Here is a 72,089-nt window from a genome sequence, read left to right on the forward strand (position 1 = left end):
AACAATCATAGTTGGTTTCCAAAGCATCAGAAAAACTCCTGAGTCTTCTACATTACCCTTGAGCACCTACTCAAGGGTACCCACACCTGCTAATGCTTCTCATTTTGTCATGATTAATCTTTTTCTGTAAAGCATGACAGATGAATTAATACATAGTTTATGTTTTGGGGAGTAAAGAGATTAACAGTTTTAATTGGGTGTAAGGGATTACTTGTATTTTCTCTTTGATTGCCAGACTTGGTGATGCTGTTTGAAAGCAAAATTCTGAAATTTCTGATATTTTTGCTTGAATGTGGATATTTTCTGTGTGGTAGGGGAAGTTGGAATATGCAACTGAATGGTGTTTTTTTTTAAATTAATTGGAATGTTTTTCCAGAATATAGTTACTTGGGAGTATGCGCAAGTGAGTGTAATGTGACTTCTATTATAACTGCTAAAATTGTCTTGTGAGTCTCTAAGGATAATTTCTGTTAGCACCCAGCATCCTAGTCTGTGATTGGTGCTGCTGTTTGCTTAAGAACATGTGGATAGCTTTGGGCCTCTGCAAATACCGTTGAGGGTATGAGAGGCATTTAGGGATGCTAGTAGACATCTCAATGCCATATCACCCCCCCAAAGTCATATGAGCTGAGCTCATATGAGCAAGCACTTAGACTTATATACCATTAATAGCGATGAGATACAGAAATGAACATTCCAAAGAAAATATTTCTCCCCTGCCAATCAGTAATGAATGACACCAATGAAAGTTTAGATGGGAGAGTATAAAATACAGTCATTTGGAGCAGCCATTAGCAGGGGGGGAGCACAGCCATGAAATATATTTGCCACTCAATATCTGCAATAGAATAGAATGACATTAACATGAAATTTCATATCGACAAGTTAATGATGGCAACCAGGAGGGATCAAAGTCAGACTTCTTTTTCTTGTTGTGCCATATCCGTTATCGGACGTTGGCGATCATGTTGGCGATCCTGTTTTTAATCAGCAGCCGCACGGAAAAGTGCTGCTGAGTTTTGCCCAAACCAGTCCCTTAGATTTTGAAGCCACGATGTTCTTCTGCCTGGACCTCGTTTGCCTTCAATCTTTCCCTGGAGGATTAAATGGAGTATGCCGTATTTTTCTGGGTGTCGCATCACATGTCCGAAATATTCTAAGTCAGACTACAGCAGATCAAATGTGAGAGATTTGAGGAAGAGGAGTTTTTGCAGGGTTTCTGATAGGAAGGTACAACTCATACACAAATCAATGTTTAATTTTCATTTACATTCAATCAGCCTAAGTCCCCAGCGTCTCCAGATTTTTCCTGTATTCTGACTTGCCTGTTATCTTGTTTTCTCACAATAAAAATCCAGTCCTGGACTACTGAATAACATACCAGAATGGGCAACACCTGTAAGACTTATTTTCCATTGTTGGGGGGGGGGAAACTGATGTTTTTCTGAACAGCAAGCACTTTACCTTAATCATCTTTCCACTATGGATAATCTCAGATTTCTTCCCTCATGTAAAATAGACCTACTGTGTGAATTAAATTAAATTGTGCACCAGAATTTTGAGTTCGCAAATATTTCCTTCCTTTCCTGGCTGCAGCTCTTCTAGATTTCTTTTCCCCAAACATCCCAAATAAAGGTAGAGTAATTGTAAATAGCGTATATTTTTGGCAAACATTGGACTATATTTCTTCATGCTGTAATTGGCAACTTACATGACTGAATTCTCTTTCATTCTACAAATAAATCAATGCACACATAGAAACTATTCTGTTGTGGGGAGAATATTTGATATGATAGTTTTCTGAGGGTGGTGGTGGGCAAGTTAACACCTGAGCCTTCTCTTGAATGAAGAGGAAGGCTCCAGAAGGTTTGCTACCTCAACAGCAGCATGTAATCATTTTTTATTGATGTCCTACTCCAGTGTGAGCTAGGATAGGCTTAGACTTTCATTAAAAGGGGTTCACTACGTACTTCAGTATGGTTGTGCACAGTTAAAAAAACGATTTAGAGGAAGTGCTTTGCATCACACCCAAGTGCAGACCTTCTCTGCTTTTTATTAAAGCAGCCTGGCCTTTTTCAATCGTCCACACAAACATTTTCAGCTCCTAAGAAATAGTCTCTTTGATGTCATGGGTGTTTGATAAGAAAAAATAATAATAATTGCACAGGTGGGTTAAACTTCCAAACATCAGTTCCCCCAAAACAATGGAAAATATTAGTGGAAGATGCAACATTCTTGCTACATATTATCTAAATTACCTAAATGCCACTGTTTTTTTTAAGCTCATTTGGAGCCCTATACAAATTTGGACTATTTTAATAAGTGAAGATGTGCTGTGCTTGTACAAGATCTGAAACACTTCTTATGAATCATTTCAAAGCACTGATAGACCCTATTTATTATGTAAAGTCTTGTTATTGCTATCACTAGCATGGCAGATTTCAACAGCAATTCATTCTGACACATGGGCTTTTATTGCCTCATGGTTATAAGTTTTTGCTCTTAGGCACTCATTGACGCTATAGTCAATTTTGATTGGGTGTTAGATTGATAGAGCAGTAACTCAGTAATTCAGTAAGTCTGGAGAGGACACAAAGTCATCTTTAGAAGTCATGAATGATGACCGTAAAAGTTTCTAGCTTGTCTTCTGTGGAAGCCCAAGGGAACAGCATCCATACAGAAAGAGGATTGGGATCTGTCTGTCTGTCTGTCTGTCTGTCTGTCTGTCTGTCTGTCTGTCTGTCATCATCTATCTGGTATGCTTACCCCAAAGACTTCAAGTCTGACAATTTCTTATTAAGCTGATTTCAATTCAGTATCACTGAAGTAAGTTCTTAATTACTTACGCTTTCATCTGTGCCCACTGATGGAATAGAGGTGCAAAGAGGGGACTTCATTTGCATATATTGATTAGAGTGCACCAAAGCTGTATTGTGTCTGCCCATCATGTTAAGGAAGTGTTAACTCAGAGACTGTTGAGGCAGCTGCCCAATTTTAATAATGAAATGGGGGCAACCCTTTCTGTACGAGAGAGCTCTCTCTAGGTCACAGGGCATTTTTAAATTAAAAAAAGTGAACAAATGCCATGTGCCTATACATATTGACTTTGCAATTTTGTCTTCTCTGTCTAATGGCAAAGTAGGTTTTTTTTTTTAATACATTCTGAGTGAAGATGTGATTTCCTTTCCTTCTGAATATGTAATTTATGTTACAGTTAGGGATGCTGGTGGAATTTATTCAGCATGAACTCCAAAGAAAATTCAGCTGAACTATACTTCTTGAAGTAATATCTGGGCTGGAAGGTAATGATTTTCTGGTAAAGTTTGACAATCATTATCATCATCATTACCTTAAAAGGGTAACAGCCAACCCAGTGCCTTGAAAATCTGGCATATATCCCCCCCCAACTTTATAGTGTATCTTTGAGAGGGAGAGCGTTTTATTATCTTTCATGGCTTCCATGGGTATTTATCTACTCCTTTAAATGGAGCCAGGCTTTCTACTTGCTTGAGGCAATTCATACCTAGGAAAAATTGAAATAAAAAGGAAAATAAATATAATTTATAAAAAGGGAAGTCTTAAGTGGTCTCATAAGTACTTTTTAAAATACAGGTAGTCCTCGATGTACGACCACAATTGAGTACAACATTTCTGTTGCTAAGCAAGACAGTTGTTTTGCCCCATTTGATGACCTTTCTTGCCACAGGTGTTAAATTAGTAACACAGTTGTTAAGTGAATCTGGTTTGTACAAGGAAAGTAATAATAGGGATACAGTTCTTATCTGCTAAAAACAACTGGTTCTTAAGTGTTGATTATATTTAAATAGTTCTGAATAGAATAAAGCTTGCCTATCAAAATATCTTCTTGCTGATTCAAGATAAGCATTGTTGTGCAAAATGTAGAAATGGATGAGAAAGAAATTATTTCATAAGGTACAAAAAAGGTAAAACTAGTTTCTTTTTAAAAATTAATGTTCGTTAAAGAAGTTTCTTTCAAAGTAAAAATAATTCAAATTTAAAGGAAAAAAGTAAAAGAAAAGTCATAAGTAAATAGGAAAGAAATGAAAGAAAATAGACAAAGAAAAAGAAAAAAGACAACAGGAGTGGTTTCTGATTTTCTTACTGGTAATCTATATAAATAAAAATGTAAATGTTCGTTTGTTCAAAATCTTAAATCTCTGAAAGTTCTTCACCGATTGCTTTGAAATTTTGACACAACGTTGAATTTGAATACGTGCATGTTTTTATATACCTATATTATATAGATGTCACACCTGTGACAGGTAAAAACATGCTTTTTTTGAAAAACAGCACCATCTGTTGGACGTAAAAGCAACACAAATGTGCGCTTTCTCTTTTCTTTCTTTTCCATTTAACCAGACTGAGCCACAGCAATGCGTGGCCGGGTACAGCTAGTTTTTATTTATTTATTTTATTTATTTTATTTATTCAATTTTTATCCCGCCCTTCTCCTTACCGGACTCAGGGCGGCTGACAGCCTTATAAAACAGATACTACAATAAATACCTAATTTAAAACCAAATTAAAAAGAAATATTTACTATGGCCTATATAATTAAAATTTCTCTTAAAAACCCCACTAAAAATTCCCTAGGCCAATCCCGCTTGTTGGAAGAGCCATATCTTTAGGGCGCGGCGGAAGGAGGGGAGATCCGGGATCACCCGGATCTCTGGGGGTAGTTCGTTCCAGAGGGTGGGGGCTCCCACCGAGAAGGCCCTCCCCCTGGAGATCGCCAGCCGGCACTGTCTGGCTGACGGCACCCTGAGGAGACCCACTCTGTGGGAGCGTACCGGCCGATGGGAGGTAATCTGCGGCAGAAGGCGGTCTCGGTGATATCCAGGTCCGATGCCATGGAGCGCTTTGAAGATGATGACCAACACCTTGAAGCGCACCCGGAAGGCTACCGGCAACCAGTGCAGCTCACGCAGCAGCGGTGTTACATGGGAGCGACGAGTCCCTCCCAACACCGCCCGCGCGGCCGCATTCTGGACCAGTTGGAGCCTCCGGGTGCTCCTCAAGGGGAGCCCCATNCGAGGCGCCGGCAGCCACAGCCACTCGGTCTTGGAAGGGTTGAGCCTGAGTCTGTTCCTCCCCATCCAGACCCTTACGGCCTCCAGGCAGCGGGCCATCACGTCAAGGGCATCGTTGGGGTGGCCTGGGGTGGAAATGTACAGCTGAGTATCATCAGCGTACTGATGGAAATCCACCCCAAAGCCATGAATGATCTCTCTAGTTATAAATATATTTATATTTTATCCTTTCTAATGTTATAACATAATTTCCTTCCTTCGGTAATCTACCCTTTCTAATCATCAAATTGAAAAATCACAAGTTCATTTTTTCTTTTTTTCAACAAAGAGTCCATAAGTGGCTTCCAGTCACTAATACATGTAGTAGTTCATCTATCTCTAAGCAAACAATTTTGTCACTTCTGCTAGTTCCATCACCTTTTAGCAATCATTACTCCATTGTGGTATTTCAAAGTCTTTCCGTTTTATATATAAGAATGGCCTTCCATGGCTCTTTTCTAATTGTCCATGAATCCCAGCAAAAAAAGTTCTGGTTTCATAGCTAAAACAAGTTTCCATCAACATCATTAACTGCAACCATTATTCTCAGTTTTTTTTTAGCTTCCTCTTAACACATTCACTCTTCCTCCATGTGTCTGTCTACAGTTGAATTCTCTTCATTCTTTCAGGTTGATCAAACCACCTCAAAGGTCTTATTGTACTGATCACTCATCCGTGTTGGTCACTCAGTCCACTTTCATTCAGCATTCATTCTTGGTCCTGCCTCTTCTTGGTTTAATACTCAAATAAGTAATCCATACCCACTCCATTCAGCTCACCTTTATACAGGTAGTCCTTGATTTACAACAGTTCATTTAGTGACCATTCAAAGTTACGACGTCACTGAGAAAAGCAACTTATGACCATTTTTCACACTTAGGACCATTGCAGCTCCTCGTGGTCACTTGATCAAAATTCAGACACTCGGCAACTGACTCATATTTATGACCGTTGCAGGTCCCAGGGTCATGTAAATCACCTTTTGTAAACTTCTGACAAGCAAAGTCAATGGGGAAGCCAGATTCACTTAACAACCATGATATTAACTTAACAACTGTAGTGATTCACTTAACAACTCTGGCAAGAAAGGCTGCAATGGGGCAAAACTCGCTTAACAACTGTCTTGCTTAGCAACAGAAATGTTGGATTCAATTGTAATTGTAATTCGAGGACTACCTGTATTTCTCCCGATATACAGTATCCAATTTTATGTACTGAGAGAGAATGCTCTTATACACAATCATTTTTATTTATTTCAACAAAAATTTGTACTACCCACTTTTATTTAGATCGCATAAGATTCCTTGTCTTCCTACCAATATTCATGCATATTAAACATTTCTCCATTCTTTCATCCTTGCTAAGAATTCTATCAAAACATACAGCTTTGTCTACTTGCTCTAAGCTTTTCACCATTTGGTATAGCTACAAATAATTTTCTTGTCACAGGCAGCTATCTTTTATTACATTAATGTTCGAATTCATTTTCCTTGTGGCATCACACAATCTGTCTAGCATTTGCTGAAAGTCATTTGGTTTCTCAGCCAATAATACAGCATGATCTGTATATAAAGGCCCGTGTACAATAATACACGGAGGCTCCAGCTAGTCCAAAATGCGGCCGCGCGGGCGGTGTTGGGAGGGACTCGTCGCTCCCACGTAACACCGCTGCTGCGCGAGCTGCATTGGCTGCCGGTGGCCTTCCGGGTGCGCTTCAAGGTGCTGACTATCATCTTTAAGGCGCTCCATGGCAGCGGACCGGGTTACCTTCGAGACCGCCTTCTGCCACAGATTACCTCCCATCGGCCTGTACGCTCCCACAGGGTGGGTCTCCTCAGGGTGCCGTCGGCCAGACAGTNTTCCAACAAGCGGGACTGGCCTAGGGCAATTTTTAGAGGGGTTTTAATCATATTTTAATTAGACTATATTTAAATATTTCTTCTTAATTAATTTTAATTCTGTAATTGTTATTTATGTATTTTTAATTGATTGTCAGCCGCCCTGAGTCCGCAAGGAGAAGGGCGGGATATAAATTTAATAAATAATAATAATAAATAATAATATCTCCAACCAATACACTTTTAACAATACCACAAGTATTAATTATACATTTATTCATAAATGCATTCAATTACCAATACACGTTATTCTTTCTTCCAGCAGTGCTAACCTATTTACTAAGCATTCTGTTTATTTTCATGCCTGCTTTATTTCTGTCACATATCACTCTTACCTCATTCAGCAACCAAGCCTCAATTTCATCTTCAAGCAAAACATCAATTCACAGAGCTATTCACTTTCTCATATGATTTCTTTAAATCAGCAAATGTTCAATAAGCTTTCTCTGCATTCTGCATTACTTAGGGAGCTACTGAAAAAGCTACAGTCTAATGTGCTCATTGCCTGCTTAGCATAAAGCTGTATTGTGCTTACTAAATTTTGCTTTTGATTGCTTCTTGTACCCTTTCAATCAGAATTCTCTCAGACATCTTTTCAAGCATCAGACTAATCCCTCTGTAGTTTTTGCATGGACTCCTGCCAGTTTTTAGTTTACATAGGAGAATAATAATAGCATTCTTCCAATTGTCAGCCAGAGATATAGTTTTCACATATGTTAAATAAGATGCCTGGCCATTCCATAACAAACCATGTATATATTTTTGCATTTTTCCAGTTATACCATCTAGGTCTACAATTTTGTAACCTACCATCACATTTATCATTTCCTTTTCATCATTTTTTTCCTTGGCATGCTAACATTAATAACATATTGTGCTGGTTAGTTTTCTCTTTAGGTATTGTTATCTTCATTTATTGTTTTTGTTATGGTGATTTTTAGCTGTTTTTTATTTCTTATCTGCCCACAGTCGTATGTTTCAGATGGGTGGCCATGTGAATTGAATAAATGAATTTGTTTCTGTTCCACCCTTCAACATATCACTTTCTGTTTTCTAAAATATTCCTTCCAGCGCTCTCTCATTTTCTTTTCACTTTCATTCCAAATCCATCTACTATATTATTTTTCTCATTCATTCTTCTGCGGGGCTCCTTGCTAACCCTTCTTTGTCTATTTCCAAAATATTTGTTTTATTTGCAAAATTTGCATTTTATTTGCATTCTTCATTTTCTCTGCATTTTTTAATCATGGGATCATAAAATCATAGCAAGTAAGGATTGGAAGAGAACCTGGTGATCTTCTATCCAGTCACCCCACCCCCCTGATCAACTTAAATGTCAGTCTTTGCTTGCAAGCAATTGATGGGATGTGAACAGCAACATGTTTATTTGCAAAGTGGTATTTAGATTAGAGGTCCTAACATGCATAGAATAGGGTGAGAATACTTGGAATAAAACTGTCACTGGGCTTTGTTTGTGTTTATGGCATACCGGCCAAAATGTGCCCAAACTGACCAATAATATCATTACTCACAGAGGCTTCTTTATGTGCTATAGGCTGGTAACCTAGACTACATCTTTATTTTATTTAAAAGCATGACTAAAGCTTCGGTATAAATTAAAGTCCTTCTTGAAGCTATTCAAGGACATTGTTCCCTATAAATTTAATGTGTGGAGTTTGAAGGGAAACAAGTGAGGGGATTCTTTCAAAGGAGGAACAAGTGATCGGTCTCTCTGCTTATCTTGATCTATTGCTGCAGAACAGTAAAATACTTCTCTTCTTTTGCAGTACAGTGCAGGAGTTGTGTTGGGATGTAGCCAAATACAGTATGTTAGAATGGAATACAAGAGGCAAACACCAATAAACATAGTAAGTCTACTAACAAAAATAACCCTAAATCTGACCGTGGGTTTTATGAAAAAGCTCCAAATTGTGTTTGTGGTATAGATCCCCAAGTGGGTGACAATGCCTGCATTGTTGGATTTATAGTCTTTGCTGACTCTTAGGGATGGTGAACAGGATTAAGCAAAATGCCAACCAAAGGGGAAAAAAGAAAATATTGAAATATATACACACATAGTTCTCAATGTCTGTGCTCGCAGAATGGCTAATGAAACTCAGCCACCCACAAGACAATTGGCTCACACCCAAGCAAGGCATAGACAAGATGATGCAGTCAAGAAAGAGGAGTCCCAGCCTTAAAAAAGGAAGCGGTAAGTGAATCATTTTATGATTATTCAGAAAAATATTTAAGACAGAGCCTGGTGTGAACTGACATCTTCAAAGCCAGAGTTGGGGAGGCGGATTTATCTTATTCCATCCTTATTTATTCCATCTCGCTCTTTTCTCCCACTTGCGTGTCCCCAGTTTTACAGAAGTATTCAAGTATTTTGACAGAGTTTCATAAGCAGGAGGAAAGGGGTCATGCTTAACCTGTTTAGAGGATGCAGTTTAGGCCCAAACTCCTTTTATTTCTTCCACTGACTGGAGTCAACATTAAGTTTAAACCCTGTCTTGACCCAGTTGAGTGTGAACAAGTGTACTAGAGATTGGACAAGTAAACAGTGCTTAGAGCAGTGTTTCTCAACCTTGACAATTTTAAGGCATGTGGACTTCAACTCCCAGAATTCCACAGCCAGCAATGCTGGCTGTGGAATTCTGGGAGTTGAAGTCCACATGCCTTAAAATTGTCAAGGTTGAGAAACACTGGCTTAGAGCCTGCTTATTTCAGTCCAGCAAAATTTGACGGCTTCTGGAATTATTAGCAAATTGCCACACCACAATGGCTTTTGGCTTCACTGTCTGCAGATTTAAAGTGCCTTCAACAGGGCCCTGTGGACTTGCTAGTGAGTTTGGATCTTGCAAAGAGTTCTTTCAGATCGGAACTGACAAACAGAGCATAAGGCAACCTGTGTTCCCTCTTCTTATATCAAACTGATATCTGTTTTGTGAATGACCATGCAACCCTTTCCCCTTTCCTTCACAGAAAGATAAGAAGCTAATTTTGAAATGGTCCCTCCATGCAGTCAATGCATTTATCTAGATGTAATATAATTTGGCCCTTTGCAAACATTTCTTCAGGATGCTTTGGAGATTTGCAAGGGAAGATTGACTTTTGAAACTATTTGTAAATTCATTGAGAAATCTCAAAAATCTTCTAATCATTATAGCGGTATTTCTGTAAGCCCTATTGGGCGTATGAAATGTGTTACCCCAAGATAACATGAGAGAGTTGGATGACAATAAACATTTTGTGTAATATACAAGCTAAATGGCATTTGAGGGCTTTAACCCCAATGGACTGAAGAAAACACTAGCTCAGAAACAGATGCTATGGCTGATCTCTCCATTGAGAAAACAGTTGTCACAAACAAGATACTCTCCCCAAATCACAGGAGAAAAACAGGGCAACTTGTTTCCTGGAGAGTTGGAGGTTTTGAATATTTGCACTGTGGCAGTGCTGATTTGTAGACTGTAGATGGCCCATGATGTGGAAGTGAGTGCACATACCCAGAGAAAATCTACTTGAGAATTCTGAAATTGCTGACCTAGCAAAAATAATCTCTCCTTCAGATTGTGCATTATGCTAAAGGACTGGAAAGTGAATGTGGCACCAGTTTTAAAGAACGTAGTATTGGATCCAAGTAATTATAAGCTAGTTAGCTTAATGTTTGTACCAGGCAAACTGCAAGATATGATCATCAAAGAAAATCACACAGAAATACAAACCTTGCTGAAGGAAAATCTGCAAGGGTTCTGCAAACCAATTCTGTTTTACCAATCTGGAATTTTAAAGAACATGAAGAGAGGGTATGAAGTCTGTAGTATTTGGGGCCATTTTGTTTGGAAAAAAGGTGAGTGAAGACAGACACATTTGAGACGTATAGTCATACCTGACATGGAAAAAGTACAGATGAAGAAGTCTTTTCTCCCTCTCAAAACTTTGGGGCCAGGAGTCATCTAATGAAGTTGACTGAAAGATTTGAACAGATAATATCTGGCCATATGACTGTAACAAACTGATTTGATTTGAACAGATAAAAGAAAGTATTTGTCACACTGATCTTACTACCTAAGGTTTTCATTGCCATAAGAGGTAGTCTTAAAACAAAACTGGATAAATTTATGGAAGACAAACTTATCAAGGGCTGTTGGCCTTGAAGATGCAGTTTTGCCTTACAGTTGAGGTGACAGATACCAGTTCTAAGAAAACAATGGCAGGAGTGAGGCCTGTCTCCACCTCTTATCAGTGAGCACCCTAGAGCCTTCTGACTGTTTTAAGAAACAAAATGCTGGATTAGTATGGACCTTGGCGTGATCTATTTTTCTATTTTGCAGATCAGAAAATTCAATATTTGGAAGTGTGCTTGAATCAGAATAAATACAATTTTGTCAGCTTTCTTTTGTAAGATTCACAGTTGATTTGTCAGAGTCAAGCATTTCTTCATCCTCACCTATAATTTTGCTGATAGTTTTGATTGCTTCCAATTTCTTTTTATATATATATAATGTATATTTTCATTGGTTAAAAAAACAGAAAAAACAAGAAAGAAAATATAGTACATACATATAAATATATTGCACAACACATCTAAATTAACTTATATTGTTAATATTTTTGCTATTGCATAAAGTGAAAACTGAAATGATAATTCAAAATATTGAATTATCAAATCAAATCATATCAAAATAGCTATATCAAAATTTAAAAATAAAAAAACAAAAAAAAGTGTTATTGTAGCCCCCTTTTAGAACATATTGTAATTAAAAAAAGGAAAAAGTATTCAGCCTTTGTTCTCTTTTTTTGTTTCCTGACCACTGCCTCTTATTTAAATATTTTTATAACATGTTTAAACTTCTGGGATTATTGCTTATTTTGATTTAAATCTTTTTGATGATTTTTCAACATTTTTTTTCTGAAACCACATTCTGAGTATCTTAACTTTTCTGACTGTGTGTAGTGGTTTCCAGTTTCAGTCTAATATAATGCAAACATTGTTGAGTGCAAACAGCATGACTTTAGGAAGTGCAGAACCCTCTATATATTGAATAGAAAACAAGCATTTTAGTTCCAATGTGTGTGCACTTTACTCTTTTGGAGAAATCTTATTATATATCAAAACATTTAGGATGCAATTCACATTCATATTTGGCATTTAATCTTCGCATAGCATTGATCCCAGATCAGAGACTATTTAAATAATCATCTGATGGGTGCAATTTATAACAAAATCTGAAGCTTGGCAAAATTGAGAAAATAAGTCTGTTTCGTGAGATAGATAGATGGATGGATGGATGGATAGATAGATAGATAGATAGGTAGGTAGGTAGGTAGGTAGGTAGGTAGGTAGGTAGGTAGATAGATAGATAGATAGATAGATAGATAGATAGATAGATAGATAGATAGATAGATAGATAGATAGATAGATAGAATGATCTAGGAAGCACACTGCAAAGGGAATAAGACATCTTTAGAATTTTATTAGTAACAGCAAAATTGCAGTAGACTATATCTAGTAAAGATTCTCTTAACCGAAGAGAGAGTTCCTGTAATTAGCTTTGAAGTATGCATTAATGCTATTAGGATAGAGGTGGCTTGATGGAGTTATATAAATATTAGTTTTTATTATTAAGGCTGGAGGATTTTGGTCAGAACACAAGGGTTAATACACTCGATTGAACTGAACTGAATTTATTTAATTTATATGCTGCCCATTTCACTACCAAGCAACTACCAAGTATCCCTCTTTAAAAATATTACAGTTTTAGCATTGTCATATTGGGCTAGGTTATCATAATGCTCCCTCAGACTGCAAAATGCTTGAAGACAAGATGCTAGAGATGGATTTGAAATTTTGAAGCAGGAAAAAAATTGATGTTGGTATTCTAACTAAGGAACAAAGCAGTTTGGTAATCGGGATTTTAAATTGGTAAGACTTTTGGAGATTCCACAATAATATAACTACTGAAGTATCAAGATTTATAAGAATTTATCTATAAGAAATCAAATACTACATTGTCAAAAGAAAGCCAACATACCTTTACCATCACATCATACCAACTAGGCTGTATTTCTGAATTTATTAGAAACAGCGGTCAGTACATCCTTCTGAAACATTACATTTAAATGTGCTTTATTGCAATCTTTATTGCATTTTTTATTTTGAAGCAAAATAGGCCAGAATGCTTAGTGTCTGGAATTCCAAAGCTCAACCATCTATTTTTTAAAAATAAAAAACATAAGAAACATCATAGTACACTTGGTGACACATATGATGTTGCATTATTCATCTAGAAACCACAATATGATTTAACATACAACTGTTTTCTTCATGAAGCAGTTTCTTTTCGAAAGTTAAACAACATGAATTGGGCTACATCATAAAATGACAGAACAAGTTTCACATACCAACACGAATACCAAAATTACATGCTGGAATTCATATGAAAAAGAATAAAAACAAAAACAATAGCTGTGGCTTCATGAGTAGCAAATCTTTTGATAAAGAGTATCCTTAAGAGGAAAACCAACATGTATTTCAAGAATGCAGTGCTTAGGTGTGAGTTGTATAAAGGAGTGCACATTCCTAGCATACTCCATTAAAATTAATAATCATATATTCTTAGAGAAAATAATATTCTATTTATATCTACAGATATAATTGTTTCCATATGTTGCAATTAATGCTACAGTACTGCTCTCTTTTGCACACACTTTCTAGATGATGTGGCTTTCACTTTTAAAAAAGTGAAAATGTTACTTTATCTCAAAAGAATTGGGAGTTTGTAGAAAGCATTACAACTTTGCTTTATTTGAAGTGAGATAAGACTCATTTTACTTTTTGTAGCGAGGGCAGTCAAACAATGATCCCAGTTTCAGGCTGAATAGGTCTAGCAAGTGCAGGTGGCAATTTGGATTCAGTTGAGCAATGTCATGGCTAATGCATATAAATGTATAGGTGGATCCATTTTCCACCTATCTATCTATCTATATACATATAGCACACTTGCACACACTCAAATACAGTAAGAAAAGGTGCAGACCAATAGATCATATGGGGCTGCAAAACCCAATTAACAGACTCATGTTTCTTTATAATCAGTCACCCCAAACTCAAAATACTCTGTACAGATGGCTAGCCTGGAGTAGGGGTACAAACTGGCACAAACAGCTGCGATGAAGAGGTAAGGAGAATATGGTCCTCTAAAAATGCCTGGAAATAGTTGTTTTCCTACAAATCTTTATTCCCTGTCTTAAAAAAATACTAGATGTTAACTTCCACCATTGTAGGCAGATTACCAAATCATGTGGAAAATCAAAGCAGACTTTAAATGACCCATTGTTTTATTTAGTGTTTCAGTTCTCTTCTGTTGAACTCGTGCTATTTGCTGTGGAGAGCTATTTAAATTATATTCTAAGTTAACAGGAGTTATTTGTATCAAGGTATGTTGCTGAAGACATTAAATAAAAAAAAATTGGCTTAAATCTATGGTGCCAGCCAAAATGGCAGGACTTGGACCTTTTTTTTTTTTTTTAGAAAAGTCATATTATTGGTATTGACCTTTTAGAGCAAACAAAATTATTTCCCTCCCACCTGCCTATAGAACTGCCTATAGAATACCAGCTTTTTTTTTTAACCAACAAAGTAAACAAGTAATTGAGGTGTATACAATTAAGGTACTTTAAAAAAAACCAAACAGACCTCAAAGTAACAATGTGAACTTGAATCACTCCAGATTGCAGGAATTGTGAATTTAATTCACAAGCTGGTATTTTGCCCCTGCTGAGTGCAAATACATTCAGGCACCAGATTGTTTTTTTCTTCCATTTTCCTCTATAGGGCAAAAAATGCTTCAGGGCACTGATTTAGCTTGTTAAGTTAGCATGTAGGGGGAGGGAGGGACAAAAATTATTCCATAATTAAACATTTACCTAACATTATTATCTTAATAAACTGGATAGTGGACAATTGTTATGTCTTTGTTGGGCATAAATAAGTTTAAGTGAGTTGAAGTAAAAATCATTTGTGTCATCATTAATTTCCTTGCATATTTGCTATATATAGAAATATTCAAATCCTTTCCTCTTTTCCAGACTCTTACTGCTACTGCTAAACAATCGATTCTTTGTATTTCAATGTGGCTTTTGCATTAGTTGGAAGTCCAATTAATATAAAATCAAGTACCTGGATTGTGATCTACCCCATTGGAACCAAAAATTCAATCCAAAAAGATTAAACAACTTCACAGGACTTTTATATATTTCTTTACGTTTTCTCCAACGTATGGGGCTTATAGTAGAAATTATCATGTTAAGTTTCCTTGACATTAAGTATCATCTGTAAAATACTCTGCTTCTCCTAATATTCACCGAAATTTATTTCAATTGTTTTAGTTTTGTGAGGGTGTTAATATCCCAAAGGAATAGAAACTCCCCCCCCCCCACCCAGCATTTCCATAGCATTAGTTAACTGCCACTTCCATTTCACTGTTCTTTCCCCACTGTGATATAATGGAAGATTGCTAGACCAGTGATAACATATGAGAATGGAAGGGAGGCACTGTTGGTAATGAAGACATCTACCATTGGCAAAGAAATACAGCCACTAAAAGTATGCTAGGATAGAGTGCTGGCCTAAGTACAACAGCAACTTTTTCTCTACCATTTGATGACACAGAACATTTTTCTTGACTTAAGCAATGGAGAAGCAAGAGGTGAGTTGCAGGGAGTATTGTGACATTCCTAAAGCTTCTAGGAAGGTGGAGAAAAGCCTGGGTTTGAAGACTGATGGGTCAGGTATAAAGAAAAGGCAAAGGCAGCAACAGAGACTAATGGTGGCTCCTCATTCTTAATGTTGAATTTAGCATCTGCCTAATCAATCCAGAAAGAACGAACCATTCTTTTTTTTTCTTTTCTAAATGTAACTTTCATATTTCCACTGTAGTGTTTTAAAACAACCCTATCCTTGTAATAAGACCTTCAGTTTTGTTTTTTTGTACAAGAATAGCTTTTACTATTAAAGTTACTGACAATCGAATCTACAGTTAATTTTGGCTATATTCTTCTAAGCAAGTAGGGAGTTTCAAGAAATGAAAAGAATTCTGCTTCCAACTACATTTCTCTTTAAGGGCAAAAGAAGACTGTATGTAAATTTACTTCAGAAATATATTCAAATATCCCAAACCATAAAGCACTGATTTAAGAATTAATGTGCACAAATAAAAAATAAAAACATGAAACCAATGGTTGACCATATATTAAAATGCTTGGCTATAATCCACATGTAACCTGTAACCTAAAAATAAAAGTTTGCCACAATACACGCTACCACTTTAGCTTTTTATTCCCCATTAACTGTAAATTTAAGATACACAAAATTTAAAACAAAAACAAACAAAAAAACCCAACAACCATACATTTCATCAGGAAAAAAAAAATCAAGTACCAAAAAGGGCTTTTCCAGATTTGAAAAAGAGCAAAAAAGCAAAATTGCTACATGAACAAACACTGTATTAAGTCACCGTACATCTTGTCAAGACTTTCCATAGTGAGTGCCAATGTTTACCCTCCAAATCCATAACATAGCACTAAACATGTCCCTATTTCTTTAAACAAATCAGTATCTATCTATTCCAAGACAGATTAAATGACCTGTCTCTATTCCTGAGATTATGCAAGTTGGTGTCTTGTAGAATTGATGTGGTTTCTTTTATTTTAATCCAAGTGCTACATTATATAATTGAAATACAATATGACTGGACAAATTGCATATAAATGAGTTCAGTGTAGATGGATTTGATAGACGTAGCTGGAAATTGGAGTATTGTATTCCAGCATAAGAATTTCACGCTTTGGCCATGATTCTAATGTATCCTACAGATGTGCAAGAAGTTGTAACAGTGTTAGTCTATATGACCTTTATGAAAAACAAAACTATACAAAAGTAATTTCTGAGGCAGTGTAAGAGGGAATGGAGAAACAAACAGCTCCCATTTGCTCATACGAGGCCTTGAATACGTTTAAAATGGGTCTCAAGTTCATAAACTATTTATATGATTAAATGAACTTAGGGCTAACTTAGGGTTCTGCTTAGGGCTAAGAGTGCAAAAGAGAAGTTATACCCTAGATATTACTGCTTCTTGAAATTTCCAATTAAATGTATGCATTACTTCTTATTAAACATCACTGGCAAAGAAATTAAGTACCAGAAGTACTGGCATTTAGTTGTTTTTAACGTGACCCGCTGAGTGTCACAGCAAATTTAGCAACTGCATAAAAGATGAACTTATGAAAAAAAATACTGAAAAATTCTCAGTCATAACTGTGCATATTAGACAACACTATTTCATCCACCCATTACCATTTAACACTGCAAAAACAAAGAAATCGATAGGTCATCAACATCAGCATTTTGTTTAAAATCATACCCTTAGCAACCCAAATATTTTTGTTTTCAAAAGCAAAGATCTTTGCTTTGCTTTGGATGTACACATTCATTCATTGATTAGACTTCTGGAATTTTGTTGTTTTCCGTTCATTTCAGCTTTGCTGTTAATTGGTGATGCTCGTAGGGCAGCTAAGCCTAACAATCAGCCAGGAGAATTAAGAATGCTGCCACTTGAGGTCAGCTAAGTCTCACTAATGTAAAAAAAAATAATATTGCACTCAAGGACATTAAATCAAGAATGCCTGCTGAAGCTGAATGCAGATGTTAAAACATGTTCCCTATATATTTCAATTAGGCTTTAAAGAGTGGAAAAGAATACAGCCATATTCATAAATTGGATCACGGTGGTTCCGGAGATGTACATGAAATAGATAATGTTTAAAGGAAGTGTACATTTCAGAATTTACTGAAATCAACAAATTCTGGTGAGCTCGAATGGGTAAACAAGGTGAAATTTATTCATAATAGCGGGAGTTGGTAGATTTTTCTACTGGCAATCCATTTTATGTTTAGTTATATTTTAAACAGCAAAATTGATTACTGAAGGCCCAGAAAAGTTCCACTGATGTTGACATTTGACTTTTGTAGCCTAACCAGTACTTGAAAAATGAACAAGTGCCAGATCAGACCAGGATCTCCATGCTATTTTTGAAAACTAGCAAATTCAAAATCACACTTAGCAGTAGAAGTTTTGCTGGTGAGTAAAAGGAAAGTGTGGTGTCCAGACTTTTATTTCAGAGGATGGGAAAGGGTCATTCATTATCTATGCAGAAGCCTAGGGATTACACAGCTACAGTTCTTTTCACAAAGAACTACGGTCAATCCAGGGTTTTTTTTTCTGAAGAGACTACTGCAGCTCTTGGCTTAAATGGCAGTAGAATAGTGCAAATCAGAAGTGCTGTTGGGACATATTAAGCATTTCTACTTTGGCCCCTCCAGCTGATGATTAGAACTCAAGATTTTTCAATTTCTGTTTAGCAATTTCATATTCTGCATAATACGTATGCTTTCTGTAGTGCATTCTGCTATATGTAAACATTTGTAACAGTCTGGGGCTCAAGATGTCATGAAAGAAAGGTAAAGACAGAAGAGGTCCATGTCCCAATCCCCTGGCATGCACTTCATGCTGAATTTGCTTGTTTCCCCCTTTGTGTAAGTAATTGTTCTAGCTCAAGTATAAAGAGAAGATTCAAGAAAATCATATGTGTAGTGACAAAATGACAGCCTTTTTAGGAGCACAAATTCAGCACAAATTCTCAGTCTAGTGGATCCAGTTCTCATTATTTGCTATTATTATTTGATGTTACACAGAATCTAGATGGATCTGATGACAGCAGAAAACCAAGCAGAGCTGTTTATATTCTGATAAATTCTACCACTTTTATAGCTTGAGCAGTCTGACAAAATTCAGTTACCCAAATATTTGCTTGATGGTAAAACAACAATGAATTATAAGGATACGTATACAATCTGTGCAATGGAATTAATGGTTTAGGGTGCAAGTCAAATATATTACAAGTAAAATTATTGTAGCCAGTTTTAATAATATATAGACTGCACTCATGGGAGGTTTTTTTTTTTTTGGTTTAGCAAGCCACTGAGAAGCAATCCATTGCACTTTTCAAGAATTTTTTTTTATAAAAACAAAATCAAACAATGTTTTCAAAACAGCAAAAATTATTAAGCATTTTAAAAAACATGCCAAGAGCCCGCTTCATTCTAGTATACATTCCAAAGCTTAGTATCTTTTAAAAAGAACATCTGAAATAGTTATAAGAAAAGAAAAATGTTAAAAACTAATGGGGAAAAGTGGTGCAGTTACATCAGGTCAGTTATAAAAATGACATGAGAAAGTTGTAGCTTTCATAATTTTCTCTTCAAGTTTTGGCAAGTGTGCGATTGCAAATGCAATTATCCCCATAAGTGCTCAGTCCAGCAATGAGAGAAGTTTTGTTGGATAAAGTTTGCTTTTTTAAATTTGAAGATCTGTAGTGCTGTTGAAACTGAAACTTTGTTATTGTTGTTAATATATAAAGCAACATTTCTTTGAGGATATTCTCTTAAGAATGAACCTGAAACTTCCCCCAAAGTTCCTTTGGTCTCCTCACCAAATACCATGCTACATCAAGATGAGCCCTCATTTGTAAGTTATTCTAATTTGCAGCAAAGTTGCTAAAATTAACAAGGAAAAGCTTCTTTAGATGAGCCTTCCTCCTATTTTCCTGGAGTTTAAGACTGAAAGACGTTACCAATACCTCAGAAAAGAAAAATCCATGTAGAAATTCCATTGATGGTGCCAAGCAAAAACGTTTCCTCAATTTTGCTTCAATGGATTTTTAAACACAGAGTTTGAGAGAGTTTTCTTGTTCTTTTTGGGAAAGCAAGAGGCAGTCTCCTTATGAACACAGCTGATCTTCAGGTAGCACTATGGTACCTCTCCCGAAGCTGTTGCTGCTAAGTTTCCAATTCACATTCATCATATCACTTCTTGTGCAAAACAAGCAGTCTAAGGAGAAAGAATGCCCTCTGGGTTCTAATAAAAATTGTAGAAAAGAAATTCGAGATAACCAACACTTCACCTATACTTCATTTTCCTAAAATTTATCTACAAAGGGAGGGCATCTGTGCGTAGACAGGATAAGCAAGACGGACATTTAGAGAGTCGTTGTGTTGGACGAGAGAGGTATGCTGGTAATGCAGGACTAATTCTTTAAGGGTGCTATATAGGTTATATGGCTCTGCAAACCCATAACCTCTTGGAGTGCTGTAGATCACACAGTGTTTAACTTCGCCTTCAGTTCTGTTAAGGAAAAGAAACAATATTTAATGTGATACGTCAGCTAGAAGAGTACAATAAAAAGATTCAGAAATTAATGGAACACATAGCTTAAGAATATTATTTTTTTCAGCTCTGTAATCCCAGCTATTTTTAAGAAGATTTTCAGACCATTAAGACATCTATACTTTTAATAAATGTGAAGCTGTATCTAAGAGATTACATGTATACTATTTCTACCAAAATAGTTTTGTTTTTTAAGTAATAGAATTTAGACCAACGGGCGAACTGAAGAATGAAATATTTTGTCAAAAGCATTTGAGTGAGAATGAACAAAAACCCAGTTTTTAAAGAAAAACAGCCTCAAATTCCAATTAATTGTATCACTTATTTCATTAAAAGATTTGTATTTCGCTGCCTGCTCTAGTGATTTTCTAACTGTATAAAACACTAAGTTCCCCCAAAAGAGAAACATTAGGGCAATTGTGGCTGGGGAAGTCCATTATAAAAAGTCAAGTTAAAACACGCTGGTATGTATCACAAAGTGAGGCTATCTCACAAGAAAAACACACTGTCAGGAAAAGCCTTCTCTATGTTGTTGATTGGCCTTCTGTAAGCCATATCAGAGACACAAGCACCTCTCCTAAAGATTGGATCATTTTGCCTAGCAAAATAATGTACCAATTACTGTGCCTATCTCCCATCCCATCCCATCCCATCTCAGTTTAAATATTTTACTTGTACAGAATTCACAGAACAAGTCTACCTTTTTAGGATTTTAAAATGTTTTTAAGAACTAAAAGGAAAAACATCCTCAAAGCAAAAAGCAGATACACTGAACCACTCCCACTCTAAAGCAAGCTCCTGTAATATAGTTACGTTTCGTAAGTGTGCCGAGAGCTTTCAGGTAATTCATAAAGCCAATACTTACACCACAGAACAAGCATAGCAGCCTTTCTTGCTACTTTCTCGAATTAAAAATGCTCCATCAGGTTTCCCGCAAAGCAAATCTTCTGCTTGGATGCGATTGATGTCTCCCACAAACCAAGTCTTTTCATCATAATGTGGCAGATTTTCATCTTCCTCATTCATAAAATATGTACTGGGAAAAGAACAAATCCTTTCTCCTTAATGCGGGGTTACTTTTTATAATAGGATCACTTATTCTTGAATAAAACAATGTATGCAAACATCAGCAAAACCTTGCCTTAAAAAAAGTATGCAACACTACTATCATCAACTTCTGTTAGAAGCATAGCATCGACTGTGGAGTAGGTATCAGTTGTCTCATATATAAATGTCCATGCGTATAATTAAAATAATGAAAGAAGAAGGTACTGAAGCATTTGTTACATTTGTGGTGTTATATGCTACCTATGATAAAATGCATTACAATAATAAAGATTATTTTTTTATGAAAGTATATAAAACAGAAAATATTAGTGTTATTCGGCTGTTCTTATGGATTTTTGACATGATAACTTGACTAAGAAAAATATGCATATTTATGCGGTGACAACATTATTCTAGCACAGATCTGTATGCAGATCTATTAGGATTTTAAATACAATTTGATAGCAATTTAACATTAAACAATTGCACTTACTCATCAACAGTTTCATTTTTGATTCCCAGCCAGTCATTAATTCGTTTCTGCCTTACTCCTTTATGATTAAGCCAGCTGCCAAAGAGAGACAATATTAGTTATTAACTTTCTATTATAATCTGGATCATTCCATCAAATGCCTCTCCAGGATCCCAAGAATACTTGACCTATTATTTTATCAATAGAAATGGTTTTATCACAGAGCTATGCCCAACAATAATGGTTTAAGAGAGAAAAAGACAGTTGTGCTTCTTTTGTGTGTGTGTGTGTATATTATGTGGCATTTTCTTTCTTGGCAAAAACAGCTAATTATGGCATAGAAAATATTTGTGGTATATAAGAACATATCCTTCCTTCTTCCCCCCTCAATAATGAGAGAGAATGGCTGATTTAGTCAATGAAGCTCCCAATCATCATAACACTAATGCACGAAGTCACCATACTGCAGAATGGCATAATTGAATTAATTAGTCTATGAACATTGCATTGCCTTTCATTTCAAATTATCTGGGAATATGGAACAAAAATAATATTGAACAAGCACTGAAAAGGCTAGCTAAATTTGTAATTTTTTTGTGTCAAGAGACTCACTTACCTTTTACTATGTTATTAGTAGAGGCAAGCAATCAGAAACCATGTATATAATTAAAAACTATTCAAACATTTTTAAAATGCTTTTGTAATATCTTGTTTAGTTTTGTTACTGTTCTCTTTGAACTAAAGTAGAGTGTTGCAGTAGGTAGTGAATAATGGTTAATTGCTTAGTTTGTGCTTACTTACACAAGGTACTGATCTCTGATTTTGCGTAACTGGATAAGATCAGGTTTGATACTGTTCATTTTCTTGTCTGTTTCTCGGTTGTCCAGAGCTTGCTTCTTCAAATCTTGTTCCAGTCGCATCTTACTATCATGAATCTCACCCAGGCGTAATTTCAATTTTTCATAATTTATCATAATCCTATAAAACAAATTCTAGTGTTTTACAAAGTTACATATACACTTCTCAAACTAAAATATTACGTTCTGATTTTAAAAGTTGCACATATTTTATTCATAATTATATAGCCCCCAAATCAATAGCAAGCACTCCACAGAGTAATTCTTGTTCGACTTGAAAACATCCTACAGTATTTCCAGTTCCTCCCTTTTTTTTAAAAAAAAAAGCCTCAAAGTTTTATTAAAGTTTTTAGATATTTATTGTATAGTTTCGTTTTTTATTTGCCTGTAAGCCGCCCTGAGTCCTTCGGGAGAAGGGCGGGGTATAAATTAAAGTAATAATAATAATAATAATAATAATAATAATAATAATAATAATAATAATAATAATAATAATAATAATAATAATATATATTCGTGTCAACTTGAATCAGCTAAATTATCTTCATTATATCAGGAAAAACGCTTATGGTATCTAGCATGTACCTGTATCCCTACAAACTGCTTTGATGTGTCTTAGCTGATAGAAGTGATGAAGACAGAACCCTGATCTCAAAAGGAAACACTGAGGTGTCCTCTTGCCTTTTGCCAGCCTCCAATGCTGGGTCTTTGACAAGATGAAATATCTCAATCCAGGGAAGTCCTAGCCCAAATATGAAAGAGGGCTGAGAATATGATAAATGCTAAGCCTGATGTAGAGAGCATAGAGAATGGCTTTGAAGGACAGCGGAAGGATCCATGACCAAGCTAATGATCAGATAAGCACAGAGACTTTTCCAAGAAACAAATGTAAGAAAATGCCTCAAATAGGGCTCTCTCTAATTCACACAAAGATAGAATGAGGGAGGAGTGGAGCACGTTCAGACTCGCAAGATTCTGTTACTGTAGCTGTTCTAATGGCCTTAGATTCTCATATGGCATTTGTTTCTTAGTCTGGTCTACCTTCGGCAACTCACACTTGCCCCCAGCTTTCAAACGTTCCTACTACCAAGGAGGGGCTTCTTTTCTCCTCAGTCTGACCACTACCATTTCCTTCTTTCAGATAATATTTAAATGATACTGTGAGGAAGATGAATGACATGCTGTTTAAAGATGATTTGGGCATATGGTATCAGAATCTGAACTAAAAGGAAATTCGGTTATATAATTAAGTATTGTTCTGCTGCTACAATTATACCTCTAGAATATATAAAAATTTCATTCAATACATGATTGTGTTATTAAATTTTTCTGCTTGGTTGTGTTTCTGACAGTCCTGCAAAGTTTCTGCTATTTTCAAACAGCATAATTAAGTTTTTAAAATTTCAGTTATCATTTTTATAATGAAGAATTATTTAAATGTAACCTGAACTGTTTGTCCCTTAATTCAGAAAATGGAAATTCAAAATATTTTTTTTAAAAAGACTCTGTGTTAAAACCATTAAGCTTTCTGAACTCAAACAGAACATTCCTGTAATTCATAGCTAGAAACTGCATACTTATGTAATGATTCCAAATTAGTTATTTAGGTACTCTTTAATATTTAATGCAGCTACTTTGAAGCTGAGTGAGAACAATTAAACAATATGGGGCTGACAATGTAATTACCACATTGAACTATTATTAGTTCAATTATTAGTAGGTAGACTTACCGTTCAATTTCTTTCTCATTCCCTTCTCTTCGAAATCGTTCAATGTATTCTTTGCTATACCGTTCTTGGGTGTGGCACTGCTCTTCAAATATTTTAATTGTTTCATTAAAAGCTTCTATTGCTGTCCTCTTCATCTGAATTTCCTGCATAAAGCAGTCCATTTAAAAGAGGATAATTTACAATCAGAAGCATAAAGCTATTAAAATGACTTTTTATTACCATTATATGAAAATATTGCACACTATTAATTTAGGAGGCAAAATTTACAAAATTCAAGTTTTTGAGATTTTAAATTTGGTTAAAATTGGTTCAAATCTAGATTTGTTGCCTTTCCTGAAGCTTTACATGATATGTAAATAAAGAAATTAAAGTGGCCTCAACCATGAAGAACTAAGTGAACCTAGCCACCAAAATGTGAACCCTCCAGCTCTAGATCTTAATATAGAAGCACAAGAGAGTTTAAGGAGGGAAGCAACTTGAGAAGCAAAAGTAATGTAAGCACAGGTCCATTTGCATGAAATATTGATAAGATATGAGAAGGAGCTTTCACAAATGACGTGATAATTTTTCTGATATGTTTTGTTTTTCTCCTGAATGTGCCAATCTGGGAGTTTATTTTAGAAATAAAGAACAGGAAGTAGTTTGTAGCATTCCAGATGTGGTTGTATCACAAAATGTCTAGTACACATCAAAATGCTTCCTGTTCCAGAAGGTTTATTGCCAAAAATAGGAACCACCCTGTAATTCTTGCATTCTGCAAGAATAGTTCCCACCTGGAACAAAGAGTGTGCACACCCATGATGATATAATCTTAGTTTAGAAGGAATATAAGGATGTAAAGGAATGTAAAATTCTGTAAAGAAACAACTATACATAACTACTAATATAGCAGCTTGGTTCAAGTCACGAATTCTAATTACATACTGGCCTCTGATATATAGTAAAATGGCATGTGGAGGGTAGACAAGAGCAAACCAATTAAAAAATAAAAACAAAATTGTCAACGGTCAAATTGTCAGATGTGTGTTTCAGAATATAGTGAGGAAAACTACATATTAAAAATCAAGCACCCCTTTGGTTTGCATGGGCATTTCCTATCAAATTCTATTTTTTTCCATAGGTCACCACGAGAATGTAAATCAACTTGCAATATACCTGTGATGTTCTGGTATATTCTTCATATAATCTGTCATATTCTTTACTTTTCTCTTGATATTGAGTGTGGTATTCCTGAAGCTTTTTGCCCACAGCATCAATATTATCTTCTTTTACCAACTGATCCTGCATACATCAGAGCAGAAAATAGATACAATTTTCTACAAAAGAAATTCAGATGCTGCTTTCGGTACATAACTATCTTGGGGAAAACACATCAATCTTCTTAATCCTACAGAACAAAGTCTTCTCAGTTATCAACATTTCTCCACCCAGATTTTAAATGCTGACTGTTCCAATTACTAAGGAAATCTATATGTCTAAAGACAAATATATTTTTTGATAGTTTTTGAACTTTTTGGGAGATCAACCTTTTTAGGATAAATGCCCAACACTAACTTCTTAATGAATTGTTTAATGTCATTACAAAGCATGGTAGGTGTTCATTAATGAAAGTTTTGGGGCTTTATTTTCTTTTTAAAAAAAGATATCAAATGCAGATTTTATTGTAAGTAGACAAAATTATAATGTGTTCATCTTAGCTTTGCATCAAGATTCATTTAGATACTTTTTAAAAAAACTTGATGCAAAATTATATTAAACAGATGTCAACCATTATAATTTAAAAATGATGCAAAATAATTGATATACATGGTGCAAAGATCAATTCTTGCTAATAAGTCTAAAAAGCGTCTGCATTTATTTATGTCAAAATAGTAAACTTTTATTTTTACATTAGATACTTAATGAAATAAATCCCCTAAAATAAAAGCTCTTGAAACAATCATATTTTAGCTGTGGTAAATTAAAGTATTCAAACAGGAGTAGAAAAGATTGTTCACAGCCTATTTTTCCAGAAACATTCCATGAAATCCATCTATAAGCTCTTTCAAATCTTACCTGCTGATATTTAGATACAGGATACATCAGCTTCACATCAAGTTTAGGATTATACTGGGCAAGAGATTCATGATGATAGTGGTTAATCAATTCCACAACAGAATTAAATGTCAGCGGATCAGAAAAGCCATATTTCCCATCCAGATGATAAATTTTTATTAATTTATTGTTGCCACCCTTCCTAGAAGGTAGATAAAAACAATCATCAGGTACATAGCACAATTGCATTGGTGATGCACACAAATCATAACATACTTTATGCTAGAACAGAAAGCCAAACAGAACAATTTCTGAATAATTATTTTGCACCATAATTTTTTTACTTTTGTCTGTAACACTTCATTCATTTCTTTAATATTAGCACTTAAAAACTTATATGAAAATGCATCCTAAGCAGAGCTACACCCAAACCCCACTAATCTTTAAGAACACCATGCTTAATTAATGGGGATGGGGTTTTGCTTCTTTGCGCAGACCGGATTCTAGCATGCCGTGGCCCGGTACTGGTCCACGGACCAGGGGTTGGGGACCCCTACTCTATAGAACTACAAGAAAAATAATTTAGCTGGCCTCAAATATACTGCATCCATTTTGTATCTGTGTTGCTATAGGCACATAAAACAATTCTTCTGGATTCAATCTATTAAAGCTATTGGTAGGGTGAACTTGGAAAATTCAATGCTTTCCATTTCCAAATATTTTACTGTAATGTACTTTTCTTGAAGAATTAGTATCTCAAAAACAGTTGAGATAAATATGAGAATATAATTCTCAATAGCTTTTAATCATGTGGTTCTTGCACACATATATGTAACAAAACTAAATATATTAATGGCCTGTCAAGTAAACGTTTTAAGCAGAGAGCAGAAGCAAGCCTTTAGTTTTTGCATTCTTTTTTACAGCTAACCCCATTTACTAAAAAAAAAAACCCAGCTGCCATTAATTCCAAGAAAGCAAAATAAAACACTGTATTTGAGGGCAAAGAAGCAAAGAAAAAACAAGTATTTTTTTTTAATAATGAAAGATATAGCCACAAACAGAAATCCCTGTAAGGTAGATCTAATTTCTGAGGGTAAAATAAGGAGAAAACTTTATTTCTCACCCCAGATTAGGAATTAAATACAAGAGAGAATGATACAATGCAAAACAACACTCCTTGCCCATCTATCATCAAAACAACCTTTGATTTGAGTTTGATTTGGTTTAAGAAACAATTTGAAGTAGTGATTAAGACATCAGCTAGAAACTGGGAGACCGTGAGTCCTAGTTCCAACTTAGACACAAAGCCAGCTAGGTGACCTTGGGTCAGTCACTCTCTCTCAGCCCTCGGAAGGAGGCAATGGCAAACCACTTCTGAAAAACCTTGCCAAGAAAACTGCAGGGATTTGTTCAGGCCAACTCTGAGAATTGGTTATGACTGAACAGAAGAATTTTTTATTTTTTAAAGGCATGGCTCATTTGCTTGTCCTGGCTATAGCAGTAGTATATATGAAAGATACAGGTAGTCCTCGACTTACAACCGCAATTGAGCCCAAAATTTCTGTTGTTAAACAAGACAGTTGTTAAGTGAGTTTTGCCCCACTTTAAAACCTTTCTTGCCAGAGTTGTTAAGTTTGTGATGCAGTAGAGTTGTTAAGTTTGTGACGCAGCTGTTAAATGCATCTGGCTTCCCCATTGACTTTACTGTCAGAAGGTCAATTGCCAAGTGTCTGAGTTTTAATCACCTGACCACGGGGATGCTGCAACAATCATAAGTGGGAAAATGGTCCTAAGTCACTTTTTTCGTGACGTTGTAACTTTGAACAGTCACTAAATGAATGGTTGTAAGTCGAGGACTTCCCTGTATGTGACAGACCTCAAGAGACTGGAAGTATATAAAAGACTGAGAAATTTCACCTCTTCCTTTCCCCGGCACATTTAATTTTTTGTGAAGTTAATTTGAGTTAATGATTCCAAGGAAAGGCAAGTATTACTATTACTATTAAAGAAAATCATCATATATTGTTGCTTATTTTGAGATCTTTAGTTTGCCCTCACATAACTTTCTGGGACAAAAGAAAAGGTGTGGACAACAGCTACAGGGAAACTGTTAAGGATAATTATAACAACCAAGGCAATGAAAAGGAGCTCTGCAGTATCCAAAAGCAGCACAAATCCTGACAACTCTGTTTTTAATTCAGACTTCTCACATCCTTTGAAACCACTCTGAAAGCATCACCTCCAGAACCTGGTTTTATAGAGAAAGAAAAAAAGTCCTAGGCTGCCAATTTCCATACAGTTTGCAAATGCTCTGGCACAGATGATGCTACTCTTTCGTATTATGCGGCACTTTTATAGCCCAGCACATACAGCACATAAAAAAACACACATTCTAGGACAATAAAGAATATTTACCATTCACATTCACTGGTTGCAACACATCAATTTACTAGCAAGCGCTAAACAGAACTTTAAAACAGACAGGACAACTTATATGATACTATCCCAGTTATTTACCGGAGCGTGAGTGTATAGTCTCCCTGTTTCTTTGTTGATGCATCTCGCACCAAGAATGTTCCATCTGGCATGTCTCGGAGTTTGTCATTTACCTCTTCTCTGGAAGTATAAGAAGTAAATAAAATACATTTACTTTTACTTTTAATGAGATTCCATCATAATAGCAGTGTTAATTACAAAAATATATAAGGTACTCCTGTTTTGTTTCCTTCTAAAACTAATATACACGTTTCCTGCTTAAAACTTTCAGAACACTGTTGCCTAAAGTAGTTTGCAATCAATTTTTAGAATTTACTCATATTATTTGCAGCTTTAATTAAACTCTCTTTTTTTAAAAAAAAATGGCCTAATGTTTGAACTAGTTACTTCTGATTAGTTGTAGTTACTTACTGATAAGTGCACTAACTAAAGATTGCTTCCCATCAGATTATTTACTGTTGATACTTTTAAATCACCTGAATCCAAAGGCAATTTTACATTATTTAAATGTGTACAATGTATCAACTTTTTGTTCTGTAACTGATTGTAACATATACTTGGTTGTAAGAAATGATTAAGATGCATGGGGCTTTACCTAAATAGTAGTCTACTTTTTTTGTTGCTTTTATGAACCAATATAAGAAAACTGCAAAACCAATGATTTGAAGAATGACGTTGATGTGTGGTGGTTACTGAGCAAAAGAGATTTTCTTTTACGAAATGAAAGGAGATATGCAAAGTCGTTATTGATAATCACAACTTTTCTAATTTGCACAATAATGGTGGTAATGTGGCTATAATAGGAACTGTAGCTCTGCCAGTAGAAAAGAAGTACTGCTACTCCCTTCCCATTCTCTAGACCTACTGAATCACATATGCTGCGTTACCTAATAAAAAACTTTTTCTCCAGATTCTTTTTTAAATTAGACAGCTGTATTCAATGCAAAAAGGTTTAAGATCGAATTCACTTAAAATTAGGCTATTTTAGACATTTGATTTTAATGTAAAAACCAGTTTTTACTTACAAAAATTAAGCTTTAAAAAATTTAAGTGTCCATTTCTGAAACATGTGCTCATTAACTTACAATGATTTCATTATGGCTGAACAAGCAGGAAAATCGTAATTTTAACATTCAGTAAAAAAAAACCCTCTTCACTAAGCTTACTGTCTTCGCAATACTACCTAGATAATTGCATATTATTTAATAGTCTTTACCTTGAAATGTCTCCCCAGTACCATTCCGCTTCCTGCAATGGAGAGCTGCAGTTCTCTTTTATCTCATTTGTATTTATAGAAGTTATTGGTTTGGAGGGCTTTGGAGGAAGAGCTGAAAGAGAAATTTGGTCTATTATTTCTGACTGCATAAGCACAATCTAAAAATATTAAAGAGAAAATTCAAGAGGGAATAAGATAACTTAAGAACACAATATTAATAACATGAACTAAAGAACTAAAGACAAAAGTGTCCTTCCTGAGGTTCCTAAACATTTTGTTTAGCTATTATTTGATAACATATAAAACTATTTCATCTGCAAATTTTATTGTGGAATTGGGTGGTGCCTGAATTAAATAAATTACATTAATATGTTTGCCATAAAACAACATTTTGAGTTCAATCGGTTGTTACAGCCAGTCAAAATACTCTGTTGCTCTGAGTAATTGTATGTTGAAATAGAAGAAGCATATATGATAAAATGGGCTAAGACTCTGGATATAACATACTGATGGAACAGTGGGAGAATATGTGCTTAGAAGGACTGAAGTTTACATTGTTATAACTTAAAAGAGAACTTCCATAAAACTATATGGTGTTGGTTGACTCCAGAAAAATTGTCTTGAATGTATTAAAGGTACTTCAAATTTATGTTAGAAATGTGGACAGTAAGAAGGGTCATTTTATCATGACTGGTAGACTTATAAAAAAGCCATACATTTTTGGACACTAATACATATAATGATATAAAGAATTTTAAAGATCAACATTCAACTGAAATCAGAACTTTTCTTGCTGGGTTAATGGAAAGTCAATTCAAAAAGACCCACGGAAGATTATTTAATACACACATGTGTGCATGTGCATATGCACGCACGCATGCGCGCACACACATACACCCCCCCCAATAGGGATCGCAAAGGCAGTCCATTTCTCTTGCTATCCCCCTTCTATAAAATGGCATTTCCCCTGGGATCAGGTCTGGTCTCCCTGACCTCAAAAACATACACAATTACATTTGATTAATACCCAGATAGAATAATAACAAGAAATACCAGGTATGAAAAGGCAATTGCAAATCACTTTTATATCACTGCCAAGAAAATTAACTGGACATATCCATGAAGTCACTGGGAGCTACGTGTGACTCAAAGGAGACACAATTTTATGAGTGATGAACCACATGTGTTTTCAATATTGGTGAAAAGAAACACTTATGCAAACCATTAAAGATCTCATATAAAATATTTTCTAAATCCTTTCTCGCAAATGTTTAGTACTATGTAATATATTGCACAAAATAAAAGTTGTGTTTAGTTTGAGGAGTACACTTTGTAGAAAACATGCAAGGTCTGCATCCTAAGGAACTTGATAGTATACTGCCCAAAACACATGGTTTGGATGCATAAAGCTCCTGATGTTTCCATTTAAAATTACCCTATCCTAACTGGGCCAGGGAATTTTTTTTAACAATAAAATAGATAGCCTATGAGAAACAATGTCCCTTGATGCTTTTAATACAGCTACATATGGTCATAAATAGGAAAAGTAAACCCTAATGTAGCCACACTAATATAGCTAAAGGGAAAGCAAATAACAATGCTGAGGCCAAACTGCATGCTAATATTTTAAAACTTTCATGTAAATACAGCAAATTTATTCTCTGTTTACTACAGAGGGCAGAAACAAACCAATAAACTCAAGTCATAAGAAATGGAACTGTGATAGTGTACAACTATTTTCTGAACACCTGCTTTGTTAGCATTATGTACCTATGGAACAGTCAAATTACAGAAGATAAAGTTGCAGATTCACAAGATGATATCATTATATCTTTCAAATACATAAATAAAACATATCTGAGTATTTTGCTCCCATAAATTTAAAACAATTATTGATATGACAAATTTAGGATTCTTATTTCAATTTCTGTTCTGATCCTGGGACATTCATCACATATCTGCTAGACACTGGGCTCACAAAAAGCATCATGTGATCATTAACCAGTCATAGTTTTAATCACAGTGCAGAAAACTCCAGAATTATGTATTATATTTACAAATAATAGGGCATATTCACATTAGGTCTATATGAAACCATCACTGTTTCACAGAACAAACTGTGAATATAAATATACAGTATTTAAGGAAAAATTGTGTCATATGCTATCAATGAAGAGAGCATACTATAAATTACGAATATAAGAGTAGGAATAGGGGTCTTAAGTAACAGGGAGGCAGATTTCTATTGAATATTAGGAAAAATTCAACAGTAAGAGCACTTTGTGGAAATCAATAACCAATAAGAATGTGAGCTCTATTTCCCTGGATGTATTGAAACAGGCTGGACAGTTATGGGCACTTTTAATTGAATTTATGCACTGAACAAGGGCTAGACTGATTGGTTTAAATGGTCCTTTCAGTTTTATGATTTCATGAAATAAAGAATAGCATGCTAGGATACAGTTACTCTGAACTATGTCCTATAACTGGAAAGGGACTGAGAGAATTAAGAACAAAGTATGTTAGTTGCAATTTACTACTTGCTATACAAAGAATAATTTGCAAATATACAAAGTCATAATCTAAGCTGCCACACAAAGTTTGAAAACTGAGCTTGGCTCAATGGTCATTGTTAGATGCCAAAGAACTCAGAAGACCAGAGCAGAAACTTCTCTCATAATCTTTTACAGCATCTGTTACAAATCCCAATGTAATGTACTGGATTTGTCTCTTTAGAAGGATAAGAATACTTCCTGAGTTCTTTGCAGTTCATAAAGAGACAAGAGGACTTGTATGTTGCTAAAGGCAGCTTTATTGTTAGCAGGCTATTTTTAATAATCTGTGAGCTGCTCTGGTTACCCTGATGGGCTAAAAGCAGCCGACAAATTCATTTGAATATATTCATCCTTACAACAACAAAAAAAACCCAGAGAATGAAAAATTGAAATTAAAAAGATAAATATCATGCATCAGGGGGAAAAACTGTATTTAAGAGAAAACATATGTATTTAAGAGAAAACAAATGTATTTAAGAGGAAAAAAAATTAAACACATTATTAAACCTTGATCACATGGATGGACAATACTGGAACCAAATCAGCTATATAATATGAAAGAGAACATTCAGCCAGAATATATCCAGGCACAGATTGTGGAACATGCCACTAGTTTTAGATGCAAACTATATGGATTATATTTAGAAAATAAAAAATAAAATATGTCCCAGAAAGATTTGATCTGGAAGATACAGTATACAGTTAGAACTCATGGTCAATATAAATAATGGGTTAAATATGCTTAACAAGTGAAAAAAACTCTAGGAGCTATGTGTAGAGATATTAGAAACAATAAAGTGAAAAAAATAGTCCCAATTTTTTAAAGAGGAAAGAACTGAACAAGGATGCATAGTAACTGAACAATGACTTTCAGTATCAAGCAAGAGAGCAATAGGAATATATCTTAATCGAGAATGTAAAACAAGGAAAATAATAAAAATGTTTCCAAGGAATTATAGGAATATTGAGGAATATTTACAATATAGCCAAAACAGAACTACTAAAGAGCAATCATAAAAATTATATAATAGAGGCCAAAAGGATTAAATTAAAATAGCAACCCTCTTCTAAAAGAAATACAGAAAGATTAATACAGTAAAGGGAATATATTCAGTAACCCACTCCACAGGAAACTTTGGTATCATAGGCAATAAACCAGCTGACCAATATAGGAAAGCATTAGGCGCTAAAAAAAAAAAAGTACTTATTTAACTGTTAAAAGTTTAGGCAAAGAGGCATCTAAATTGCTGTTAAGTCCAACAAATTTCAACAAATATGAAATAAAATTCTAGGGCTTAGAGATGAAAAACTATCAGGATATATAGTCATCCTAAAGAAGGGAGACAAGAAAAATCCTTGAAATTATCAAAATGTCATAGTAATTTCTCATGCAACAAAGTTTTGCTTAAAATTTTACAAAGAACAAAGCCATACAGGGAGATAGCAAAATGAATGGACAGGCAGTTTTCAGAAAAGATAGAGGGACACAAGATCAGATAGCAAACATAAAATGGATAAGAGGGGAAGGAAAAGAAAAAAGAAAATTACCTTTGCTTTATTGACTACAGCAAGGCTTTTGTGTAGATTATACCAGAATGTGTCCTACATTATAACTAATCAAAGTGTCCAAAGACCCAATTATTCTTCTGAGGAAGCTTTACAATGATAAAAAAGCTACTATAGTATAAGAACCAAATTGGAGAATCACGGTAGTTGAGAATAAGGAACAGATTGAGAAAGAATGCACATTGTCCCCATATCTATTTAAATTGTACAGCAAATACATTTGAAGAATAGAACATGATGGATTGGATCAAAATTTGAGATAAAAATGCTAGCAATTTAGGATCTGCAAATGACACCACTTTGTTAGCTGAAAGTAAAGGAGCCTTAGAAGAATTCATTATGAAAATAAAAATGGAAACTGAAAAATCTGGGTTGCTGTTGAATATTAAAAAAAGACTTTATTGAAGTGGTAGTTGATGGCAAAGTTTGACAGTTTTCTTGGGATCAGGAAAAGTTAGTGTGCATTGTGCTAGATAAAGGAGGAAGCAACAACAAATTAAGATATAATAATTTCTATAATCCCCATTCCTCAAAAGACCCCCCCAAAAGTGAAAATAATGGTTATTCCAGGGATAAATAGAGAAATGTAAAATCAAAACTTTGAGAAAAAGTGATATGAAAAGACGGGCACCTTCAACTTACAGATTTAGAGATGTTTACTGAGAACATTATGGATGACAAAAATTAATCAATCAGTTCTGAATGAAAGAAAGACTGATGCTTCTTTAACTTGGAAAGTTTAGGAAAGTGAGAGAATGAGAAGGCAACAAAAAAGACAGATGGATAGGATCAAAAAGATTACTAGAATGCACTTAAAAGAGCTATAAATTATTGCTGGCACAGTTCCTGGCATTTATCTATACAGCTGCCGGGGTTTCAGCCCAGGTTAATAGCACATAGTTAAATTACTGAGGGTAAACAGTTTATACACATTAACAACTTACTCATATTTTTATTGTGTCATTTATAACCCACATCACCCTGAACAAAGTTTCCAAATACAGATTCAGAATGGATTTTTTTGTTAAAGTAATTGTAAAAGCTTCTTTCCAGTTCTAAAATTCTATGAAAAATAGATTTAAATATGAAAGAACTTCCACTTGAAAGTTCTAGGCAGTTGCATTCAATGGCTTCATACAAGTAGCAGAGGCAATAAAATTAACTGCTTTGGATTTTCTCTCTTGTTTCCCAGACCAGGTGTGAACTTGGCATTTTTAATAACCAACTTCCAATATTTTACTAACAGAAAAACCAATCAAATACCAGCTGCTATGTGACTATCCAGTGATGCCAAGAACCCAAAAGCAAACATATCCAGATAAAGCTTGTCCAATATTATTTAATAGAGTACTACCGTTTCAAATTACACATTATTTCACCGCATTTTAAAATAATATAAATAATAATTGAGAACAAAACTTCTACATTTAATTTTAAGCCTTTGAACGTTAAAGGAAAACTAAACAATAAAAAGGAAAAAACTAAAAAAAACGAAAGCAAAAATGAAAACAACACAGTTTTTCTTTTACATTATACAACTCTGACTTGTGTAGTTTTTAAAAATCCAAATAAAAAGGTCAAACAGGAACGGCAGAAGATTCCTAAGGAATAAGCAGAAAATTTTCTTCTCCCCTGTCTGCTGAGAAGTACGGATTCTTTTGGTCCTTTGGCCCCAGGGGTACCAGGAAAGCTACTATTTCTGGCAGAGATATGGATCTTTTGGCTCTCAAATAGTTCAAAATTCAATTTACAGCCAGCATGGCCAATATGAAAAATGCTGATATTTAGTTCAAACAAGATTTGGAGGGACACTACTTCGGCTAAAGGCAATACTGGATGGAAAGTGAACATTGTAACTTTTTTTTTTTTCAGAAAAAAAATCTTACATCTTGCTGATGGATCTAATTCAATATGGAATGTCCTTTCATCAAAGGAGATTGTTAAAGGAAATATTACTACATCTTTGGGCAACTTTGTATAACCCAAAACCCATCATTTTACTGCTCCAAGATTAAAAGATCAGCAGCCTTACTTGCACTCTTAAAGTTAAAAAAAAAAGAGCATAATTTGAGTTTGAAAATCTGTATTTTTAAAATCCATATTGTTGAAAATAATTGGGAATAAAGCATTATGAATTGGCTGTAAATGGTGCATATTTTTCAAAGCAAACTATCTTAGTTTGCTACTTTAGATAGATTTCTGGAAGTTAACACAGTACTTACTATTCATAGAAAGCGGGAATAATCATATGAAGGGCCCTCAAGACTAAGTTCTTAAATTTGCAAGATACATGCAGCCTTAGTTATTATTTGGCCAGCTAATAAAACCTGACAGTTCTAGGTTAAATTAGCATCTTTTTGAACTAAGCAATGGATGTATAAAGTAATTTAGATTCTTTCTCCCATAAAGCATTATGAACAAACTATCTGATTTGCTGATTTAACAAATCTCCAGTCTTTGGCATACAACAATAGTAGGGCACCTGGTATCAATGCTCCAGAAGTATCACACAACAACTTTAAGTAACTGTCAAAAACTACACTGATGAAGAACAGTATTGCTACATAGCGTGTGCACTTTAAATTAAACCTTAAAATGTAGTTTATAGTTGACAAACATAAAACAGTTTAATGTAGTGGGAGGAAGGTGGGAGAATAAAGAATGTAGATGGAAAAAATATTTTCCTTCGAAAAATGATTTCCTCATTTAATGCATCTCTAATGCAATAAATATAAATTATATAAAATATGAATATAGTGAATAAATGTATAAATAACTCTTTTCTCTTGGGGATCACTTATACTATGGTCTCTTGAAAGAATTTTAAATATTCTAGTTTTTCTTTAATATATGTGCCTATTTGAAAACACAATGTTAAAAACTGTAGCAATGATTTTCATTGATAGAAATGTTGTCTATCCCTGAGATGCCTTGATATTACAGTTGAACTATTCTTGCAGCCAATTTTGATCACCATATTACAAAAAAGATGTTGAGAGTCTGGAAAAAATTCAGAGAAGAGGAAATAAGATGATCAAAGGCCTGGAGACTAAAACATACAAAGAATGGCTGCAGGACTTGGGTTTGGCTAGTCTAAAGAAAAGAAGAAATAGGGCTAACGTGATAGCAGTATTCCAGTATTTGAGGGGTTGCCACAAAGAAGCGGGATCACATTATTCACCAAAGCACCAGAGGGCAGGACAAGAAACAATGGTTGGAAACTGATAAAAGAGAGAAGCAACCTGGAATTAAGGAGAAACTTCTTGACAGTGAGGACAATTAATCAGTGGAACAGCTTGCCTCCAGAAATCGTGGGCACTCCATCACTGGAAATTTTCAAGAAGAGGTAGACAGTCACTTGTCTGAGATGATGTAGGTTCTCCTGCTTGAGCAGGGGCTGGACTAGAAGACCTCCAAGCTTCTATTCTATTCTATTCTATTCTATTCTATTGGAAAAAATCAGCACAACAAAAGCAAGTTTGAATAACAATAGGCATCTCTAGTTTTGCATACCATGTTTACAATTTGACAAATATTTATTTTTCTGTACCTGGGAATCAACACAATCAATTTCAGATTTTGGGAGCTAGATAGGCACATGCAAGCTAAATTAGATGATTTCCCACAATAAGAAACACAACTGACAATGCAGTAGGCTCTTAAAATGTATCTGTAGCCGTACTCCTATTCTTAAAGTCAGCATTACCAACCAACCTGCTGCATTCCAATGATTCTAACTGAACACTGGAAACCGAATTCTGAAAGAAACAGCATTTCCGTCAAATATGAAATGTGCTGAAAATCATATGCTAGTGATGTCAGCATGCTGACTATTTGTGAGTTTCTATCAAGGAGCTTTAGCACAGCTGCTCATGCTTTGCAAATTATTTTCCTTTTCTGTACACATAATTTAGCTCAATAATTCAATTTTTGTGTGAATGTGTTTATCTACATAGAAATAATGGCCTTTTTCATTCAGCGGGTTTTCATGTATAAATAGAGTTTGCACAAAACTGCAGTCTTATTACCTCAAAATATGAAACAAACTGAAGCTTTAGACAGCAAAAAGAAAGGTAGTCATACTAGTATTTTACACTACAGGTAGTACTCACTTAGCAAACACAATTATGACCATTACTATGGTCATTATGTGAAACATCACATGATAGCGATTTACAATTTTACTTCTGTTTTCTCTATTAACTATGATTGTCACAGGCCAGTGATGCAAATGGTGAGCACAAGATTAAAGGATAGGCATAAATGCAAGGACTGGTCACAAAGCTATTTTTAAACATAGCTGCACTTCAAACAGCTATTAAATGAGGTAGTCGGGAAACAAGGCTTACCTGTACTACCAAGAATCTTGTGGTAACTTAAAAAAAAGGTAAAGGTAAAGGAATCCCTGCAGATTTTACTCCGCTGGTTGCTGCTATTTTAAAAAAAATATTTTTTTATATTAACACTTATGGATCTCAGGCCACTTCATCAGGTCCATGCAATGAATAGTCCCTGTCATAGGACCTCACTCCATGCATCAGATGAAGTGGTATAAAATGTGATAAAATAAAATTGGATATAGCTCTTTAAAAAAAAAGATAGCGGGTTGGACTGGAACTCAGATTCAAAACCATCCTCAACTATGTTAGTTCAGTGGGTGACTTTGGGACAGTCACTCTCTCAATTCAGCCTACTTCTTATGACTGTTCTGGTCAGGGGGGAAAAAAGGATGGATTTTTCATATATACCCCCTTGAGTTCCTAGAGGAAAGATGAGATATCAATGTTACATATGATCAGGCAAGTTCTTCCAATGCTGTTCCTTAATATTATGTATACAGTAGAAATCTAAGTTCCAAAAATGTGTTCAAATCCATAGATTACTGCAAGTATTCATTTAGACTATAAAGGTTGGGACTTCTAGCCTACCAAGAGCATTTCCATATTAGCTTTTATGCTAATTTAGACTCTGCTTCAAACTCCAGAGTTCCCATAGCATGGCCTGTATTGTGTCAAGCCACATTTTTCCTAGTTCTGTGTGGCTTATGTCACACTGAAACTAAAGCTAGTAATTTCTTCTGCAATGCTGATGTTCTGCAGAAATTGAGAGTTGTTTGTTTTCCCATTGGCAGGAATTCTTGCCTCATCCTGTCACTTGATTTTTTAGCTTCAGCATCCTGTTTTTGATAGCCTCTAAATGCCTATTGACCAGGATCTTCCCATCCTGTTTCTGATAGCCTCTAAATGCCTATTGACAAGGATCTTTCCTTCTCTAGTTCAGCAGTATGGAGTCCATGATTAGAGGTGGCAGGTAAAATACCTTATTGCCAAAATGTTGATATATTATTCTTTCATCATCATCCCTTGTAAAATGATTTTAAATGCAGGAGAAAAGGCAACTTTATAACCAGAAAGATTATATCATAGCAATCAGATTTCCTTTCCCTACAACTGACCAAATACATTCAATATGGATTAATATTGTGATATTAAGTGGGGGATATTAACAATTTAAATTTCCCTCTTACGTGAAGTAGGGATCAGTGGGGGCTGTTGTTGCTAGTCAGTTGTAGCTTAGAAAATAGGAAACTGGTTTAATTTTCTGCACATTCTTATATGTGAATATGCAGAAAACAGCCTGAGAAAATCAGGGCTTAAAGAAGTGAATAGTGGTGAAGATGCTTGCTTCCACTTGGAAATTTGAGAGTTCAGTCCTAGGTAGCAGCAGATGTTTCTCTCCTAGGGCACAAAGAAAAAATATCTGCTGTGAACTCCGTGTGGCATCCGGCCAGCTCAGCTCCATCCAATCACCCTAACTCTATTCCGATTTAAGGGATGACAGGGTTGTAAAAAGGAGTTTTTCCTGCATATTCTGTGATTTTTGTTTGGCAGGACAAAAATAAATAAATACAGTATGGCATTAAATTATTTTGGAGGAATTGGAGTTAACAGTGGCAGTATGGAAATATTCTAAATCATACCACAATAGACTTTAGAGAAGAAATGTTTCTGCAACTTTACATTGTAACACTGATAAAGACAAAATTAAACAATATCTTATTATGAAAAGTATTATCATGGTTAATATTTATAATCATAATATTAAGTGCAAAGAGTTAAACAAGTAATTTAAAAAATGACTAAAATTATTTAGATGCTTTGTCAGCTATTATTAAGCTGCATATAGACTGTTGCCTCAAAGTACCAGGACATTACGAAAGAGGAGTCACAGGAAAGCCTGGGCATTTTTCTTCTTCTTCAGTCCTATAAGGTTGTACAGGTGATATGCATGTCATGTATGGACATCTGTGTCTTTTACCGTGTGTTTTACATATTAAAAAGCCTAGACCTGACTACTTCCTTTAATACTTCAATCATTTACCTCAGTATTAACTGTTGATGTGATTGCTGTACATGTTGAAAAGCTTAAAATAACTGGACATGATAAAATGCTGTTTAAAACTAAGTTGTCTTAAGATGCTTGCATGAAAATATTAAATTAATTCTACACTTATAAGAGAATGCACCCATTTATTTTATTCTGTAGATTAATCTATGAATTGTGATTATGTTTAACCATATTGTAACATTTGCGTAATGATCAGTTCATCTTGCTAAAGAGTATCGCAGGCTTGTTACACTGTGTGACATAATATAACAAAGCTGACTACTTTTGCTGTACTTTCATTTAGGATTTATTCTAGCTTTTATTTAGAATTTCTTCCATTTCAAGAATTTGAATCCTAAAATTCATCAATAGGAAACAATTTATTAGTTCATAGATTTAGACAGAATTTACAGTTATTACTAAGTATTCTAGAACTACCATTTTTAGGAAAACATAATTTAATGAACAAAGTGTTAGGCACAATAAAGATGCAACGAACTTTAAACATTGTATCAATAGGCAAGAATAACTATTACTATGGCTGTGTGCTAAAAAATGGTGACTTAGTTACACACTAAGTCACCAAATTATCCACCTAATTATTTCTTTGGGGTTTAATGAGTATTATTCTATTATAGCAAAATAATCAAGCCTACTTACAAATGCAAAATGAAAGAATTGTTAAGGCACACGTACTTTATCCAAACAAAACACTAATATCATATTTGTAATTCTTTAGATACCAGAAGACTATCAAATGAATTACATATTTCTTACTTCATACATAGATAGTATGAACTACATTCAGAAGTTAGGAGGCCAACAGTCTTAGTCCAGCTCTGGACATGAACACTTCCCATCAAAACATTAAACCAGCTGAATAATAGGATCTACATGAACAATTTAAAGAGTGGATTGGAAGTACAGCTCTCTAAACTTAATCTAACACTTTAACCGATACACCATACTGGCTTATGTTGCATCTTTTCATTTCAAAACTTGCTAAGCAAAACATTTAGTTCAGCTATTTTGCTTTCATGTTCTTCTGAAACAAGATAATCCTTTTTTTTTGCTTTTTTTTTGCTTTTTCTTTGCAACTGAAGTTTTGAAGGAGACGGCTTTACACAATGTTTATTGTGTATTTGCTACCTTGTAACAAAATAAATCTGATTAGAGCAGTAATGGGAAAGATTTAAAAAGAATGCTTGTATTTAATGGTAGAAACATGTCAACATTAGGCTAATCAAGAATTAGAACAGCCAAAAAAATAGAATTTACTTTTCTCATTTTTGTAACTATTGTACTTTGTTTTCATATAAAGGGAAAAGTCCTTGGAGATTAAGAAAGAACAGTTACAACAGTACCTAGAATAGTATTAATTAGTCTCTTCTGCCTGTTTATCCCTAAGATAAAAGTAATCTGGATATTCAATAGAGACTTGTATCTTTAGCTTAAACTAAAGCTATTAAGTGTGTTCTATGTTTCATGGAGAATATCTGTATCTTTACCGCATAGCAACCAAGGGGAAAAAGGGCAATTTAACTTGCAAAAGTGACATGAAAACCAGGCTATACATACATTCTTAAAATCATTTTGTGATTTTTTTCCTTCAAGATCCAACAGCGAATTATAATTTAAAAAATTGTATACAGATATAGATACCTTAAATACAAATTTACTGTGACCCTAACTCAGTCTTTTTCTTCAGAAATACTACCTTTTCCAGATGCAATAAGCAACCTCCAAACCAATCAGTTTTTCTTATTCCCAATAGAGGCCAACTGTACAATGCGGATTATTCTGCCTTCTGACTATTACAAAAACATTCCATTCAATGCACTATTGCAAGGTTTTTTAAAAGTCAGTCTTTCTTAGGAGCCAATTTATTTATGATTTCGTTCCTGCCTTTTAAGATATGCTCCTTCTGAAGAGGGCTTCCAAACAACTTGCAGGTCAATATAATAAAATGCAAGCTATAAAATAAAACATTAAATAAGATGAAAATAAATGACTAAATATGCCTCAATTGGAGGAAAGTACTGTTTATTTAATATCTCACACTTGAGTGGGAGAGTCTCTTATTGCAGCATACAGAACCATAAAAAGAGAGTCCTTTCCCTCAAGCTACAATCTAAAATATATTCATCCCTAGGATGAGGGGAAGGAGCGAAGCAGTATTAGTATGCACTCAAACCAAATAGCCACATTATTATACAAAACAAAACTGGTAGAACAAGCGAAGATAGATATTACACGCATGTATTGAAACATTTGCTATTTGGAATCTTATTATTTCATTCTAAATGAACACTTGTAAAATAAATGTGGCTGAGATGTAAGCTTATATCTAATAATCATAACAGACATTCTGGTTATCTTTTTCAAAATATTGTCCAAGATGGTATTGTTTGTAATAAGGAAGTCAAAGAAAGATTGTACTTTTTGCCCTGAAAGGTACCCCTAGAGAACATTTTTACTGTTCTCATTAATTTGCACTTATGAAAAACTTCTCTAATTGCTTCAGCTAATTCTGAAAATCATTGACGAACCATTATAGTCTTTATTTTCAGGTTCTGTTTTTTGCTTATTTTTCTTTCCTGCAATATTACTATAGTAGTATCAAAAGAATGAGACATGCATTCCTCTGCAATTTTTGGGGAGCGATGGAACAGTGGGACAACACTTCTGCCGCTTCTTTTTTCAGACTTTTAAGACTAACAAAAGCAATTCTTGATAGCACTGTAGCACTTTTTTCAGCTAGGTCTCCTCTATTTCTCCACAGTCTGATCATCAAAAGTAAGAATGATGGACCACAAAAGTGGTCTAGAATTAATGCTATTGTGCACTCTGCTTTTACCAGATGAGACGTTTCGAAAAGCAGAAAACAAATAGTCCTGAAAACATGATTTCCCTCAATATGTATAGGAAAAGAAACTGGAATGCAATCTTTATTTCAATCAAGCGCAAGAGAATAATGGCACATTTGCTGCCTTATGATGCCACAAAATGTAGTTCCTTTTTTGTTTTACCAAAACAAATGACTATCACCTTTTTTTCTCCTAAGGAGCCATTACCTTCTTACATTTAGATGCATGCAAAATCACAACTAACCAACATTCTCTCATACGATCCCCAGATATAAGGAGAAGGTTAGTCATGATTTTACACTCTTATAAATCTAACTAAGGAAGTAAGGGCTGTAACTTGACTTCAGGAGAAAGAAGGTGCTATGTATAGTGGGCTACATTTAAAGAATAATGACTTTATCATGAAGCAGGTGATCAGTTACTTAAGACTGGCATAGAAGTTGCCTAAACCAAATTTGTGAAGAATGATGGTAGGATTTGTCAGCTTTCTAAATATGTATTTACAGTCACTGAGATAAATAAAATTAACATTTGAGAAATTATTTATATTCTGAGTTTTAAACAACTTTTCCCGGGAAAAATAACTCATCATTCCTCTAATGTAGTTAATTAATTCCTATCTTCTTGAAACTCAAGGCAACATATATATATATAGCATTCTACACAATACAGTAATTACTTTATTTGATACGCTGGGCTGAGATACAGTTACAGGCCTTAAATCAATATATACATAACTTTTGCTAATTTCCAAGTAGCAGCCATGCTTTGCTATGACAAAATAAAAGAAATGATATAGTCAATAGTATAATGTGAATGCTTTGTGCTGATTAAAACAAACATGAACACAGAAAAATCCCATAGTAATTTTAATTTGGAAAAAAACTATTTTCTGGAAATTATTTGATCATTTAACTAATTTAACATTCTGAAGGTAGCAATGATTAATGAAATATACTATACTTCAGTAGATATATGTGTACAAATGAATTGTTTGGTTTTTAAAAAAAAATTACCTTAGTGTCTAGATAAATCTTCCTTTAGATCTCAATCTAGATACATCCACAAATAAAAGTTATTATCTATTACAGGTTACTCAGTTAAATACTTGGAAGGTGAAGTCAGCAGATGTTTGCAGCATAGGATTGTGTATCTCACCACAGAGTCCTGCACATGGCAAATCAATAGGCTGTCATGTCCAGCCACAGGGGTGTGAGTTTTGCCAAAACCTGCTGCTCTTGTGTTCATTTGATTACCTTACCACAAAGAAAAGATATCAAAGTCTCACTGTTTTATTAGGTCACACTGGTTATTTGTTGAAGAAAACATAATGCCAGAAATGCTGTTTAATTTCACCCAGATCAAAAGATGAGTATAGTAAATTGAGTATAGCTAGAAGTAATACATTTTATTAAAACAGACAAATTGATCAAAATTGAAGTAATGGTTATTTTTCCAGAATGTTATCCACTTTTAATTAACAAATACTATCATCCGGCTATTTCATTACTATGAGATAACCAAAAGTACAATTTGCCAGCTTCAAATTATGCCATTGGAATTTCAAAAATAAAACATTTTTTTTTGCTTTTATGCTGTAATATCAACTGTAATATCTCAAGTGGAAAACACTATAGCTAACTTTTAAAGGACCTACTCAGTTAGGAGATGAATATATATTTATGCTAAGATATGTAAATGCAAACATGCCCTTTTATTTAAGGTAAACCCTACATTGACATGCAGTTGATGCCATTATGATTTACTACATGTTGATGTGCCACTCATTCAAAAAACCCATAATGCAGCACCAAGACTGATACTGCAACTGCTTTTCTGGCGTGTGCATGATTTTAAAAAGGGTCAAGCATGAGTTGTCCCATACTACATCTCTGATTTAGGAAGTACACTACTTTGTAATCCTGCCTTCTATTTTCGTGGTATAAGAAAGAAGTTTGAAACATTCCCAGTATCTTTTAACAATCCCACAGACAAGAATTATGAAATCCAGCACAAATCAAAATATAACTACAATATCTATCAACTTTTGCTTGAAAATCCCGCCTTTAAGAGACTTAAAATGACTTTTTGTTCAGTATTCTACAGTCCATCCATATTGTAATATTCATTAGTATGTTTTTAAAAAATGACACAGCTAAAACTCTACATTTAAAAAAAAATTCTTCAATTTTTAGGATCTAAATTTAACAAGACACATTAATTCTACAAATCATAGGAAGATAATAGTGGAACTAGAATTGCTAAGAATATAATCAATGGCATTCTGAATGTTGCAGTCATGTCATATCAATAGTAGGTATAGAAAATGATAGTATATCAGCTTGGAAAAAGTGATAGGAAGGATAGCATATACATTCTTAAATAATGTGAAACATGTAGACCAACAACCTCTAATTTACATTATTTATTCCTATGGAACGTATAAATGGAATATTAACAATAACAGCAGCATTATGTCACAACTACAGTATGTTTATATATCATGTTCTCTATTAACGTTGGAGAAATTTACAACAAAACAGTGAAGTCACAGTATTTTGTCTTAAGTTGAATTGAAAGATAAATAACAGAGAAAAAGTCAGATAACTTTCATTATCTGACTAAAGAAATCTATAGAGCTCAAATTCAATGAATACAGTCATGATTCACACCACAGAATTTTAGGAGATTGTGTCGTCCAACAGCCTTGTGAATTTTATTAAAGACACATATATACTTTACATTGTGTTCTCTGTCATTTATGTGGACTCAGCAACTATGACATCTAATCTTCACACATTTAGTACTCTTTACAAAAGGATTATTCTTAGAAAATGGTAGCACTTATGCAAATCATGTTTTTTTAACATTTTTTTCCTTAACACAAACATGCTAAAATTCTATTTTATAATTAATTTTATTGAAGTTATTTTAGTTATGCAGATTCCAACCTGTGTCCATCACTGGGACCAAAGGTTTATTCTTCCCAGTTTTTGGGCTCCTACTTCTCTCTCTCCAGAATATGCAACATTACCCTGGACACATATATTTATGTTCATTCATTTTAGTGAAGTCAATGTGCTATAGCAGTGGTGGTGAACCTATGGCACGCGTGCCAGAGGCGGCACTCAGAGCCCTCTCTGTGGGCACATGCACCATCGCCCCAGCCCTGCCTCCTCCCATGGCCCCCTCTTCCCCAGCAGCCCCCCGGAGGACAGTCGCCCCCGAGCATGGCCCACGTGAAGCAGCGCAGCCAAGGACATGGTAGCCGGGCAGTGGGGACAAGACTCTGCCCTTGCGCCCCATCGCACGCAGATGATGCTGCAGGGCACGGGCAGAGGGCATGGCCACCATGGCATTGCTGGGCTGCCTGGATGATCTGTGGTGGGCCGTGGAGGTGGTGGGTGGCCCAACGGGCACGGCGGAGCGGGGATGGAGTGGGGGGAGTTTTGGAGCACTCGGTCTCTAAAAGGTTCACCATCACTGTGCTATAGCAAGCTATAGAATATTTGTAGCTCAGGGTTGAACTGTGGGGTCCTTAGCTTGGTTGTTTCCTTGCAGATATTTCATCACCAAATTAGGTAACATTATCAGTGCCTTTCCAGGAAGGGCTCAGAGAGCACCAAGGTCCCCACATTCCAACACCTAATGCAACACAGAACAGTTCATTAAAGGGAATTTTACCCTTACCTTCTACTTTGAATATTATAATGTGTAAGCTTTGAAGAATAAAAAAACCCTGTTGAATGAATTTATCTAATCATGTTACCAGGCAATATCTGGTGATGGGGGAAATATGTCCTAGCATGCTTTAGATATGTTTGGCAGGCAGATGTGCAATATGAAGTTATAAGACTCAAAAGGATGAAATCATAACATTTCAGTTGATCTAAAAGTGTACTATCTTCACAGATTTGATTTTTCCTTCATCAAAATGGTTACTTCTTTTTTTTAAAATGTTCTTATCTTGGTCTTGTAGTGGACGGGGTTAAGCATCTATATTCACTTTTGATTTTAATTCGGCAAGATCAATGAATTCTGCTGACTTCATATCTGAAGTGTATCAACTGAAAAGACGCTAGATTTTAAAACCTATGTTGATTAACTTTCAATCGATGAGTTTTTAACAAAAAATACTTTGATAGAATCAATATATATTGCTATCTTATGGTAAAGAAGATCACTAGTTCTCATGTCAAAGATATAGTCAAATGGCTTCCCAATTTGTGCCCATTTTACTGGAGGCTGTATGTCAGCATTCTGCAGAATACACCCCGATAGTTGTACCTGTGCTCTGGAACTGACTGAAGAAATCAAGGTGGCAAGAAACTGGCCCTCAAAAGGAAAAGATTTCTAGAAGAAAAGGAACTGCTTGGAGGTTAAAGAAAATCACAAGCCAAGAAATGGGAAGAAACTGTATACAATTGTAGAAAAGGTAGCTACATGACTCAAATATGTAAGATCTAACTGACTAAGAATATCCCTGAACATATTAAACATTATTCTGATAAGGGAGCAAGAGGTTAAATAGCTGAAACAATGAATAATGCCTCATTAAACTATGAGACAGGACCATAACCTTTAAAAAAAAGAATGTTCACTATGTGAAATGGAAGGATGCACCTAATCTGTTAGAAACTAAATATCAAATGGTGGTCACCATAGCCAAGTGTCATTAGAATCATTTTTAGATATAGGCTGTTTCCAGTTTTATTAGAGATAGGTATTCCGTTAACACTGTTTCTCCCAAGAGAAAATGTAAAGATTTTGAGTTCAAAGAGTCCTGACTTTATCTGTTAAGTGAGTGTACCAACTGAGGTTGGAGAAAGGGTTTTCTTTCAGAGTGGAAGTGAATCCCAAATTGCCTTATGAACACAATATCTCATTAAAGAATTTTAACGAGCCCCACATTGATTTCTCAGTTATTCCCAAATGTGTCACTTGTTTGATGCACTTGAAGATCCATAGAAGTAAGTGAAAAAAAATCTTGGAAATGCAGAAGGTACAAAGAACAGAAGAAGGGAATTGGACCACCATAGGAAAAAATTCAGTCTGACTGTTGGAGTCAAAGAAGAGATGTGAGTCTCCCTGGGGTTGCAATTTTTATATCTATGTCTATTTCTATATGTCTGTCTGTCTGTCTAATCCATCCATCCATCCATCTATCCTAGTTTATATAGCTACTCATCTCGCAACTGCGACTCCCTATATAGTTTATATGCTTTGGTGCCTGGGCAGATTTGTAGGTGTCAGCTGATAATTGTGATAGACAATTTCTACAAACAATGTGGAAATAGTGCAATCTTGAGTACCACATAAAATCCTAGTGATGGTTGTTGCCTTTCAGTGAAAAGCTATGGACATAATGCTATCTCTATGAAAAAGTCAAAGAGGGCTCAAGTTTATTCTTAGACTGTTTAATTATATTATTAGGTACCAGAACTAGTCCATGCAGGCAGTCTGGTTGACATTGTTTGAATTGTTCTTGCAGATTAGAATGTGGAAGGAACTGATTACCAATAAAGAAAAACACCGTACTAGTCAAGTTATAAAACTTCTTTATTTTGTTTGTTTATTTGTTTTGGGAAATTTATATAGCCATCTACTCACTCATGGCGACTCTAGGCAGCTTACAGAAAAATGTTTAAAAAATTAGAGTAAAACGAATTCGTACCATTATAAAATACACTACTGGAACCAGCTCCAACTGACACAGGTGGGATTTATTTTCATTTGCTTACTAAGAAGTACCAAAAGCATTCCTATGTTTTTTTCCCTTTTGAATTATTATATGCATGACAGACAGCTGAGAGAAAAATCCCAAACCTATTACAAATGCTACCAAATACATTTTGAAAATGCAGGAGACTTTGGACCAAATGAGAATATGAAAGAAAGGGCAATAGAAAATGCTATATGAATAAAATACTAAGTTATGAGATTTCCACCTTGAACATAAAAGTATTTCTTTTGCTTCTTTCTAGCACAACTGACAAGGACTTAGTATAATATAGTGCACTGGGTCCAAATTATGAAATATTCATACATGGAAGATGGCCATCAAAATAAATCTGGCATATTAATTATCTGGAAATTTCTGGGAATGGTGGTTGGTATAGACAGTTAATCCTTAAGTGCTCAGGTAAGATGTTCCTCCAACTCATAAATCAAAATCAACAAAAGTGCAATGGGGCTAGGCTATGTGAAAAAGTGTTCAGAATTTGAAACTCACCTTTGCTCAAGCTTCAGTACTAAACATCCCAATTCTTCAGAGCTCTTCATATTTTAATAAAGATGCACACACTGGAAATGAGAAGACTTGAGCAGGTGCCATCCATAGGCACAGCCTAATAGCAGTCAGTCAGAAGTTACTATGTGAGAAATTATACACTCAATTATGAAGCATGAATACATAGCTATTTAAGTAGAATAGCTATGGTGGAATTACTATTTCGCATAAAAGCTCTTCACCCATGAGGCTCTGAGATGGCTGCAAGCCATGTGATCAACAAAACCACCGGTCACATGTTGGTCTTTAACATTTTAACTCTATCAATTCAACACTGTGTATGACCCAGGTAATGAAATATGATGGCAGATTATTTGTCCTGAATTAAAAAAGAAAGGCGCTGCCATTTATGATAAAAACTTTATTGAAAGTAGCTAAACTTCCAAATAGACCTGCAATCCAAAGTTCAAAAGAAAGGAAACACATCTCCAAAAACCTTGTAACAAATCTAATGAAAAAAATGCTCCAAGTTTCAGAAACAAGTTCAGACAATACATCCTTCTCCGATATACTAATCTTCAGTAGCTCATACCATTAGGCCAGGGGTCCCCAACCCCCGATTCGTGGACCAGTACTGGGCCACGGCATGCCAGCAACTGGTCTGCACATAAAACCATGCCCCCTCCGGTCCGTGGAAAAACCTCTCTCCACGGAACCGGTCCCTGGCGCCCAAAAGGTTGGGGACCTCTGCACTAGGCTATTTGGGAGCTAAGAAAAGGATAATGTGGTAGAGAAGAAGCACCAGCTTTCTCATCCGGATTTGAAAATAAGTTTTGACAGAATGAATCAGCTAGTCTTCTAGCTGTGCTTTATAAAAAGGATTAATGAGGGAAGGGAAACATTGGAGAAAGAAGCTCTGTCCTTGGATTAGAAGAGATAAGATTTTTGTTTCAAGGGCCAAATTAACTGCTAGGAACACAGGAAAGCGGAGGAGAGCTGGAAGATACTGAGAAGCTTCATGTTGTGAGAGAATAATTAACAACTTTGCAAATTAATGGCTAACAGCCAAACAAACAGACTTGCACATCTGTGAGCCTCCCTCAGAAGGTATATCTCCCTTGGAGGAGCTAGCATCTCTGCAAACCATGGACAACTGAACATCAAACAGATTGGTTTGCAGAAAACCCCAGAGGCTTAACTTCAAATGGAGCTAACTTGAACTTCTAAAAGTGAGGAAACTGATCTCTGTTTTTCATATGGACATTTTCTTTTGTTTAAAGCAATGATTTTAGATTAGCACTGAAGCTTCCGGAACCTGGTTGTTCCCTCTAGGGAGAAGGAAGGAGAAAAGATAAACCCAATTTCCTTCTTAAAGCTTAGCTGGCGCCATTGTTTACAGAGCTTGCAGACTATTTGGGGAAACTCCTAATTCTACCTAACACTATTCTGCATATATAGTATTTTCGATTTTTAAAAAGCTTTTAATTGAAGAAATACAAACATGCAAGGTAAAATAAGGAGCTCCTAAACTCTACATTTAAGCTATAGTAGTATTTTTAATCAACAACCAATGTCTTGATATCTTTGAAGATTTTTCTTCAAAAGTTGCAAAATAGCTATTTAAAATAAAATGTCAGCGTAAAAATTATCTATGAAGACTGTAGCAAAAAGTCAAGAACCTATATTATATTCCATCATTCTAAATCTAAACAGCAGTAAATTTTTAACCAAAATACTGAAAACTGTGGCTATTAATATATGAAAAGACTTATTGTTAATCCTTATTTTGTTAGTGTTGTAAGTCAATAAAATGTGTAAAAAAGGTAAGCAAGATCTGCTATTTAGTTTCTCTCACTTATGATACTAATAACCACAACCAAAATATTATGAGATCCCCTTTATTAAATATTAATGAAGCAAGATATTTGAGCAAATTGTATCACCAGGTCCATGAATTTATCCTACAGTATTTAAAAATATTATTTAAAAATATTTGTCCATTATTTCACTTACTGTTTAAAAAAATGACTGAAAGCAGTTTATGGACACAATATTGGCAAAAAGTTCAATTACAATAAAAGACAATATCTGAACTTACATGAACATGTTATATGTATAGGAACCTTTCAGAAAAGGTAGTTTGTACCTATTTAAATATATAATAAAATGAAAGATAAGATTATAAGAAGTTACTGGAAGCCATATTCATATTATCTCTACTTTCAATACTAATTGTAGAGGAACATAACTAGGAAAAGCCTAGTTTGTTTATGTTAGGCTTACTACAGACATGGCTAATTTCTGTGGGATTAGAGAGCTAGTTTACTGATCCCTCTACTTTAAACAAAGCTTTTTCTTAAATTCAGTTCCTGGTGACTTCACAGACATGTTCATACAGTTTTCCTAGCAAACAGTATAGAAATTGTTTGCCATTGCTTTTTTCTTGGATTTTGTTTTTTGTTTTTACTCTGCATGTAGTCTGCAGCTCAACTAGATCCTGTGGTCTCCCATCCAAATACTAATCAGGAAAGTGAATGCTGGTGGGATAAAAATGCTATATTTACACTAAAAATGGGTGTGTGTGTGTGTAATCTGCTGGACTGCTGAGAGGATTCTAGGCTCCGAGAAGAGTGGAGAACGGTTAGGTAATTAAAGCTATTGATACTTGATTCTTGCAATAATTGCCTCTGAGCAGATTGTATTTGTTGACAATATTTTATTTTACATTGAAGACCTCCAGAAGACGAAATGTGGTATGCCAAAAATAATGCTCATTAAAAACAAGGATAGAATACAACTGACCTAAAAGTGATCACCATCAGTTGAAGACTGAATCATTTCCTGAAGAACCTGCCCTCAAACAGCAAACAGGGACAAATTCTGTCACATCTCCTATCTTCTCTTTTAAGAGAAGCAGAGGTCATAGAGTATTGCAGGATCCCTTTCAGACACACCTGGACATGGGATGGAAATTGGACTGGTTGCTCCTGTCCTGTGTGTGATTTATGACAGGATCTGGAGAGAAAAAGCCTAATCCTTTTGGTCCCCCTGAATTTCTGAACAGTCTTCAATATCACCCGTTGGGATCAGAGGCATTGCTCTGTTCTTTCTTAAGTGAGGGGCTTCAGTCTGGTGTGTGGTAGGAGAGAAGCCAAGCTCTTGGCTACTCCAATGTGGGGAGTTCTAGGGTTCAGCCCTCACATATTGTTTAATATTGACATGATGTTGCTAGAGAGGTCGTCCGCTGGCATTAATAAACTATGTATGTATGTATGTATGTATGTATGTATGTATGTATGTATGTATGTATGTATGTATGTATGTATTCCATTCCATCTTTAGCTCTGGGTAGGTTTGAAGTTCCCTAAGAGAAGATTATCTGCAACAGGAATCCTTCTGAACCATGAATCCATGAGCCATTGCTAGTTTCAGTTGGTGTGCCAGCTGAGTCTGTTCTTGGAATGAGAAGCACAAGTAACAGTATTTTATATCCCTGTCACCTGGTAGTTGTACTACTACAGTTCACTCTACATTGAGTTAGCTTTGAAGTTCAGGAACTATACCTGGTAAAAAAATGCAATTGCTCATTATTAGTAGGTGAGAGCTATTATAGCCCAGTTGCATCTTTAATACGGGAGCTACACTGGTTACAATTTTCCAAGTACAATCTAATCTATGTACTACTAAAATTCTCATGTCTGTAATCTTTAACAAGGTGGAACAGTACATATACCTACAATTTTAGAACCAAGGTACCTCAAATGGTCTAACATACAAAATGTGTCTGAAATCTGAGACCATGACTCCCGCAGAATTGAAATTTGACAAAGCTGAAATTGCTTCAGTGCTGCCGTGCTGCCACCACTGAGATTCAGAAAATCACTCTCACCCTAATTCTCTGCAGGCCAGGTGGGCTGGTTCCTCCTTTGGCCTCTGGAGATCACGTAGGCCAGTCCCACACTAGCTCTCGGGAGGCTGGTGGACTGGACCCACCACCACTGGCTGCTGTAGGGCAGTCAGCTGCAGACAGGTTAACAAGAAGTCAAAAGTGGTTCCCACTCCCATTGCTTTTTTCCCCTCCCATTTTTTTCTTCTTCTTCATATTCTGTTTCTCTATTTAGATAAGGAAATATCTCTGAAAAGATGATCTAATGGGTCATGGATTGTCTAGTGTCTTATATAGGCTTCAGTCCTGGGCTTTTTTGACACCATGTAAAATCTGTTCATTCTTTTTCAACAAGCAGATTTGAAATTATAATACCCTGCCATTTGGGAAAGAGGTAAGATAGGTTCCCAAAAAACGATACTCCTTTGAGATGGCCTTCAACATCTGGAACATTTTGCCTTCCACCTTTGAAATTATAATGGCTCCCTTCCTGTTAAAATTCAGGAAGTTAAAATACTGCTGTTTCATATAGGTTTTATGGGATAAGCTTTATGCTATGTTTGAATTATAAGTGTGTTACTTGGTGAATTTTTATAACAGGTTTTGTTACTTTTTGATATTGATAATTGAACGTCTCATTCAATAATTATTAGTTTGTATTCTACTGTATTTAACTTCATTGTATTGTAGGAAACTGGTTAGTATCAGTATTTGAAAAGGCATACCACTTTTGTAAACAAGTAAATTATGTCATCAGCAATGCAGATTGCTGTTCTGAAGTTATGCATTTTTTTAGTCCACTGAAATGAGTGGAGCTTCTCTATCAGGACTAGATGCATTGATTTCTTGTACATCTCCAGAATCTTCAATTAAAATACACAACAGTTTTCACCTATTAGAAAAATCTTGGAAACTACTACTATTGGGCCTACATCTTTTCAGTCCTGCGTTTGACAAACAATTTGTACAGTGCGGTAGAAAAAACAACAATGAGCATTATAATAAACTTGTTTAAAAAAAAGATGAAGTTGTCTTAGCTGTAAGAATTTAAATCCAATAAAGCCCTAGTCAGGCATTATTTGAAGTGGAAGGCAATGATTAAGCAGAGAAATGGGGTCATTTCGAGTACTCTACCCCTAATATGGCTTTTTCTAGTTTTCATGATTACATCATACATGCAGGTATCAGAGGAACAATTAATTAACCAAGACATCAGGGGTGAAATTACTCAGTGTATCTCTGTTCTCCACTCATGTGCTGCATTAATCAGTTTAAATTGTGCTTTAAAAAGTCTTAATTTTAAAAGATTCAACATGTATGTTTTAAAGGATTATTAACAGACAAATATTCTATTCTCACAAATAGTCATTATGATTACTTCCAATATTATTTTCTCTACTCTGAGCATTTAGTTTTTATTTTTCTTTATCAGATTTATGCACCTAAAAAAAACCCTTTTAAGATCTGCATCTCATTTTCCATGAACTTGCTTGTATTAACTATTCAAGCATTTAGTAAACACTCAACAAAGTCCTCTGAAATGCAGAATATAGTGTTCTTTTCTGAAGAAGTCAAATGTTAAGCTTTAATAAAACTATCCTGTTATAAATCGCAAACTTTTGTCTAAACAAATCAGTAAATGGAGTACATGATTCTAGGGTCTGATATATACTTTATAATGAAACACCTTCTTGACAAAAGCTCCCCTCCCACCAAAGCATCTCATATCTAAAAAAAAAAAAAGCTCTATATTCACAAATAGAAGTATTATTAAAGCTTAAATGAAGACTTGCATTCAACAGACAGATGCTTAAATCTGAATCATTTGATCATAATGAACTTTTTGAGAAAAATATTTAAATTTCTGAGAGCATATTATATATGTTCACAAAATGATTGACATGGGGATGGGGAGTTTGTCTATTCATCAAATAGCTGTAACAGTGTTCATAACCAGCCACAAAACATATATTTTACCAGAACAGAAAGAAATGAAGTTGCTCTCCACACTCCTATTCCCCTATCCCCCAGAATGTTCTCTACCCCTCCAATTTACCTTTGTCTTTTTTTTCTGAACAGGTGAGCAAACTTCCAAACAAAACACTGAGCTGTACTATCTATCATTTTTATTAGTCTTCTGAATAGCTACTGGGCCTGTGAGGAGCTCAGAGAAATTATTCTAAACAAATATGATGCCATAGGCTGGAGCTTCACATTACAGTGTGCCAGCTTCCCATTTTTAATTAAAACAGTTTAAAAAATTCAGAGAGCACAAGCAGTTGAGGGACATTAAGAATACACCTATAGGTACAGATATATCATGCTGCCTATCAGAACTGCAACAATCTACCTAGTTACCAAGCATAACAAGTACAGTAAAGAACCATGTTGTTTCACACAGCCATAGGATTGCTGCATACAGATGGCTCTTGCAGAGAACACAATTTCTTTAAAACCCATGGAACAAGTTACTTGTTCTCATGGATTTAAAGAAACAAGATAAATGTCTGATGAAGCATCAAAATTTGGGTGGGAATAAGGAGGACTCTAATCATTTGCTTGCTCTATTCTTAGAAGCAGCATTACCTGCTCACAGCTAAAAATATGAACTTATAACCAGTACTTTAATGCCACCCTCCATTACCAGCTGTTACATTCTGCTATCTAAACTTGTATTATCCTTAAGACATCTTAAAGTTGGAGTGAACATTGCAAAATTATCCCATGCAGAATCTGCTTCATTTGCATTTTATTTCAAAGAAATACAACTTTTTTTTCTCTAAGTTATAAAAGCTTGTATCCTAGAAAGACTATATAAATGTAACAGTCTAGCTTTACAATGAATTTTAGCTTTGTTGGATTACTTAAATGCATTTGCAGATCTCATTTAAAAAGTGAGATTTAACTGAAATGAAAAGATATATTAAAAATAAAGTTTTAAAATAAAAATTTCTAGAGTTTTAACAATCTGAGTTACTCTAAACTTCTACAGTACCTAATTTTGTTGCCATACTGTTCCACAACTTCTACCAAATTCCAAATATTAATAAAACGAAGATAATAGCCTGTAAAGTTCATGGCATGTAAGAAAACAGGGAAAAACTGAGCACATTTGATTTAGTGATCAGCAGAATTCTTACATATGATTACTTTTAAGAAAATTCTTCTTAATTCAATACTATATTAATGAAAGAACCACAGTAATAGTTTTTCAATATCTAGAAGATTACTCTAAAAAAAACCCAGATTATAAGAATCAGAGGCTTAAACCTCACTGAAATATTGAAGCACTAGTTTTATAAACTTTGGATACCTGAAAATTCTCTTATTAACATGCATTCAGACAGTTAAGTTTTCTTAGTAACCTAATGAATGCTTTTCTCCAGAGAAATGTATGAAGGAGAAACAAGCATCATCACCATGGTTAAAGTCTAAAGTATAATGCTATTACATCTGCTTCACAATGATGATTTCTGTTATTACTTTTGCTTTACAATATGACCACCCCATCTTCACCCCCCCATGAGCAATAATACCAAGTAATGGCAAGAATGGTTTCTCCATTTAAAATTTTTATTTCAATATTGTTTTTTCCTAAACAAAAATGATGTTTAAGAAAATGTATACAGATACATTTTTCATACTGAAGATTTCATCAAAGCAGAAGCTTCAAGAACTGTGAAACTCTCATAATCATATTTCTAAACACATCACCAGAGAGTCAACCAACCTCTGGCTCCTCATGTATCTTATTCCTTCCTAGGCACAAAAGAAGCCCTATGTGAGAGCAAAGTAAGAATAATACTTCTCAAACAATGGAAATATTCACATTAAATATTATAATACCTTTAACCGTTTTAAGATACTTAAACTTGATGATGTGCATCCTTACTTAGTCTTAAAAGCCCACTGAACTTAGTGGGACAAATTTTCAAATAAAGAAGCACAGGATTGGACACTAGATTCCCCCCCCCCCAGAACACCCAATATAGATTTGAAAACTAGAAAGTGTTAGAAAATAGCAGTATTAAATGTTTACAGCTAAATATTTAGTTCGCTGGCACATCAACCAACTCTTTTTTTTTAAAAAAAAGGTTGCAGCTTAAATTACAGTGTAATGTAGGTAATAAATCCACTAAATAGAACTTTGAAGGACAGGAAAACCGGATGTCCTAGATTTTGGAATTTAGAGTCTTTACAAAATATAGTCTTTTGAAAACGGTGACCACAATAGAATAAGAGCAAAGTTTACAGGCTTCCATTCAAGCATAGGTTTCTCTCTTTCTCCCCCCTACCCCCTTTTCAGAAAGGAAAGCTAAAGCCTGCACCACTGGGGAAAAGAGAACAATGAACTTCTGCAGATGGCTGACGCTGGGAAAAGAAAAAAAAAGAAGCCTATCACGACTCTAAACCTGAACACAAACTAAAAACTGTTTTTTTTTTTACCTGGAGGGTCCATTTCGATATAGAATATCAGCTCGGTGGAATACGGCATCATCACCTCCCTCCAGTCCGTATCATCGCGATCCATATCCCACACTGTATTGTACATTGTGACAAACAGGCAGGTGGGCGACGATCGCTCGGAGCTCTCTCGCCAGATCCTTTACTTTTTCAAAAAATAAAAAGTCTGGCACCGCACGAAATAAAGCCTAGCCTCCCGAAGCACGTACATACACACATACACACAAAAAAAACAAAAAAAAAAAAAAACCGGGAGGCGAGTAGAGAAGAAACTTTCTTAAGAATAGCTCGATGGCTTCCCTCTTCAGGAAAACCACTCCCCTCTCAGGAAGCGAAAGAAATGCCTCCCCCTCTTTCAATTTCCCCTTTGCTTCGAGGGAACGGAGCCGCTTATTTCAGCTTCTTTCGCAAATCCAAAATAAAAGATCTGGGGGGGGGGGGTTGACAAAAAAGAATGTTTTTAAGATGAGCGAGATCAAAATTTGGGAAAACGGAGCTGCTTGGAGGCAGTGAGAAGATATGGGGGGGGGGGGCGCGCGCGATTGTTCTTAAAAAGCAAAGTTTTAAGACAGGTCTTTGCCGATTAATAACAAAACCCTCCCGTTGTTCCCTAAAGCCAGCGACGCGCCTCGCTTCTCTACCCCCTCGGGGCAAAGCTCGCCGCCACCGCCGCCGGTTCAGCGGCGCTTCCGTCCCCCTCGAAGCCCCGCGCTCGGCGGCGCCCACTGCTGCAAGCAGCGGCTCCCGACCGGCTTCTCGCTCCACGTAAGCCCAGCCTCAGCCTCCGCGCGCACTTTGGTGCTCGGCTACTCCCAACCCCGGCCAGTTTCATTTTAAAGAGGCACCCAGGGCCCCAACCGTCGCTAACCGCCTCTATGCCGGGCATAAGCCCCGCCTCCGAGGTGGGAAAAGGAGAGGGCAAAGCGAGAGCGAAACCACGCCCCCTAAGTTTAACCCGCTCGTGCTCGGATAAGATAGTGAGCCGAAAGGCTTCCTTCCTTCCTTCTTTCCTATTTTTTTTTTTTTTTTTTTTTGCTTCTGGTGAAGTACCCTGGCCGTGCCAGGAAACAAAAGCTGCTAGAGAGCGGGAGAGTCGGCTTCCAGTTTTACCTCTAATTGTTTTTGAGATTTCATATGTATGTATATGTATGTATATATATATATATAGTGCAAGTGGCAGTGATGCGAGGAAGCTATGCCTCCAGCTGGAGCAGCTGGCGACAGATGCCCCTCCATCACCCGTCTGCGCCAGCTGAACGTATAGCCCCGTGCTCAGCGGTAAAGTTGCCAGAATATTCAGAGATAGGAGACCCTTCTTCCCGCTTCCCCCCCCCCCCCATTTTCTTCTCAGACGGCACATAAAAGATGCAAACACCCCCCCCCAAAGTGTCCACTTGATTCCTGTCATGATTTGACAACGCGTAGCAAAGTAAATGGTAGGTTATCTTTCACCACCTATTTCCTGCATTTTCAGTTGGTATATAGACAATATTTGGGGTTGTGTGCCTGCAGCTGGGGCTGGAACTGTTTGCAGATGATGTTGTTATGTTGCACTAGTGACTGTATGACTCTTTAATATACACAAAGAGCAGGGAGAACTTGGAATGTGCTTAATATTTCAGTATGGATTTATGTGTGTATAGTATCCATAATATATGATAGGTCACCCTCAACAGTCCATCATTTGAATGACTGATGTAAAATATGGAAACTCTAGACATGTGTACTTTATGAATAGCTTTGAATGATACACATATGGTAGTTTAGAATGTGAAAAGTGTCCACTGGGTATCAAGCTAATAACTAAATTTGAATTTGAATTTGAATTTAAGCACTTTAATATTCTTAGGTACTAGGTGTAAATATGACTATCAAAACTGAAACTAGGACTCAGTGTATTTTATTCTAGTCTTGTGTAACAATTCACACAGGTATACAGTAAATCTCCATGCATAAATAGAAGGAAGTTGGCTTTTCAAAGGGAAAAACAGAGTTAGGAAAGTACACTGTAAATTGGGTTTTCATGACTAGTGATAGTAGTAGTTGAAGTTGAAAAGGCTTTGAACAGTTGGTATTTCTTTTACCTCTAACAAACTGCAAGTTCAAATGTATGTCCTGTGTACAGCAAGGGATGGTCAAATGAAAATATTGTCATTCTTTAATTATGTTTAAACATTTGTGATACAGGCTTACAAACACATGGACTCCTACCAGTGTCTCAGTGTACTTCAGAATTATGATTAAAGTTAATGTGTAGCTGACAGGCGACTTACAAACTATGCAACTGCTCAGAGCTGTATTCTTATTTAAAGTAAATCTTATTGTCATCAGTTGGGTTACTCTGAAGATGTACCGTTGGTGTCTCATTGTAATGGTGCTGTCTGCTTGGATTGTTGTCAAATTCAAGAAGTATGATTAGTTGGCAGAATATGTTACTCATTTCCCCAAATGTAAAAAGTATGTGTTCACATTACACTAGTTAAAATTCCTTTCCAACATAGAATTTGACCTTATATATATATAAAGTTGATGAGACCATGGCTCCTTTGCTCTCCCCATTCAGATATTGAGGTTTATTAACTTTCAGTGATGCGTCCCTTAAATATTCAAAATCTTATTATGTTCATGATTTGATCATATGACATTGCCCAAGCATTAATATTTGGAAGAATGGTTATAAGTACTGAAGAATAATGTAGTAACAACACTTGCTTTCATCCATTATGTTTGTGATGTATTTTTTGTATATAGAGAATCAGAATGTTCCCCATCTCCCATAACCACAATTCTCTTGTAGCACATATGAATTATTGAGATGATTATTCACTGTAATATTTGTGATCCATAGGCAAGCCTTGCAGGATTGTTTGTGTGTAATAAGGATATCATATGGAAGAATTATCTGCCCAGTCACATCTGGTACATGTATATTTATTTTGCTTCATGTTTTTATAGAATATACATGATGGAAGTGTTGGTCTATCATGCCCATTATTTACAACTGGAGAAAAGTCAATGACACCTGCAGTCATTCTAATTAGGTTTCTAATTAGAAACTGAGATTTAACATATCATCTAGCCAACATCCTCACTTTGCACTAAGGTTATGCCAAAGTCTCTTGATGAGAATCTGCTTTAGTTTAACAATGACAAAGTTGTCAGAAAATTCAATTCCAGGACCAGCTTGTTGCTATCCTTGAAGATGTCCACTGGTTTAGGTATTTTAAAGTCCATATGTCTTATTATGCTCAAGGTGGAGATTAGTTGTTTAAGCAGATATTCAAATAGCTTTAGATACATTGTTAAAACTTCCAAGTTCTTTGTAACAGAAGAGGGCCTGCGTGCTTTATTATAGTATCTGGAGAAACAGCATTATTTGGTAGGGAGGGTTTTTTTTTTCTCGGTTGAATACATGTGTGCATTTCCACTTTTCCTCTCCGCTTCTTCTTATTTCAAGAAAAGGCAAAGTTGCATATTCCGTTTCTGGCTCGCTTCCAGGATGGACGCCAGGTCGGCTGGGTGGTGGAGGAAAGTGAATGTCGGAAGGGGGAGGGGGAGTGCAGATTAGTTAGCCCCGTTTGCGAGAGCCCCCTCGCTTGTCTTTTGTCTGAGAAGAAGCAACGAGCGCGGGGATTCGCTAAAAGGTCTCCAACAGAAGCAGCCAATGGCAAGGCTGCGAAGCCGGCTGGCAGTTTGAGGATTGGTTGGCACTCTCGGTTACTAAGCGGGACCGAAGAGGAGGGTGAAGGGAGGGTGCATAGAAGTAGGAACGAAAATGCTTACAGAGCCCGTCTCCTCTTTTCCTCATCAGTTATTTTCTGCCCCGTTTTACTAAAAGGTGTTTCGGCAGCAACATGAACAATAGACCAAGTGATACATGTCGAATTGCCAGCAGTGAAATTTGAATATTCCTCTGGACATTTATAGCCTTCCCGATAGGACCGTCCCATATAAGAGATACGAAAGTACCTTAATGGTGAATGGAGGGCAGTGTTAACGGGGACTAGGGTTTCAAGCTCACGTCAGATGGCTCTGTCTAAGATAACCTCGCTTTCCACCGTTTGACACTCATCCTAGTAGCCCCAGTGCCCTTTACAACAGAGACGACGAAAACTATATGACTTTACAGAAAGTGACAAGTTCAATTGTAGCGCGATTATCTTAAAACCCACTACAGTTTCAAACGGGACTGAAAGATTTCTTTAATGTATAATGAAATTTTAGAAATACAGAGATTAATCCTAGATAATGGAGTCTTAAATAGGCTGCTATTGGAGGGTACAATATCCTCAATTAAAATAACTAAAGAGAGAAAAGAAGATGCTCTGCATTTGTCCCTACAGAGTTGAAATAGACTGATAGTCAGGAGGCGACTAAGATAACCCTAGCCATGTTTACTCAGAAGTAAATGCCATCTACCAAGAACATTTTCTTGGTTGATATTGTGATTAAATGCATCATTTTTATGTTATTGTTTTTAATTGAAAAATCAATAAAAAATTTAATAAAAAAAAAGAAGTAAATGCCATCTGAGTTCAAAGAGAGATACTTCTTCTAAATGCAGAACTGCAGCCTCCCTCATATACCTATTTACATTTTGTTGTTCGTTACCTCAAATCTATGCCCTAAGTATATTTATTTCAAAGTAAATTTCACCGAATTCAATAGAAACTGTATCTAAGAAAGCATATTTGGAATTGCAACTTTATGCAGCATTTACAAACTTTGCTATCTTGTTGCAGCTAATCCAAAACTAAAGGTGCAAGTTGAACATCATCAACCATATATGATTCATCCATGCAAGATCAAGTGCCTCTGTGCTGATTTTTTTTATCACTTGTTGATATTTTTACATATCATATATTTATTGCTTATCTGGTAGTATTATGTCCTTTTCACTAAAATATAATAAATAATAGGATCTCTAACATAATTTGCATTGAATTGTTGTTGACCTTGCATTATGAATATATCATATATCCTGTGCTAGCCCCAGAAATGTTCACTGGATTTAGGTCAGGTCATTTTAACTGCAGTTAATTTCCTATCACTTGTATTTTTAGCAATAGCTACAGTTTCTCATCTCTTAAGTACAGTGGATATTAGATTCCTATAAATATCTGATCAAAAATAAATACACAAAGTTCAAGAGAATTTTACTTCATGGAAATGCCCACTGTATTTATATGTCTAAAAGATAATAGAGAGAATGATTATATATGTATATTATTTATTTTTTGGTTTTGCATCCTGTCTTTTCACAGGAATTTAAAGTGGCATACATGCTCTGTGAAAGAGATTGCACAGATACTAGTTGGCTTAAACACAGGTGAGTGCCATGGCTATAGTAGACTTGATCCTGAATCTTACCAGTTCTAGTCAAACTCTACACACTATATTTTACTATACTTTACTGTGATGCTATAATTGCAATACCAGTAACATTTAAGAATATGTAAATTTCAATTTTTATCAGGGCAAATGTATCCAAGTAAACTGTGAATAATATCCAAATATCTTGTTAATAGAAAATTTCTTTTATTTTACACAGCCCAAATTTGCCAATTTCCTCCACTATACTTGGGAATATCTGTTATTGCAGAAGTCCGTAATCTTTGGCTCTCTATAATAATATGATGATGATGATCTTAAAAGATATGAAATGAATAAAATGAACAATCTGCCTGCTCTCTGGTGCAACAACAGAGAACTCAAATTCTTTTTCATTCCTTTGCATCTAACAATTTCTACTTTGAGGTGACTTTAAATTTTAAAGGCTTGAGCATTTTCATGTAATTTAGAAAAAGCTAGAAGAACTTGTAACAGAATATGCAGAACACGTTCTAGATTCCTTCTGGATAGTGCTACAAAAATATCATAACCAGTAACCTATTTTAGCTCTGGCATGCTTGTAGAGCATAGGGGTTCAATAGAAGTAAACAAGCTGTGCAGTGAATTCCATGTGAATACATAGGAAGTAAGCCAAGATGTTAAGCAGAAATTAATTTTAACCAAAGGTTGTTAAGAAACCACAACAATTAAATTTTCATATTTTGTCATAAATCATGCTTTGCATGCCACAGTGCTTACATTCACATGTCTTCTAATTTTCACACCAGCTTCTTGAGGACATCTATGATCTGGAACCTGGTGAAGTGGTAGGGAACTGATAAAGCCCAAAATAGCAATAGCAATAGCACTTAGACTTATATACTGCTTCACATTGCTTTACAGCCCTGTCTAAGCAGTTTACAGAGTCAGCATATTGCCCCCAACAATCTGATCCTCATTTTACCAACCTTGGAAGGATGGAAGGGTGAGTCAAGTTTGAGCCGGTCAGGATCGAACTGCTGGCATTTGGCAGAATTAGTCTGAAGTATTGCATTCTAACCACTCTGCCACCATGGCTCTTGTACATATCATGATATCATGGCATTTGTACATATAGTAAAACACTATCTACTGAAATTATAGCTAGGTGGGTCACATTTAGAATCTGAGAACTGTGGGGCAACAGTTAATGTCAGTGGGGCACATGATTGAAAGACCCAGCTCCCTAGAGAAAATTTTGATACTGGGAAAAAATGGAAGGGAAGAGAAGAGGATAACTAGCAGCAGGATAGAAGAATACCATTATAGAAGTGATGGATGTACTGCTGTAAGACCTGGTTATAGATGTATTGTCATGGAGAAAATCTGTTTAGTTCTAAGATAAACACTGACTTGATGGCATATAATCAGTCATGTTAGTAGGTTGTTCACCAAACTTCAGAATGGAAAACCGAATACAGCCTTTTAAATGCTGTTCTTTGTTTGGTGCACTTGTTTATCCAAAGAATGAAATTTCCCATGTGTAAAAAGAGTTAATTGTCCTTTAAAGGAGTTAAAACTGAAAATGAAAATTAATGTAAATCTCTTTATGTTAATTAGTGTTAACTAAAGCATATATATAACCTTTGTTAAGACCATATATTTATGTATAATAATATTGTGGCTTACACACATTATATACAGAATGCTTACAATTTTCTAATATGTCAGCCTTTCAAAAAGATAGCATACACATAAGCCATAAATTCTCTTGTTCCTGAAAAAGTACTGATGCAGATTGCCTCACATCCTTAATAGAAAAAATGGGTATAACAAAAACTCAATTTTTTTTTTACTTGACCTAAGCAGGCAAACCATTGTAAGTACAGTAATAGAGAGGAACTAGAGAGGAAAGCAAAGCATCCTCAGAATAAGACCAATTGATGTAATCTATGACAAATTTCCTTCCTATGTATAGATACATCTGCTCAAATTGTGAAAGTAAACCCATTGATTAATTCAAATTGAAAATTTTTGAAGCAGTGTAACAATAACCTACTCTAGCCAATATTTCTTTTCTAAATATTGTACGTGGAAGCATTATCTCTCTTTCTCCTCCATCAAAAACTAAAAAGAGATGGGAATTGGGGGAAAGAAGGAGAAAAAGTGATTTTTTAAGAATAAGTTCTATATTGCATGCCTGGTAGGGTGTGGCAGTTACAATTTAATTGCAATCTCTAGCATTGTCATCAATTATACTGTCAACGGAAGTTGTGAGTAACATGGCCAATTATTTTTTTTTGACAAAGTAGTCTACTTTGATCACAGGTTTTCATCAGAATTTTGAAAGGATCTATTTTCAAATTTTCCAAATTTGATTTCTATCCTCATTCTATCATACTCTCTTTTCCAAGAATTCAAGATTTTTTCTATGGGGATGTTCCTTAGTTTTATCCCCACAACAACATGCTTATGAGGTAGGTTGAAAAACAGCCCAAAGTAATGCCTTTGAGTTTTTGAGGCTAAAAATGATCTCCTCAGCCTAATCTCACAATCATTATACCACACTTCATTCCAATATAGAAAGTGGTGGGATTCAGCCAGTTTGCACCACTTCGGCAGAACCGGTAGCTAATTTTTTGTTGCCCAGGCCCAGAATGGACTTCCGGAAGCGGCATCCACACAGAGAACCGATTGTTCACATATTTGAATCCCACCACTGAATATATAGATATAGATTATATTGCTATTATATGTCCTCTTCCAAGTTCCAAATGCAATGTTACCATAGCTTATCAGTCATCCACCATAGCTATTTAATATTGTAGTGAAGTATTCATGGCTGCAGATTGTATAATAAAGTGAAGTTGCGTGCAGTTCATAAAAACTTAACAAAATGATAAGCAGTGTTGTTCAAAATAGATTTTAATAATACAATCCTGTATGTATCTATTCAGAAATAAATATTGCTAAATTCGCTGAGACTTATTCCTATATAAGAATTAGATTGATTTTTAAGGCTATTTCATTAATGTAATAGCAAGAGAGGGAAATGGATGAATGCCTTATTTCTTTCTTTCTTTCCTTCCTTCCTTCCTTCCTTCCTTCCTTCCTTCCTTCCTTCCTTCCTTCCTTCCTTCCTTCCTTCCTTCCTTCCTTCCTTCCTTCCTTCTTTCCTTCCTTCCTTCCTTCCTTCCTTGACTTGTCTGCCATTCTGGTCATAAAACAGGCTTATAGACCGGAATACAGTAATTGGATTAAAACATGAAACTAATTTTAAAAAACCTGTAATAAATGCACAAGAAATGCTTAAAAGTTATACAATATTCCCCTGCAAGAAGGAAAAATTAAACACATCAGACTCCAATAGCTTGCTGAAAAACCAGGTATTACTGGTTTAGGAAAATCATTAGAAAATAATTGTTCCAGAAATGATCTGTGACTGAGAAGGCCAAATTTTGGGGTTCCTGGAGGTATACTCTACAGATATAGGGATCAGGAAGGTTCTTTTTCTGTCACTTTTTAATAGATGGGCAGAAGCCGTTGTGGGTAAGAACTCCTGAAACAAACCAAGTCTTAAAGTATGAAGGGTTTTAAAGGTGATATTCTCATTTTGAATTCATAATACAATGTTACACAGGCAAAGCAAGTTGTGTTCATAACTGCTTGACCTGCATTCTGGACTAGCTGAAGCTTCCAGCTCGTCTTCAAGGAGAAGACCCACACAGAGAATATTGCAGTAGTCCAGATTAGAGCTGACTAAAGCATGAGTAATGGTTATGCCAGTCATGTTCCTCAGGCACATTTTTCATCTCTAATTCACCTTTTATCCATTCTGAATCCACTCCCTATAAGTTAAAGAAACTTTTGGAATGTTTGGTAACAAATGAAATAATTCACAGTTTCTTACTTCTAAAGCAAAAAACAATATCATCTCTTGAGCAATAACAAATGTACTATCACACAAATTTGTATAGATTATAGAGGAATAATCTGGTTCAATAAATTCTCCATTTTGATATGGAATTTCCTTTAGTCCCCTGACTGAGCATAATCAGTGGTAGATGAATTATTTGAAAAGTTATCCACACAGTAATTTAGTGTGTTAAGATAAGATACATTTTTTAAAAGAAATCACTTTGTGAGCCTAAATTCCTGCTGTTTTTGGAATAGGTTGGAAATTCACACACATAGAATATTATTGTTTTATTTGTAGTCTTTGATCCCATAATCCTCCAGAAACTGTTAAATATAGTTTATTTGACTATCTTGTTTCATTCATGCTTTCCTTTGATGTACCCAGTTGCATTGTTTTGTGTTTTCATACTTAACCTATACTAAAGGTATACTTAACACGGTTAAAAGTAGATCCTGAATCTTTCAGGCCTTAATCCAACACTTTCACCACTATATCATGTTGTTTCTCTGTTTGTACAATGAATATACCAGTGGTGGCGAACCTATGGCACGGGTGCCAGAGGCGGAACTCAGAGCCCTCTCTGTGGGCATGCGCGCCGTCGCTCCAGTCCTAGGCCCTTCAGCTGGGTTTTATAAAACCTTTTCGCTTTAGGCCTCCGCCGCCATGTGCAAAAAAAAAAAAAGGTTCACTCAGTCAATTTCAACTTCTCGCGGGAAAAAAAAAGATCTTGCAAAGTTGGAATTGATTGATTGAACTTTTTAGTCACACCCAGTCTGCCGTTACCACCGCAGCCATGCCCACCCAATGGGCCACGCCCACCCAATTGGCCACACCCATCCAATGGGCTACACCCACCCGGGACTCGACGATGCATAAGTGGGTTTTGGGTTGCAGTTTGGGCACTCAGTCTCTAAAAGGTTCGCCATCACTGGAATATACCATTTTAATGCTTCAATTAAGAGGTGTGACCCAAATTTAGGAATAAAAAGTAGGACCCCTATTTTTCAAATGCTGTGATAAGGATTTGCTTATATTTTGAGTGCCATACTTTGAAAATGCTGAGATTATAGTCATAGGTCAAGCCAGGGTTTGATTCTAAGTATTACCCAGAAGGTCTTGGAAGATAAGAGTGCCATTTGGGACCCCACTAACAGATCTCTTATTTTGACATCTTTTCCAACAAGAAGGATAGGTATCTGATCCAATGCTTGGGAGCGAGTAGTAAACAAATCTAAGAAAAAAGGCCTTGAGGATATAAAAAATGTAAAAATAGTCACATCACTTCTTAATATTGTTGAGCTAAATATGCAGAGGCATACACTATGAACAATTCTTATATTGAAGGTAGCATATTGCTTTCAGTAGCATTATTTCAGTTTGGTCTTTCAAAATGGCCCATTATCCATAATGCACAGTTGTCTGGTTCCAGTCGTTCTTTCAGTACATTTTTAAAATGTTAAAAGGTTTGTCCTATCCATGGAAAATGTATTTTTTTTTCTCTTTGGCTTTCTTTTCCTAAGGAACACAGTTAGGAAGCGAGGCAGAGGATTTCTTAAGATGAGGTGAAAATTGCTTAATGAAACTTTAATTCTTTCATTTGAAATAAAAGATATTAGATATGACTTATCACAGTGGTAACCCTCGGGGTAGGGGAGAAGAAAAATACAGTTGAAACTTATTAGTAAACAATACTCACTGTGGCTTACTGTATCTGTGAGACATGTTGTGTGATAGCAAAAGTGGATTCATATATCAGGCTTAATTCAGAGATAATGAGTGATGCCAACAAGGATATTTCTTGGCACTTTACCCTACCTGACCCTAATTTTATTTTTAGATTCTGTTAATTAAATAATTAATAAAAAGGAAAACAGGTATACTATAAAGCATAGAGCCAGCTTAGAGCAAGTGTATGGTGTATGGTCCCTTCAAGCGTATTTAGTATATTAAAACAGTTGGTGGCTATTGTAGCCCCTGCTTTATTTGGAAATGCCCAGACTTCGCAAAGAATACATTTAAAATAATGACTTGCCCAGAGAAAAAGACAAAGCTAGGTTGGAGCATGCACACAGCATGCTGGAAAGAAAGGAGAAATGGATTAGCCACAATTTTGATTCCTTAATGTTTTTAACTGGCCATAACCATGACAGCCATTTCTTGAACATATCTTAATGATTTTTTTTGTGAAAACTTTTATAAAATGCACTGAAAACTCCAAATATGTCCACCATCCCAAAAGGTGCTTATTCTTATACTAATAATGGTTTGATTTAACTATTTGCAAATTGCTAGTCTGTAATTCAAGATGTAACAACCATAATAGCTCAATTAATAGAAATTTTATTACAGCATGGCTGAAAAAGATACATTTATGCAGAGATATTTCTTTATCTGGGAATGGAGGGAGAATAATTTTTACAAGCAGGTTTGACACCCCTTCCCTTTATTTTAAAATTTAAGTAGTAACTTGCAACAACACTACTACAAATAATGCTTTTAGCAGATCTGTGCTTGGTTATCATTCAGATTAAAATTCTGCAAAGAAATATAGCTCTTTGCAAAAATTAATCTATTTCAGTAGCTATATTCTTTCTGAATTTTCCTTTTTTTAAAAATTAAAAATAGGACGATCATTTTGAAATCTAGCCATTACATAAAAATATGTTACATTCAGTTGGATGTATCACATTTTAATACACAGTTGGAGAACCATTGCTGAAGTATACTTAGTGCTTTCATTCATTCTGTAAATTGCATGAAAGTATGTGTTCTCTTTTCTCTTCAGAAGAGTACAGCACACCCAAAGACTGAAAAACATGCTGAAAGACACTTTTCTGAATAAATTACGTTCTGATAAGAAATCCAGAATCAGGAGTAAGCTAAGTGTCTTGGTCCTCCAATTTCTGTCTCTGATTACATGAAGGGTTTATTTAATATGGCTGTACAAATCATAGGAAAGAAATCTTTGCAACATGCTGGAGTGCTAATGAAGAATCTCAGTTTCAGGGGTGACTGCAGAACCTTTTTAATGCCGCGACCCCAACCGGTCGTAAGTCGAGGACTAAACCGGTCGTAAGTCGAGGACTAAACCGGTCGTAAGTCGAGGACTACCCAACCGGTCGTAAGTCGAGGACTTTCCCTGCCCGGGAGCGCCGCGCATGCGTGGTTCCGCCCCCTGCGCCGGCCTAGGCATAGCTGGCAAGCGGCAGAGACGGAGCAGGCCAACCACCAGCTGGCCCAGCCCAAGGGAGGTAAGGCACCCGCCGGAAAAGGGGAAAAAAATAGACAAAAAAAATGGCGGACAAAAAAAATGGCAGACAGCCTTGCTTGGCGACCCCCGTGAAATGGTCGACCGACCCCAAATGGGGTCCCGACCCACAGGTTGAGAACCACTGACCTAGAGCCTGAAGATTAGGCAACACAGAAATTCTATTATGTAAATGATTAAAGTTACAAATAAATGTTATGCCCTCATGCAAGCATGTATGTCCATGTGACATCACAACACATAGGCAAAAAGAATGGAGTTTGTGTCATTGTAATATAACTTGTTTTTGTTACTTGCTTCCTGTCCCAGTCCCCCACCCCACCCCGTGACCATGGATGCTTCTGCTCTCTGAATTGTTAAAGCAGCTTGGCGAAGAGGAAGGGACTTGTGGACATGGCTAACCCCTTTGATTAGAGAAAAAACAGTATTTACATTTCTGTTTGATTGGAAATCCTTTATGCTGTAGACTTGTTGCATGAAATGGAAAAAATGCACTTATGACTTTTGGTTTTGATGTTTAGAAAAAGGTCTGGATAATAGACAAAAGAGTGAGGTTTCCTTGTAATCATGGAGTAAGAGATAATTTTGTAATTGTACTTATATTTGCTGCAAAGGAAATCATAAGCTCCTTTCTGTTTCTTTTTCTTTTTTCTCTCTGCGCTGTTGCCTTTGTTAAAGCATCATCATCTTTTGGAAAGCCTGTGTGGCTACTTCAAAAATAGCTGTACATACACATCAGAATGGGAATGACCAGGGGCAGCATCTGATTGCCAACACATGGCTCTGTTAATATGTCAAAAGAATTATTCTGTTTGTGCTTTAGCATGTTGCAAAACATCTCTTTCAAATGCTTTACTCAGACCTATAATATAGTCTGTCAACGAGGAATCACAGCCACGTCCCCACACATTTGGAACTCTTCTACCTTGCTGATTCTATCTAAAAATAAAATGTAAACAATTTATTTTAAAAGCTGGTCATGTCCAGAATTACTTTGAGCATTCTATGTAAACTCAAATTCAAGATCCATTTGAAGTCCCTATGTTTATAAATATAGTATCATGTTATAAAATGACATTTTTTTTGATATCATTCTCCAGATTTTGGAATTTTGCAATGCTTCCCCATCCTGCCAAGTTTATAGTGCTCTCTGCTAGCTAAGAATCCTGGACATTGGAATTAATTTCTTTGAATTCCCACAAGAATGGCCAAAAAATCCACTGGCTACAAATTCTGAAAACTAAAATCCAACTAAATATGGAAGGCATTGGATTGGAGAAGAGTGAGCTATATGAATCAGTCCCATCAATAGAGATAAGTCCCAATCTTATCTCTAATCATAGATCTTCATCTGTGGGTTCATCAGTTTTATTTACAGGTTCAGCTTGTCCATTTATCACTGGCCAAGGGCAGAGAAAGGTCATTACTATAGAATAAATGCATTCTAAGAAAATAACAATAAAAATAATAATAATAAACTTGGAAGATACCTTGGAGGTCATCTAGTCC

At 35.5% G+C, this 72,089-nt stretch overlaps 1 protein-coding gene across 1 annotated transcript; it reads right to left on the bottom strand.

Annotated features, from left to right (window-relative positions):
* Positions 1-17,642: 17,642 nt before the first annotated feature.
* Positions 17,643-58,300, bottom strand: LOC107283596 (phosphatidylinositol 3-kinase regulatory subunit gamma). The gene is made up of 10 exons (XM_015811528.1): positions 58,066-58,300; positions 30,130-30,241; positions 28,935-29,033; positions 26,439-26,619; positions 25,539-25,664; positions 24,384-24,526; positions 22,598-22,774; positions 21,818-21,892; positions 21,143-21,313; positions 17,643-20,235 (listed from the first exon to the last, which is right to left on the bottom strand). The coding sequence occupies exons 1-10, from the start codon at positions 58,169-58,171 to the stop codon at positions 20,037-20,039; spliced, it is 1,389 nt and encodes a 462-aa protein (XP_015667014.1). The 5' UTR covers positions 58,172-58,300; the 3' UTR covers positions 17,643-20,036.
* Positions 58,301-72,089: the final 13,789 nt, after the last annotated feature.

Source organism: Protobothrops mucrosquamatus, unplaced genomic scaffold, assembly GCF_001527695.2.
Source record: "Protobothrops mucrosquamatus isolate PMUCROS unplaced genomic scaffold, P.Mucros_1.0 scaffold44, whole genome shotgun sequence".
In the NCBI taxonomy this organism is placed as follows: Eukaryota; Metazoa; Chordata; class Lepidosauria; order Squamata; family Viperidae; genus Protobothrops; species Protobothrops mucrosquamatus.

What these genes read in the sequence shown, in the direction of transcription:
- LOC107283596 (XM_015811528.1), bottom strand. Translation starts at nt 58,171, where the DNA reads ATGTACAATACAGTGTGGGATATGGATCGCGATGATACGGACTGGAGG. An exon ending in GACTATACACTCACGCTCCG is followed by an intron (nt 26,620 to 28,934) that starts GTAAATAACTGG and finishes TCTACCTTCTAG; the next exon opens with GAAGGGTGGCAACAATAAAT. An exon ending in AAAAATGAAACTGTTGATGA is followed by an intron (nt 21,314 to 21,817) that starts GTAAGTGCAATT and finishes TTCTTTTCCCAG; the next exon opens with TACATATTTTATGAATGAGG.